This window comes from Gossypium arboreum, chromosome 6, assembly GCF_025698485.1.
Source record: "Gossypium arboreum isolate Shixiya-1 chromosome 6, ASM2569848v2, whole genome shotgun sequence".
Taxonomy (NCBI): domain Eukaryota; kingdom Viridiplantae; phylum Streptophyta; class Magnoliopsida; order Malvales; family Malvaceae; genus Gossypium; species Gossypium arboreum.
In genome coordinates, this window is record NC_069075.1 from 141,559,386 (window position 1) to 141,628,814 (window position 69,429).

General features: G+C 30.7%; 6 protein-coding genes and 3 long non-coding RNA genes across 22 annotated transcripts in view; 6 read left to right on the top strand and 3 right to left on the bottom strand.

Annotated features, from left to right (window-relative positions):
• The first annotated feature begins 1,021 nt into the window (after positions 1-1,021).
• LOC108485690 (transcription factor HEC2-like) lies at positions 1,022-2,083 on the top strand. Its single transcript, XM_017789544.2, has one exon. It carries the CDS (start codon positions 1,303-1,305, stop codon positions 1,915-1,917), a length of 615 nt encoding a protein of 204 aa, XP_017645033.1. The 5' UTR covers positions 1,022-1,302; the 3' UTR covers positions 1,918-2,083.
• A 10,519-nt stretch (positions 2,084-12,602) lies between these two features.
• LOC128293708 (uncharacterized) lies at positions 12,603-14,192 on the top strand. Its single transcript, XR_008283885.1, has 3 exons — positions 12,603-12,689; positions 13,170-13,251; positions 13,935-14,192. It is a non-coding gene; the product is annotated as an uncharacterized LOC128293708 (long non-coding RNA).
• Positions 14,193-23,419: 9,227 nt separating this feature from the next.
• LOC128293848 (uncharacterized) lies at positions 23,420-24,446 on the top strand. Its single transcript, XR_008283962.1, has 2 exons — positions 23,420-23,501; positions 24,189-24,446. It is a non-coding gene; the product is annotated as an uncharacterized LOC128293848 (long non-coding RNA).
• A 6,008-nt stretch (positions 24,447-30,454) lies between these two features.
• Positions 30,455-34,813, bottom strand: LOC108483607 (uncharacterized). Of its 11 annotated transcripts, none has more exons than XM_053029739.1 (8): positions 34,410-34,813; positions 33,510-33,633; positions 33,293-33,382; positions 32,556-33,206; positions 32,099-32,450; positions 31,805-31,886; positions 31,298-31,540; positions 30,455-30,741 (listed from the first exon to the last, which is right to left on the bottom strand). In XM_053029739.1, the coding sequence occupies exons 1-7, from the start codon at positions 34,602-34,604 to the stop codon at positions 31,346-31,348; spliced, it is 1,689 nt and encodes a 562-aa protein (XP_052885699.1). In that variant the 5' UTR covers positions 34,605-34,813; the 3' UTR covers positions 30,455-30,741; positions 31,298-31,345. The 11 variants fall into 11 exon arrangements, with proteins under 11 accessions (XP_052885699.1, XP_052885698.1, XP_017642584.1 ...); XM_053029738.1 differs by having other exon boundaries at positions 30,455-30,689; positions 32,087-32,450; XM_017787095.2 differs by having other exon boundaries at positions 32,099-32,456.
• Positions 34,814-39,031: 4,218 nt separating this feature from the next.
• LOC128293993 (uncharacterized) lies at positions 39,032-43,161 on the top strand. The gene is made up of 3 exons (XR_008284159.1): positions 39,032-39,153; positions 40,967-41,058; positions 43,129-43,161. It is a non-coding gene; the product is annotated as an uncharacterized LOC128293993 (long non-coding RNA).
• Positions 43,162-47,102: 3,941 nt separating this feature from the next.
• LOC108480252 (uncharacterized) lies at positions 47,103-52,733 on the bottom strand. Of its 4 annotated transcripts, none has more exons than XM_053030007.1 (11): positions 52,485-52,733; positions 52,309-52,363; positions 52,168-52,222; positions 51,929-52,014; positions 50,148-51,088; positions 49,720-49,886; positions 49,408-49,639; positions 49,186-49,321; positions 48,393-48,487; positions 48,166-48,250; positions 47,103-47,673 (listed from the first exon to the last, which is right to left on the bottom strand). In XM_053030007.1, exons 1-11 carry the CDS (start codon positions 52,565-52,567, stop codon positions 47,596-47,598), a joined length of 2,013 nt encoding a protein of 670 aa, XP_052885967.1. In that variant the 5' UTR covers positions 52,568-52,733; the 3' UTR covers positions 47,103-47,595. The 4 variants fall into 4 exon arrangements, with proteins under 4 accessions (XP_052885967.1, XP_017638658.1, XP_017638656.1 ...); XM_017783169.2 differs by having other exon boundaries at positions 48,166-48,289; XM_017783167.2 differs by having other exon boundaries at positions 48,166-48,289; positions 51,929-52,222.
• Positions 52,734-55,286: 2,553 nt separating this feature from the next.
• Positions 55,287-58,349, bottom strand: LOC108480226 (protein DCL homolog, chloroplastic). The gene is made up of 3 exons (XM_017783139.2): positions 57,825-58,349; positions 57,641-57,755; positions 55,287-55,637 (listed from the first exon to the last, which is right to left on the bottom strand). The coding sequence occupies exons 1-3, from the start codon at positions 58,187-58,189 to the stop codon at positions 55,464-55,466; spliced, it is 654 nt and encodes a 217-aa protein (XP_017638628.1). The 5' UTR covers positions 58,190-58,349; the 3' UTR covers positions 55,287-55,463.
• A 4,100-nt stretch (positions 58,350-62,449) lies between these two features.
• Positions 62,450-67,757, top strand: LOC108483352 (uncharacterized). Its single transcript, XM_017786703.2, has 12 exons — positions 62,450-63,267; positions 63,472-63,646; positions 63,814-63,897; positions 64,156-64,397; positions 64,794-65,022; positions 65,132-65,296; positions 65,380-65,511; positions 65,719-65,832; positions 65,927-65,974; positions 66,091-66,169; positions 66,403-66,459; positions 67,207-67,757. The coding sequence occupies exons 1-12, from the start codon at positions 63,083-63,085 to the stop codon at positions 67,263-67,265; spliced, it is 1,569 nt and encodes a 522-aa protein (XP_017642192.1). The 5' UTR covers positions 62,450-63,082; the 3' UTR covers positions 67,266-67,757.
• A 1,659-nt stretch (positions 67,758-69,416) lies between these two features.
• Positions 69,417-69,429, top strand: part of LOC108480969 (cold-regulated protein 27-like) — a 3,194-nt gene continuing 3,181 nt past the window's right edge. Inside the window, exon 1 of the mRNA XM_017784127.2 lies at positions 69,417-69,429. This exon is cut by the window's right edge and continues 271 nt beyond it. The gene's annotated coding sequence lies outside the window, so the exon portion shown is untranslated.

The following is a 69,429-nucleotide window of genomic DNA, read 5'->3' on the forward strand; positions in this document are numbered from 1 at the left end:
TGTGATGTTTGAGTCTTAATTCGATTGATATGGGCATTATTGTCAATACAGGAGAACGTGAATTCGAGTGCGCTAAATGCGTTATCCTCTTATTTATAAGTGAGGAGGGACTATGGGTAATTCTAGACATTGCCTCAAAAAGAAAAAAAAATATAATCAAAACCTATAACGGAATTATTAAAAAAAACACATTAATATGTGAACGTGTCTGTATTTATAACAAACACATTAAATTATACACGCAATAGGTACAAGGGTTAGCACTAAAAGGAGGCAGGTAGAGGCATTGGCTTCTTTAAAATAAAATTTTTGTGTTTTAACTTTTTTAAAATTTAATATATATAAATCAATATATAAAAAATTATATTTTGACCCCTAAAATGATAAATTTGTGATTTAGTAAATTATAAATTTTTAAGTATACAATGAAATATAGCATTTTAGCTCTCATAATTTTTTTAATTTAATTTTGACCCCTCCAAAAGAATTACTAGTTTCGCCCTTAGATATACACGTGTTTAAATTTTGATCCATTTGTTTTAATATGTTTCATTTCATATTAAAATGAATGTTGAATGCCCTAGCTACTAGTATAGAAAAACCTAATTTGTAGGATACTAATATTTTTTTTAGTTCTCAAGGTATCAATCGGAACGAGTTCAGTAACTAATTCTCCGCATTCTATAGGCTCATTAAGAGGGTTGATGCTGATCACGTATTTTAAAATTACTCAATACCCAAGACCAATGATTGAACCCTCGACCACTGGTTAAAATAAGAAAGAACCTTTACCATTTTACCTAACTCATGTGGTTGATAGGATACTAATATTTGAAAAGACTCAATTAAAACATTAAAGTCTACTATGTCATAGATTTAAATTCTATCATGGGTAATAAATAAATTATCGATAATTTATCAACTGAGTTGGCATCCGACGATAATATAGATATTTATTTTTAAATAATATTCAACAAGTTGGTGTTATATATAGTCATCCCACTAGATTGATAGCATGTTCCCAATATATCATTATTTTATTCCTTATATTTAATATTTTACCCCTTTGGTATTAATTAAATTTTTTTGTATTTATGTTTTTCATTCACCGCAAATTTTCTGATAGAACCCCATAGTCTTATAGTTATACACTCTCCTCTTTTATCCTCGCCATCCCTCTCTGCCTATCAATTTCAAGCCTCTGCTTTTAAACACTTACACTCTTTTAATTTCCTCTTCTTTTGGATCAAAATTATAGACTTTTTTTTTTCTTTTTGATTTTAACCAAAAAAAAAAAAAGCCATGGAAATTGATCATTTAAAGTCTGCAACAACACAAGACCAGATGGAGACGATGATGATGCAAGCGGAGTATAATATCTACAACGACGTCGTTCAATTACCCCTTGCAAGTCCAAGCACTTTCGTCGAAAACCCACCATTTATCACCGGTTCAACGCCGGTTCAACCACCGTCCACCGCCTTTTGTCCCGGTTTACAGAAGAAGAATTCGATGGGTGCAATGAGGGAAATGATATTCCGAATAGCAGCAATGCAACCGATACATATAGACCCTGAATCGGTCAAACCACCGAAGAGACGGAACGTGAAGATATCTAAAGACCCACAAAGTGTAGCGGCGAGGCACCGGCGAGAAAGGATCAGTGAGAGAATAAGGATATTGCAAAGATTGGTCCCTGGTGGGACTAAAATGGATACAGCTTCAATGTTGGATGAAGCTATTCATTACGTTAAGTTCTTGAAAACACAAGTGCGATCACTGGAAAGAGCTGCCGCCGTTGGCGGTGGTGGGATAGGGTTTCCTTTAGGTATGTCAAATGGTGGGAGTTTTTTTACCATGGGGAAAGGGTTTCAATTACATCAAAATGATGGTGTTCAACAATTTGGAGACGTTTAGTGTAAAACTTGTATAAAAAACTCATAATCTTTTTTTCTAATTAGAGAGTTTTAAATGGAATGTTCAAGGAGGGAACTGATCATTGATTTTCATGTAATCCATCTTGTGTTGCTATTCAAAGTTGAAATCTATGACTGGATAGCTGAATTCCAAACTTTTCATAAAATAGGTATTGACTCCCTAACCATGAAACTCTACCGGCAATAATTCAATTTCATGGTTGTCCCTATCATATCCGTTCAATGTCTTCATGTAACTTACCAGATCAGGCACATTATTTCTCTTAATCCCTTCGTGTGTTGGAGATATTCACCTCAGCTATCTCTATTGTCGTGAACTTCACATCCACTTAAGATTTGACCACCTTCTCTTAAATCAATGTTCACTACATTGCGCCTGGCATGAGCTAGGTAGCCCTTCTTCCAATCTTGTTTGAATTCCAATACCATTTACATTCCCATTAACAACAACTCACTGCTGAAAGCCAATCTCATTATTACCCTTCTAAACCTCATCATCTTCTCCCATGAAGCTAGACGTACGATTCATCTTCATCTAAATTTTCTTAATTATACATTCATTATTTAATGGTCTTATTCTAGCATCAATCCCATGCTCTTTAACTTTTGAAATTAGGGAAGAATCCAGTTACATCAATGTAAAATTAAAATAATTTAATTATATGCATAATAAATATAATTATATTAAAATATTCAATAATCGAATCATTAAAATAATAATAATAATAAAAGAGTATAAACTTTCTTTACCTTTAATTTTAAGAATTTAGTTCATTTATTTATCTTATTTAAAATTAAATTACAATAATCTGATTATTTTATCAATTGGGCTTGTACAGGTGTAAGTAGAATTTTTGTTTTTTACAAAATTTGAACTTTCACCATTAACATGTAGATTGTTTTTGCGGCCAAATGATGACACAATAAATTATTAGGCTTTATTTCAATATTTTCTTTGGCTCAAGGGCGAATTTAAAGAGAAATTGTATGAGGATCAAAATTAAACGATAAAATTTTGAAAATCAAAATATAATTTTATAATGTATTAATTTATTATTTTTATCATTTTGAATGGATTAAACATAATTTTTCATTTTGAGAGGTCAAAGTATAATTTTATCATAAATTAAATTTTAATTTAATCATATTATAACAAACTTAAATAGTAATTTTCTTCCTCAAATTCACCCTTTTTCCAACCCGAACAATATTGGTTTCAGATGGATACACCTATGAGTTATACAAAAAAGAAGTAAAGAGTAACATTTAATGCACACTAGGTGTATGCGTTTTATAAATCATTAGTGAACAATAATATCACACCTCATCGTTAAATAATATATAAAATATTAACAGTTTTATTTAAATATAAATTAATTATTAAATACTTTTAACTATTATAAATAAATACTAATAGTTATCGAGTTCAAGGGTTAGGATATTGGGTTTATGGTTTAAGATCCTATATTAAGGATCTAAGGTCTCATATTTAGGTTTTATAGTTATAGTATTTATTTGGGATTATTATTTGATACGTTGGCAATGAAAAATTATAATTTAAAGTAGGGTTGAGACAAAATTTCAATCCTATTTGTGAAATTAAATTCTACCGTTAATATAATAAACAAAATTTCATTTATTTATAATAAATTATTATTTAATTATATTTAAATAAAATTATTAATATTTACTTATAAATCTTTCGTTTTTTTAATTTTATTTAATGATAAGATGTCACTTTTATATTATTATTTATTAATGGTGCATATAACTCGTATAATAAGTTTATAATAAATTGAAGATATAATAAGTTTATATTAATGTCACTTATAAATTAATTGGTCTCATTTGACTCGTTATGATAAGTTTATAATAAATTGAAGATATATTATAAATTACTTATGTTTAATAAATCGATGTTAAGAATTTTTTCATTGTTATTTATGTAAAGATATTGGATTTAAATTTAATGTATTATTTTTTAATAAAATGTCTCTTTTAGGTATAATTTCTCTATTTAAAAAAACGCTCTTAAGTACATCCGAATCCATATTGTATTGGTTGTTACAATTGTAACTGTGTTAATTAAGGTAAAGCTTAATCAATTGAATTTAGTGTATTATTAAAAAATTATGGTTATATTTGTTTATACTAACTATGAGTATAGTTTTTAAATATTTTTGGAATGGTAATATAAATTTTAAATTAAATTAATTTAAATAAAATAATATATTCATATAAGTTAAAATATGTCATAAATCTCTTAATTTTTCGTAAATTTGAAATGTAATATCTGCATTATTATTTCTAGAAATTTAGTTCATTTATTTTTTAGATTTTAAAATTCAAATCCATTAAAAGTTATGTTGTTAAATTCAAGTTTATTACAGCGTCAATTTTTAATTACATTGATAATTTATTAAAAAATATTTTTATATTTCAAAATATCACATCTATAATTGAATCCAAATTTTAAAATAAAATAAAAACGAAATTCTTAAAAAGTAAAAATAAAACACTAAACTCTAAATTTCTAAGAGTGCAGAAATCTATAAAATATTTGAGCGTAAGCGAGAAGGTAATGCAAGGCGAATACACCCACGTGAAAGACTGACAAAGCGGTGGAAAAGGCAACACGTCTTCACGTGATATACAAATCTACGTGGTCAACTAACTGTCCTACGTGTCACTCTCTCTCTATATAGGATATTTAGAAATATATCTTACTATACGCAGGTTAATAGTATTTGTTAATGTAATTGTTTTAAATAAAAAAATAAAAACTATGTAAATTTAATTTTAATATAAAAATTAATAATACTAAATACATATTAGTAGTATATATAATATATGTTTTATTATAAAATTTGGAAATTTTTTATTAAAATGATTATAATAAATAGAGATGTCAATTATTAAAATAAATCGATGAAATTTCGATTGGACATATTATAATAAATAGATATCTTAATGTTTTATTATAAAATTGTGTACTAACAAATAAGTTAATTTATGGAAAAAGTATTTATAAATAAGTCAAAAGAGAGGACAATATTTGCTTTGTCATAAACATTCTCGTCGCATTGAAGATGTCCTCCCACGTGCTCTGTAGTGATGGCTAGATGGCAAATCCAACACATTAAACGCCATATTGCACGGGACACTCGCCTATAAATATCCCCTAGAATGATGAAGAGGAGATCGATCCTTCAAGAATACTAAGCCTATACTCTCTCATGATTCTCCTAGCCTTCAACCTTCAAACTTTTTCCTCTGTCGTTCTCCATATCCTCCGCCTCGACTGGGTGAACTGGCCTTCTTAGCAACCATTCTCCTCTCTTCTGCATCCTTCACCTGCTATGCTCAGTATCAACAGGTCTTGTAAATATTTAAGTTATGTTTAAAGTAAATTACCCAATATAATTTAAAAAGGTAAGGAGTAAAAGAGTAATTTATCCAAAGTTAAAAATAAATGTTTAAAGTGAGGAGTGTCATGTGACAAAAAATTGTAATGTGAACGACACTTGTTTATTTAGGACATTGTAATATAAAATATATATGATTCATTTCCTCATTGAAATTAGAAATAATAGTACTATTAAATAATTTATAAAAATATATTTGTATTATTTAAATAAATTATGAACAAAAATTATGAATTTTATATTTTAATTTATTTTAATTTCATTTTATCTTGACTATAATTATAATTTTAAATGATATATATTATCAAATTTATTATTAGTTAACATATTGTGTGCATAGCTTGGATTTAAAACTGTAATGAATTTAAAATTTAAGATAATTATAATAAAAAATAAAGTCTGTACCCAAAAGTTATTGCTTATATAAATTAAAAAATAAAATGCACACAATAAAAATGTGTATGATTAGGATTAGGATAGAAATAAAATATAAAAAATTCAATTTTTAGTGAAAAAATTAAAATGTACTCAAGTGAGATTTAATATATGGAATATAATAATAATTTTTTAATATCAATTTAGTTATATAAATATATCTTATAATTTTAATTTTATATAACTATAAAGCTATTCGAGTGAGATCTAAAATAAAATTAATTTATATAATTTAATTTGTCATTGTTGAGGGAAGGCTGACTCTTTTGAGAGAAATTTTGAAAGTGTGACTTGTCCGGAACTAACAAACCCCTCAATGGATTGGTATTGTCTCTAATCGAGGTTTTGCATCTTGACTTTGTGAAGAGCTTGAGTGTCTGAGGCTATTGGAAGAGGTGGTGAGTTCAACAGAGTGGGAGCATTGCATCGAGATAGATTGTGCGTGGCGCATGACCACCTACCAAGGAAATGTGAACATTTGCATTTGATTGGGTTTAGGCTTGTATATGACACTTGTGGATATTTATTTGCTCAGATTCATTCTGGACATGAATTTTTTTTTTATAAATGTAATATTTTAAATTTTTTTATTAATACTTATCACGTGTCATAATATGAGGCTACTACAAGTCATCATATTATTGGTTGTTTGTATCACATTATTATATTTTAATAGTATTAAAGCACATGTAACAAAGTGCTTAAGAAATTTCAAGTTCAAGTGCTTAAGAAATTTCAAGTTTAAGTACCAATTAAGTCCAAAAAATAAAAAGCACATATTTACTCGCCAAAAATGAAGTGGTTTCACATTTCAATCTTTTAGTTTGATCATTGAAATTCAATTATCTGAATTAATTTAAAATTAAAATTTAAAAGTAATTTGAATAAAATATAAATATTTTAATATAATCTCATTATCAATTAAAATGATTTTTATCTCCTCATTAGTATTGTCATTTGTAGTCTACATTAATTTAAATAACAATTAGTTAATAAACATAATTTTTTTGAAAGGTAATAATAAACATAATATTTTAAAATGCAATAGTAAAAAACTTACACTGATGTAAGTTTTATATGATTAATATTTTAAAATTTTAATTATCAAATATATTAAGATATTTATACTTATTATGTATATAAAATTTTAAATCAATATGATACTTTTATTATATTAATCTAAAATATTCCTTCAACTTATCTACTCCTCTAATTTCAAAAAAAAAAGGCAGGTAGTATTAGTTTATGATACTAAACAATTATTTTGTAATTAATATTAATATTCATATTTTCATATAATTTTAATACTATATTAATAAAATTTATTATTGCTAATTTATTAATATAATAAATAATATGTTATGAAAGAAAATAAAAAAAGATTGGCCAATGTAATCACAGAAGTTAGGTCTCTCCTACCTTAATTAGTGGTCAAGGGTTCGATCCTTCCCTTAAGTATGGAGCAGCTTTAAAATTCATAATCAGCATCTATCTATTAATGAAACGTGACGAAGCATCCTGATTCACCAGTAAATCAATCGGACAATAGTCAATATCTCAACATCTTACACAATGTTACACATGATATCACGATTTCCAATGCATGAGAAAAAACATGTTAAATAACATGTTTTTTAACACTATTTTGATGTCAAAATCAAGTCATCTTTCATGACTTCACAATTTCACACCTTAATTATCAATAAATAAGTCAAGGAATAATCAATGCCTCGACACCTCACATAAGACTTGGTAAAATAATACTAACATAATTGCCCCACCAAGCTCAAGTCTAAATGTCAAGTGCTCATCTTTGAAGTGAATGGGTTAGTATGAAAACTCAATTGATATATTTCAAAATAATATATATATATATATATATATATATAAACCTTTAAACTTATTTATTCCATACAAATTTGGGATTACTCATTCTTTCAAACTATTATATTTTGTTAGTTGAAAAGTATTTTTAAGTTCATGTTTTATATATATTATAAATTATTATTATTGATATATTATCTGTGAAAAGTAACGATTTTGTCGTGAAAATATACTTTAAAAACTCTTGTTATCATCTTACAAAAAATAAATCTTCACTGATAATGTATTCAAAATAATCTATGTGAGCTTTAATAATTTGGTAATACTACCATCAAAGAAAAAGATGTCAACTTTGCTATATGTGTGATTTGAGATAAATATCAAAATTATATATGAACTTTGATTTAATGTTATATACTAATTTTTTATTTGATTCAATTTTCACTAATCACTAACAACACTATTGAATTAGTACTATTTGACATTGATATATTACATACACAAACAATTATATTAATCCGGTATGAAAATAAATATATGTATTCATTTCTTTAAAATATGTACAGATAAATCGAAAACAAAATTTCATATTTACATATGAATCATAATTTAAATTTCATATGTATAATCAAATGAAAATTATTTGAAAGTTTGTACCACTAGCCTCTTCCTCATATATTTCTTTTTGTCTATTTTCAAAACTATAATATATAAAATTCAATAAGCTAATAAAAAACTCCATAAATATGCTCCAAACTTTTTCTAGTTTAGCTTTGAATAGAAGCATGAGAAATCAAAGACATGAGTGCGCAATGTTAGCTAGATTGATGCAAATTGGTTGCCTCCTAATTTGAAATATCAATGGGTAAATTACACCTATGGTCACTAAACTATTAGTAAGTTTTTATTTTAGTCATTCAACTTTAAAAAGTTACAAAATGATCATTAAACTATTCAAAAATTTTCATTTAAGTCACTTGTTGTTAAAATCGTTGTTCTATGGCCTTTACTGTTCGCACCACTTGCACCAATCGAAACCTATCCATCCTCTTCTCTTCTACAGTTCAGATTTTTTTTCGTGAAATAGTTTTGAACGTCACAAATCTACGAACTAAAATTTAAATAGCTTTCTTCTTCGATCTTCGACACTGACTGTAAGATCAACTTAGATTTAAGGTATGTTCTTCTTGTCAATGGATACTAATCCATCATATCGATCGTCCAATTGTTGTTTGGAGCTTACTAGCCGAATTTATAAAAAAAGTTAACAGCTAATGATTTAAATAAAAACTTTCAAATAGTTCAATGACTTAAATGAAAATTTTCAAATAGATCAATAACCATTCTGTAACTTTTTAAAGCTCAATGACCAAAACATAAATTTACTAATACTTTAATGACCTTGACTATAATTTATCCAATATCCATTAGGAAGGTTGGGTTGGTTTTGATATAAGTGAATATGAGTTGAATCAATTTCAGTTTTAAAATTTTTAGATCAATTTGAATTAAAATCTTTTTGGATAACGATGATTTTAGGTTTAAGTCATTTAAAATTTGTATCATTTATGTGTTTAGGGTCAATTAAAATTTTACTCAATTTTGATTTAATATGTAGTTTAATATATGAACTTTAATTTGGTGTAATTATATATATTAAACTTTGATTGTGGTTTAAATGTATATATGAAACTTAAATTTTATTCAATCATACACATTTAAAGAAATAAATACATCAACTTATTTTTATATAGGATATATATAATTATTTTTGTATGTAATATATAAACATAATTAATAATTTATAATAATTGGATAAAAAGCATGTGATATATCCCATTGAGTTCCTACATTTTCACACCTGAGTCGACCCTTACGAATTCAAATTAAATAATAAAAAATTATTTTAAAATTTAAATTTAATTATAAAAATATATTAAATATCAATTAAAAATATAATTTTTATTATTTTATTATTTTTTAAATAGTGAAATGAAGGGACAGAACCAACCTGAAAACATGTAAGAATTTATGAAACTGAGCCATGATCTGTCCCACAAACGCCTCTATTCCTAACTATGCTGTATTTTTTAAGACAATGGGCTTTTAATATCCTGCAATGAAATATCGTGGCAAACAATATCTTTGCTATACCAAAAACTTAAGATTTTTCTTTTATTTTGGATTCAAAATAATATTTCCTTTTATTTTTATAGAAAATGGCTAATTTTACGTAATATCCTCAAAATTATAGGTCAAATTTCAAATTAACCCTTAAACTTCAAATCATTCTAATTGAATGATTCAAAAAATCTAGTTGCAACACTTGCATGTTTGAGGCGCATGCCGCAATTAGTTTTGTCTCACCAGTTGACATCTAATGGAAAAGTTAATGGAATGATTAACTGAATGACCTAATTAGAAAGATATTGATAATTTGAGGATTTAATTAGAATATTTTAAAATTTTAAGACTAATTTAAAATTTAACCTATAATTTGAGGATTTCTGATGTAATTAAACTTTGTCCTTAAAATGAATTGAATTTTAAATTAAACTTGGATTGTAAAATGGTTGGCTTTCCTATAGGCTATTATCTAGTTTATTTATTATTGAAATTTATGTAATACATGCCTGATGAGTTAGTATTAGAATCAACTCAATACAAAACACAACTAGTCAAAAACCAAAATATATTTGACAATGATTCACGCCACGAATTGTGGGATTTAAACCCAAATAATTCTAGAAAAAACCCACACATGTTATTTATGTATAGTGAGATTCAAACTTAGACACAAGGGTGAAGCAAAAAATATTTTGGGGAGTCAAGATTAAAATATATATTTTTTATGAGAGTTAAAATGCAATTTCATTATTATATTAACTTATATCTTTTTAAATTTTTGAAAACTAAAGCATCAAAATTACATCTTAGCAGTGGCCAAAGCGATTGCCTCCCTTCCCTTCACCTCTACTTAGATACTCAAAGTTCTAATACTTCAATGTTTATATGGGGCGAAACTAAAGGCTGGTATGAGTTTACTCCCTAAAATAGAAAATTTTCTATGTAGACCATTTGAAATTTTTAAAATTTAAATTAGTAAAAGTAAAATTACATTTTATTCCTCTAAAAATGATAAAAAATTGATTTGATCATTTAAAAATTAAAAATATATAGGTTATTAAAAAAATGAAAGTGCATTTTTACTATTGTAAAAATTATAATTTAATTTCGACCCCTAAATAAATTTTCTGATTTCGCCCCTGATATTTATCAACACTGACAATATCGAAATATAATTTTAAACCAAAATTTTTGTTATTAATATTTCTCCTTTTGTCATCGTGGACATTGTTCACTCTAGGGACTTATGTACATGAGAAGGAGATATAAAAGAAAATTTTTCTAGATGATATAATGAAATATTGCCAACCAAGTTTCAGATGACATTATTTGGTCAGAAAAACAAAACATTAAAATATGTAGGTTGGCTGGTCGTATTAGAATTTTAATGAGGAAAAAAGGTCCCCTCCAATGGAACAATCTAATCCTTTGGGACAATATTCTTTAACAATTTGTCCTATTTTGAAGGGTGGGATGTATCATGGAAAATTTTGTCCCCAAAGGTTGCTTCCAGAGATGTGAAAGCAAAATTTTCAATGGTTAATAAGTGAAGATAAGATTGGAAAAGGGATTTGATTTCATAAAGGATGATAAAGTTGATGATGTATGTTATTATTTTTTTAATAAATATGTTATAATAAACGTTGATAATAGAGGTAGAATAATTACAAAGCAATAAAAAAAAAAAAAGAAAAGAACACACTGATTTTACGTGAAAATTCTTTTGAGAAAAAACCACGAGCAAATGAGGAGAAATTCACTAATGTTGAAAAATGAATAATATAAGAGGAGTTTCGACTACATCTATTCAAGGGTTGAGAAAAACCATGTTCTAATCAAAGCTAAATAGAAGAAGAATAGTTTTTTACGGATTCAACTTGTGTTGTATGGTCTGTACTACCAGTCGCAACCCCAACCTAATTTTGTGCTTAATGGGAATTTGTAATGTGTTAAACATATTTATTTTGAAGAAGTAATATAAGTAAAATTATATCATTTAACCATACAGCGTATTTAAATCACTATAGCATAATTAATCATTACAAAATATAAAATATATGGTATAAATTTTAAATTAAAAAATTTAAAATTTATATAAACTAAAACACAAACCTAAAAGCTCAATCTCAAAAAAATTAACCTTACCAATAAAATCAATCTTAGGTTCCACCCTTCCTAATTGACTTTATTACAGATTGGTGGTCCAAAGGTTATATATATATATATATATCCCTTTTTAGGTGAACACAGGGCATTGTATTTAACTTGGATGAAATGTGTCCATTTTTGTCTTTATATCTTCTTTCCAAAAGGTCTATTCTAAGAATTAATTATGGAGCAACCTCATTTTGTAACGGCCTAATTTTTAGTGGTGTCGGAAATGGTGATTTGAGATCACTAAATTCGACAAATAAGATTGAACAAGATAGTAATTTAATATTTATGAGTCAAGTAAGAATTTAGAAGAATTTGTGAAATGGTGAAATTAGTGAATTAAAAGAATTTATTAGGTCAAACGGGTCAAAAATGAGGTATCGAGACCTCAAAGTTGAAAATCGAGCTATAAATATTTTTATAAATATTTATGGAGTGTCATTGAGTTAGTATTAAAGTTTCGTTAGAAAATTTTAACGTTTGGATGGCTAATTAATTAAAAAGGACTAAATTGAAAATAGCACAAAATTTGTTAAATTGTGAGTAAATAGCTTAAGTATTTAAAAAGATGGATTTAAAGAGCAATTAGACCCAAAGGTTAATGGCTGGACGGTTTGGGTATGAAATAAGCAAGAAAACAATGTGAACAAGGGCAAAATTGGAAATAGATAAAAGTTAATAGTTAAATAATGATGTAATTGAAAAATCTAGACATTTCTTCATATTTTCTCAGCCAAAACGCCATAGAAGGTCTGGAGAAAGCTGGTTTTTCATATTTTTACATCATGTGAGTTTAATTCTTGCTTTTTCTTGATAATTTTTATGTTTTTATGACTTTTACAATTAGGTCCACTTGTAGAATTCATTAGTTTTTGATTTTATGGGTGAAATTGGAAGTTACCCTGGATGGATAAGGGAATTTTATGATGAATTATTATGAAATTTAAGTTCTAATTTCATATTAAGGTGGTTTTATTAAGTGATTTTGATAGGAAATGATATTTAGGACCTAATTGTGAAAAAGTTGTGAATTGAAGGTTGCTGTTGAAATTAAGAATATAAAAGGTTTTGAAATAGTTTATAATGATAAAATAAAGTGTTAATTGAGAAAAATTAGTTCAATTGATGGGTGAATTGAGCAGGGACTAAATTGTGAAAACTGTAAATTTTGAGGTAAAAGTGCAATTTCGAAATTTGAACAGCATAAATTGTGAAGTGAAATAGAAATCAAATAAATGCTAATGAGTAGAAATATTTTATATTATAGATCAAGAATCCAAAGAAGAACGAGGAAAAGAAAAAGTTGCGGAATAGTCCCAAAATTTCAATATCTTCTACAAATTAGTCGGGTAAGTTCATATGGTTGAAATTAGATGTTTATTTGTGAATGATTGAAGTATATAATGTGTTATTATATCTGAATTTGTTGTGGGATTGTGTAGATTTTGTTAATGAAAGAATAAATGTGGAAATGCAAATTAGGAAAACGCAGGATTGATACGTCAGTATCGTGACGTGTGATGAATTGACGGATAAGACCATGGTTGTTCCATGGCAAAGTGTGAAATGTAGGTATGGTATTATCCATCTTGAAATGTGAAATGTAGGTATGGTATTATCCATACTGAATGTGAAATGTAGGTATGGTATTATCAAATCCATCTTGAGTTAAGAAATGTAGGTATGGCATTTCCCATACCGAGTTGAAAAATGTAGGTATGGTATTTCAATGAGGAAAACCATACTGAGTTGTGAATCGTGGCATTGAGCAACGACGTACTCAATTTCGTAAGCCGTTTCCTAATTTGATTATAAGAAATAAAGAGAAGTGATCCAAATGAAAGAGATTGAGTAGTTATTCTTGTTGAGCTCAACTATGTGAATTATTATAACAATGGTTGTGAATCGCAGGAAACTTTAGTAAATGTTTTGGTATTGTTTGGAAATATTATGTTTGGTAAGCATTACTATTAACCTATGAACTTACTAAGCTTCAATAAGCTTACTTGTGTGTGTTTAATATTTTATGTAGATTGACTTGAAGTGAAGTGGGTAGATCGGATCAACACAACAAAGCACACTATCCAGATCAATTCCAGTAGCTTTTGTTTTATGTTTGAAGATTTATATGGCATGTATAGAGTTTGAATGAATTGAAGTAAAGATGTTATAAACTAGTTAACAATATTTGTACTAAAATAGTTTTCGGTAAGTAGCAGTAGTTTGACTTTGAAAAATCACTAAAAATAGTAAAAATGGAATTAAATAATGAATAAATTATGGAATCGAATCTCGATGAGTCTATTTTCATATGGAAGAAGCAAAACAGGTATATGAGCTATATTTTATGAGATGTTTAAATTTTTGTGAAACAGGGCCAGAGCAATTTCTGGATCCCCTATTCTGACTTTGAAAATTCACCATAAATTTTACAAAGATAATTAGAAGTCATACTTTATATGTACAGATTCCTTATTGAGTCTAGTTTTATTAGAGACAAACGTCATAGTCATTGAAGCTCTGTACAGAGAGATATCTGATTCGTAATACACAAAGGTCAGAGTAGTCAAACCCTGAAACAGGGGAGATTTTAAATAATAAACTGTACTAATTGGCTTGACCAAAAATTCTAGAAAAAAATTGGTAAGTAGATATATGAGTATAAATTCAGAGAAAATTTACGGATTTGGATTTCGAGTTTTATAACTCGAGATATGAATTATTTAGAAACTATGACACAGTTGGACAGCTTGTCTGGAAAGTGTGATATAAATTGTTTGAATTTGTTTAAGTGCTCAAATAGTTTAGTAATGCCTCGTGCTCGACTCCGGCGACGGGGCGTTACATTTATTGGTATCAGAGCTTCGGTTTAGCCGATTCTCGGAATATGTATGATGTGAAAAGTATCTAGAATTACATGCCATATAAATCTGTGATAGTGTGCTGTGTATGATCCGATCTAATCCTTGTTTTTATTATAGATTATCTTCGATTTGAAAAGATGTCAGATAGACCAGAACAAACTAAGCAAGAAGAAGTTAATAGCAGAGTACAAACCTCTGAACAAGGAACAAGTAGTGAAGCTCCAATTTCATTGATGCGAGAACAAGAACTCAAAAATATGATTTATGGATTCATGAATCAGTGGTATAATGAGAATGTGCGAGAAAGAAATCGGACTCAGAACCTCCTCCCTATCTCAACATCCGTAGTACCCCGGTTGCTCCTCCACCTCCTCCGATAACTGAATCTAGCAAAAGAACACCAATTGAAAAACTCAGAAAGTTTGGAGCTGAAGAATTTCGAGGGAGATCGGACGATGATCCGGTTAAAGCAGAGTATTGGTTAAAGAGTTTGGAGAGAGTTTTTAAGCAGATGATATGTTCTCCGGAGGATTATTTGGGATGTGCGGTTTCGCTATTGAAAGAAGAAGCGTATAATTGGTGGAAACCATTGAGGCGGTGGTACTGCAGATAAACTTACAGGAATTCTTCCAAAACGAATTTAAGAAGAAGTATGTGGGAAAGAGATATTTAGATAAGAAGAAGAGAGAATTTCTTGATCTTCGACAAGGAATAAAACAGTGGCTGAATATGAAAGAGAATTTGTGTATCTCAAGAGATATGCTCGGGATGTTGTACCGACAGAGGAAGAAATGTGCATTAGATTTGAAGAAGGGCTTAATGATGAAATCGAATGATGATTGGAGGTACAGAGATTCGAATTTGTGATTCATTCGATCGAGCTCAAAAGATGGAAGAAGTGTATAACAGAAAGATGCAAAGAGAAAGAAGAGGTAAAGAGGTATACAAAAGAAGTTTCTCTAGACCAACTTCGACTTTTTCGCCAAAAAGTTCGAAATGATTTCAGTCGACTGTTATAATCCCGAACGATCGAATAACAAAGAAACGACTCAACAAGATGTCGGAGTAACTAAGAAACCAGCAGCTAGTGTTAGTAGTGTGCAAAATATTCGAGACTTAGATGTAAAAATTGTGGTAGATTTCATATTGGTGAGTGTTGGGGAAGAGCGGAGCTTGCTATAAATGTGGTGGAACCGATCATTTTATTCGGATTATCCTCAATTATTAAAGAAGATAGAGAACAAGGGAGAAGCAAGCAAATACTCCTCGAAAGGTAAACGTTGGTCAAAGTATCTTCTGGGACTGTTCATTCGGGAACGAGAGATCTGCTACTCGATCAGAGACAAGAGTACCAAAGACGTATATACGCTATCCGCAAGGGAAGAAGCTTCGCTCCGATGTGATAGCTGGTAATTTCTATCTTTTGATGATTCTGTATGCTTTAATTGATCCCGGATCTACACATTCATATATTTGCCTTTGCATTAGTGTCAAAAAAGAAAATGACTGTTGAGTCCACTGACCTTGAATTGCAAGTCACTAATCCACTAGGGCAAAGTGTGTTGGTTAATTTAATATGTCGGAATTGTCCACTGAAAATACAAGGCTGTGAATTCTCTGCTGATTTAATGTTGTTACCTTTCCGAGAATTTGATGTTATTCTTGGAATGGATTGGTTGATTGAACACGATGCCATAGTGAATTGTAGAGAAAAACGGATTGATTTAAAATGTCAGACAGGGGAAATAGTTTCAGCTGAGTTTGGGGATAAAAAGAATGATGTCAGGATTATTTCAGCCTTTACAGCTCGAAAATTGATTCGGAAAGGTAATAAAGCATTTCTAGCTTATATTCTTGATACTCGGGGTTCTGAATTGAAGATGGAACAATTGTCGATTGTTAATGAGTTTCTTGATGTGTTTCTAAGGAATTACCGGTTTACCCCAGATCGTGAGGTTGAATTCACAATTGATGTAATTCCGGGTACAGCTCCAATATCAATAACACCGTATAGAATGGCACCAGCTGAGTTAAAAGAGTTGAAGACACAGTTGCAAGAGTTATTGGATAAAGGGTTCATCAGACCGAGTACATCACCTTGGGGCGCACCTGTCTTATTTGTGAAAAAGAAAGATGGTTCGTTGCGATTGTGTATTGATTACAGGCAGTTGAATAAGGTAACAATTAAAAATAAATATCCATTACCTCGTATCGATGATTTGTTTGATCAACTGAAAGGTCTGCAGTTGTTCTCAAAATAGACCTTAGATCCGGGTATTATCATTTGAAGGTTAAAGAGTGTGATGTGCCAAAGATCGCTTTTCGAACTCGGTATGGTCACTACGAATTTTTGGTAATGCCTTTTGGTTTAACGAATGCCCTCGCTGCATTTCTGGATCCCTATTCTGACTTTGAAAATTCACCATAAATTTTACAAAGATAATTAGAAGTCATACTTTATATGTACAGATTCCTTATTGAGTCTAGTTTTATTAGAGACAAACGTCATAGTCATTGAAGCTCTGTACAGAGAGATATCTGATTCGTAATACACAAAGGTCAGAGTAGTCAAACCCTGAAACAGGGAGATTTTAAATAATAAACTGTACTAATTGGCTTGACCAAAATTCTAGAAAAAATTGGTAAGTAGATATATGAGTATAAATTCAGAGAAAATTTACGGATTTGGATTTCGAGTTTTATAACTCGAGATATGAATTATTTAGAAACTATGACACAGTTGGACAGCTTGTCTGGAAAGTGTGATATAAATTGTTTGAATTTGTTTAAGTGCTCAAATAGTTTAGTAATGCCTCGTGCTCGACTCGTGACGGGCGTTACATTTATTAGTATCGAGCTTGGTTTAGCGATTCTCGGAATATGTATGATGTGAAAAGTATCTAGAATTACATGCCATATAAATCTGTGATAGTGTTTGTGTATGATCCGATCTAATCCTTGTTTTTATTATAGATTATCTTCGATTTGAAAAGATGTCGATAGACCGAACAAACTAAGCAAGAAGAAGTTAATAGCAGTACAAACCTCTGAACAAGGAACAAGTAGTGAAGCTCCAATTTCATTGATGCGAGAACAAGAACTCAAAATATGATTTATGGATTCATGAATCGGTGGTATAATGAGAATGTGCGAGAAAGAAATCAGACTCATAACCTCCTCCCCTATCTCAACATCTGTAGTACCCCGGTTGCTCCTCCACCTCCTCCGATAACTGAATCTAGCAAAAGAACACCAATTGAAAAACTCGAAAGTTTGGAGTGAAGAATTTCGAGGAGATCGGACGATGATCCGGTTAAAGCGAGTATTGGTTAAAGAGTTTGGAGAGAGTTTTTAAGCAGATGATATGTTCTCCGGAGGATTATTTGGGATGTGCGGTTCGCTATTGAAAGAAGAAGCGTATAATTGGTGGAAACCATTGAGGCGGTGGTACTGCAGATAAACTTACAGGAATTCTTCCAAAACGAATTTAAGAAGAAGTATGTGGGAAAGAGATATTTAGATAAGAAGAGAGAATTTCTTGATCTTGACAAGGAATAAAACAGTGGCTGAATATGAAAGAGAATTTGTGTATCTCAAGAGATATGCTCGGGATGTTGTATCGACAGAGGAAGAAATGTGCATTAGATTTGAAGAAGGGCTTAATGATGAAATCGAATGATGATTGGAGGTACAGAGATTCGAATTTGTGATTACATCGATCGAGCTCAAAAGATGGAAGAAGTGTATAACGAAAGATGCAAAGAGAAAGAAGAGGTAAAGAGGTATACAAAAGAAGTTTCTCTAGACCAACTTCGACTTTTTCGGCCAAAAAGTTCAGAAATGATTCTGGTCGACCTGTTATAATCCCGGAACGATCGAATAACAGTAAAACGACTCAACAAGATGTCGGAGTAACTAAGAAACCAGCAGCTAGTGTTAGTAGTGTGCAAAATATTCCGAGACTTAGATGTAAAAATTGTGGTAGATTTCATATTGGTGAGTGTTGGGGAAGAGCCGGAGCTTGCTATAAATGTGGTGGAACTGATCATTTTATTCGGGATTATCCTCAATTATTAAAGAAGATAGAGAACAAGGGAGAAGCAAGCAAATACTCCTCGAAAGGTAAACGTTCGGTCAAAGTAGTGCTCTTTGACTGTTCATTCGGGACGAGAATCTGCAGCTCGATCGAGACAAGAGTACCAAAGACGTATATACGCTTATCCGGCAAGGGAAGAAGCTTCGCTCCGGATGTGATAGCTGGTAATTTCTATCTTTTTGATGATTCTGTGTATGCTTTAATTGATCCTGGATCTACACATTCATATATTTGCACTGCATTAGTGTCAGAAAAGAAAATGACTGTTGAGTCCACTGACCTTGAATTGCAAGTCACTAATCCACTAGGGCAAAGTGTGTTGGTTAATTTAATATGTCGGAATTGTCCACTGAAAATACAAGGCTGTGAATTCTCTGCTGATTTAATGTTGTTACCTTTCCGAGAATTTGATGTTATTCTTGGAATGGATTGGTTGATTGAACACGATGCCATAGTGAATTGTGTAGAAAAACGGATTGATTTAAAATGTCGACGGGAGAAATAGTTTCATTGAGTTTGGGGATAAAAAGAATGATGTCGAGATTATTTCAGCCTACATTTCGAAAATTGATTCGGAAAGGTAATAAAGCATTTCTAGCTTATATTCTTGATACCGGGTTCGAATTGAAGATGGAACAATTGTCGATTGTTAATGAGTTTCTTGATGTGTTTCTAAGGAATTACCGGTTTACCCCGGATCGTGAGGTTGAATTCACAATTGATGTAATTAGATACAGCTCAATATCAATAACACCGTATAGAATGGCACCATTGAGTTAAAAGAGTTGAAGACACAGTTGCAAGAGTTATTGGATAAAGGGTTCATCGACCGAGTACATCACCTTGGGCGCTTTGTCTTATTTGTGAAAAAGAAAGATGGTTCGTTGCGATTGTGTATTGATTATAGGCGTTGAATAAGGTAACAATTAAAATAAATATCCATTACCTCGTATCGATGATTTGTTTGATCAACTGAAAGGTCTTGCAGTTGTTCTCAAAAATAGACCTTAGATCCGGGTATTATCAATTTGAAGGTTAAAGAGTGTGATGTGCCAAAGATCGCTTTTCGAACTCGGTATGGTCACTACGAATTTTTGGTAATGCCTTTTGGTTTAACGAATGCCCTGCTTGCATTTATGGATTTAATGAATCAATTTTTCAGTCTTATTTGGATAGATTTGTGGTGGTATTTATTGATGACATATTGGTCTATTCAAAGACGAATCCCAACATGCACATGATTTAAGAATTGTACTACGACTTTGAGAGAAAAACAGTTATATGCGAAATTTAGTAAATGTGAGTTTTGGCTTCATGAGGTTGGATTACGGGTCATATTATATCACTGAAGGAATTCGTGTGGATCCAAGTAAAGTTTTGGCGGTGGTGAATTGGAAAACACCAAGAATGTAAATCAAGTGCGAAGTTTTCGGGATTAGCGAGGATACTATCGCCGCTTTTGTAAAGAATTTTTCCATGATTGCTTCACCAATGACTCGTTTATTACGTAAGAATGTTGAGTTTATGTGGTCGATGAATGTCGCAGAGCTTTGATCAATTAAAGAAAATGTTAATGAAGCTCCGGTCTTAACTCAACCGAATCGTATACCGTATGTTGTGTACTGATGATGCATCTTTAAGTGGTTTGGGTTGTGTGTTAATGAAGTCGGAAAGGTAGTGGCTTATGCTTCACGGCAATTAAAACCACATGAAAAGAATTACCCTACACATGATCTTGAGTTAGTGCAATTGTTTTTGCCTTAAAAATTTGGAGACACTATTTATATGGTGAGAAGTGTTATATGTATACGGATCACAAAAGTTTGAAATACTTAATGACTCGAAGGAACCGAACTTAAGATGAGGCGGTGGTTAGAGTTCTTTGAAAGACTATGATTTGGTTATTGACTATCATCCAGGAAAGCTAATGTAGTTCTTGATGCAATTGAGTCGAAAGTCATCCTTGTTTGCACTTCGGCAATGAATGCTTATTTGGCTATTAATGAAGAAGGTGTTGTATTAGTAGAATTGAAGGTAAAACCAATGTTTCTTCAACAAATTCGAAGTGCAGAATGAAGATCCAAAATTGGTTTGAAAGCGGCAAATGGTTCGGGATAATTTAGATTGAGTTCAAGATTGATGATGAAGGTATATTGCGCTATCATAATAGGATTTGTGTTCCAAATAATTCGATTTAAAGAATGATATTCTTTTGAAGCACATAATAGTATGTATTCTATTCATCCGGTAGTACAAAAATGTATGGTGATCTGAAAAAGACATATTGGTGGCCTCGTATGAAAAGAGAAATTTTTAATTTATTGCAAAATGTTTGATTTGCCGCAAGTTAAAGCGAGCATCAAGTGCCAACGGGTTTATTACAACCCATTATGATTCCCGAATGGAAGTGGGAGCATATTTCAATGGATTTTGTGTCGGATTGCTCGTGACTCGAGAAAGAAAGATTCGATATGGGTGATTGTTGATAGATTGACAAAGTCAAGACACTTTATTCCAAATCGAATAGATTTTTCACTTAATAAGTTAGCGAATTGTATGTGTCGAGATTGTGAGACTACATAGAGTTCCAATATCTATCATTTCGCATCGGATCCGAGGTTTACTTCAAGATTTTGGAATAAATTGCAAGAAGCCTTAGGCACCAGATTGAATTTTAGTACAGCATTTCATCCTCAAACAGATGGACAGTCAGAGCGAGTGATTCAAATTTTAGAAGATATGTTAAGATGTTGTATACTCGAGTTTGGTGACAGTTGGGAAAGGTATTTACTGTTGGCTGAGTTTGCTTACAACAATAGCTATCAGTCTAGTATAAAAATGACACCATTTGAGGCTCTTTATGGTAGAAAATGCAAGACTCCATTGTGTTGGTCTGAATTGAGTGAATCAAAAATAGTTGGGGTTGATTTGATTCGAGAAACCGAAGAGAAAGTCCGGATTATTCGAGATAGTCTAAAAGTCGCTTGGATCGTCGAAGTCATATGCGGATTTAAAACGAAGAGACATAGAATATGCAAGTGGGTGATCGAGTATTTTAAAAGTTTCACCATGGAAAAGGGTGTTACGATTTGGTAAAAGGAAAATTAAGTCCGAGATTCATAGGGCCATATGAAATTGTGGAAAGGGTTGGTCCTGTGGCTTATCGTTTGGCTTTACCTCCGAACTTGAGAAGATTCATAATGTGTTTCATGTGTCTATGCTAAGGCAAGATAGGTCAGATCCTTCACACGTAATTCCCCATACTGAAATTGAGCTTCAACCAGATATGACTTATTCAGAAGAACCAGTGAAGATTTTGGCTCGTGAAGTTAAGGAATTGCGGAACAAAAGAATACCATTGGTTAAAGTATTATGGCATCGACATGGTATGGAGGAGGCAACCTGGAAACAGAGGAGTCAATAAGATCACAATATCCAAATCTATTTTCAGTAACAAATTTCGAGGACGAAATTTTTAAAGGGGAGAGTTGTAACTACTAATTTTTAAGTGGTGTCGGAAATGGTGATTTGAGATCACTAAATTCGACAAATAAGATTGAACAAGATAGTAATTTAATATTTATGAGTCAAGTAAGAATTTAGAAGAATTTGTGAAATGGTGAAATTAGTGAATTAAAAGAATTTATTAGGTCAAACGGGTCAAAAATGAGGTATCGAGACCTCAAAGTTGAAAATCGAGCTATAAATATTTTTATAAATATTTATGGAGTGTCATTGAGTTAGTATTAAAGTTTAGTTAGAAAATTTTAACGCTTGGATGGCTAATTAATTAAAAAGGACTAAATTGAAAATAGCACAAAATTTGTTAAATTGTGAGTAAATAGCTTAAGTATTTAAAAAGATGGATTTAAAGAGCAATTAGACCCAAAGGTTAATGGCTGGACGGTTTGGGTATGAAATAAGCAAGAAAACAATGTGAACAAGGGGCAAAATTGGAAATAGATAAAAGTTAATAGTTAAATAATGATGTAATTGAAAAATCTAGACATTTCTTCATATTTTCTCAGCCAAAACGCCATAGAAGGTCTGGAGAAAGCTGGTTTTCATATTTTTACATCATGTGAGTTTAATTCTTGCTTTTTCTTGATAATTTTATGTTTTATGACTTTTACAATTAGGTCCACTTGTAGAATTCATTAGTTTTTGATTTTATGGGTGAAATTGGAAGTTACCCTGGATGGATAAGGGAATTTTATGATGAATTATTATGAAATTTAAGTTCTAATTTCATATTAAGGTGGTTTTATTAAGTGATTTTGATAGGAAATGATATTTAGGACCTAATTGTGAAAAAGTTGTGAATTGAAGGTTGCTGTTGAAATTAAGAATATAAAAGGTTTTGAAATAGTTTATAATGATAAAATAAAGTGTTAATTGAGAAAAATTAGTTCAATTGATGGGTGAATTGAGCAGGACTAAATTGTGAAAACTGTAAATTTTGAGGTAAAAGTGCAATTTCGAAATTTGAACAGCATAAATTGTGAAGTGAAATAGAAATCAAATAAATGCTAATGAGTAGAAATATTTTATATTATAGATCAAGAATCCAAAGAAGAACGAGGAAAAGAAAAAGTTGCGAATAGTCCCAAAATTTCAATATCTTCTACAAATTAGTCGGGTAAGTTCATATGGTTGAAATTAGATGTTTATTTGTGAATGATTGAAGTATATAATGTGTTATTATATACGAATTTGTTGTGGGATTGTGTAGATTTTGTTAATGAAAGAATAAATGTGGAAATGCAAATTAGGAAAACGCAGGATTGAGTAACGTTCAGTATCGTGACGTGTGATGAATTGACGGATAAGACCATGGTTGTTCCATGGCAAAGTGTGAAATGTAGGTATGGTATTATCCATACTGAAATGTGAAATGTAGGTATGGTATTATCCATCTTGAAATGTGAAATGTAGGTATGGTATTATCAAATCCATACCGAGTTAAGAAATGTAGGTATGGCATTTCCCATACCGAGTTGAAAATGTAGGTATGGTATTTCAATGAGGAAAACCATACTGAGTTGTGAATCGTGGCATTGAGCAACGACGTACTCAATTTCGTAAGCCGTTTCCTAATTTGATTATAAGAAATAAAGAGAAGTGATCCAAATGAAAGAGATTGAGTAGTTATTCTTGTTGAGCTCAACTATGTGAATTATTATAACAATGGTTGTGAATCGCAGGAAACTTTAGTAAATGTTTTGGTATTGTTTGGAAATATTATGTTTGGTAAGCATTACTATTAACCTATGAACTTACTAAGCTTCAATAAGCTTACTTGTGTGTGTTTAATATTTTTATGTAGATTGACTTGAAGTGAAGTGGGTAGATCGGATCAACACAACAAAGCACACTATCCAGATCAATTCCAGTAGCTTTTGTTTTATGTTTGAAGATTTATATGGCATGTATAGAGTTTGAATGAATTGAAGTAAAGATGTTATAAACTAGTTAACAATATTTGTACTAAAATAGTTTTCGGTAAGTAGCAGTAGTTTGACTTTGAAAAATCACTAAAAATAGTAAAAATGGAATTAAATAATGAATAAATTATGGAATCGAATCTCGATGAGTCTATTTTCATATGGAAGAAGCAAAACAGGTATATGAGCTATATTTTATGAGATGTTTAAATTTTTGTGAAACAGGGCCAGAGCAATTTCTGGATCCCCTGTTCTGACTTTAAAAATTCACCATAAATTTTACAAAGATAATTAGAAGTCATACTTTATATGTACAGATTCCTTATTGAGTCTAGTTTTATTAGAGACAAACGGCATAGTCATTGAAGCTCTGTACAGAGAGATATCTGATTCGTAATACACAAAGGTCAGAGTAGTCAAACCCTGAAACAGGGGAGATTTTAAATAATAAACTGTACTAATTGGCTTGACCAAAAATTCTAGAAAAAAATTGGTAAGTAGATATATGAGTATAAATTCAGAGAAAATTTACGGATTTGGATTTCGAGTTTTATAACTCGAGATATGAATTATTTAGCAACTATGACACAGTTGGACAGCTTGTCTGGAAAGTGTGATATAAATTGTTTGAATTTGTTTAAGTGCTCAAATAGTTTAGTAATGCCTCGTGCTCGACTCCGGCGACGGTCTCGGGTAAAGGGGGCGTTACACATTTACTACAAAGTATTTTTTTTATAGAGTTGGTAACTAAAAATAACTTTTCTTTTAGCAAATTAAATTTGTAATACGGTAAATTGGATATGATGCATGTATGGATAAGGTGAAATTTAGTAAAAAAATATTCATCTAAGCTGTCAATTTTCAAGCTCAAAAGATTAGTCAACTTGCGGTGAATTTTTGGATGGAATCTAAACAGTTATGTGTTGAGATGTCTGCATAACGTTTGAAGAGCTATCTCTTAGCTTTGAAACGTACTTTAAATCACTCAATTTCGAGTTTGGGAACTTAAGTTATGACTATTTTAATGAAGACTTTGTGAATAGAATTTTTTGACAAGATTATTATGGGAAATTATGAGTTTTAGACTTTAATTCGAGTTTAAATCATATTAGTTTTAACTTTTAGGCTTAATTTTATTATATGTGAGCCCAATATTGTATATATTAAGTTTTATTATTTTATTATTTACTTATTCTGAATTTTAGGATATTTTTAAGTATTTAAAGTTGTGTAAGAGTTTTAAGTTTCTTAGTTAACAAGAAAATTTAGTTCTACTAAAATTGCTTCTTATTTAGATTGTCGAAACCATTTTCAAATCGAGTTTTGAAAAAATGGGAACTGATTTTAAAAAACGAAAACGGGAGTCGCCACCAATCTTTTTAGGTGTGATTGGATCACCTTTAAAACATTTTATTCTAAAATAATTAGTTTTGGTCCACGAAATAAAAGAACGGGTTCGGGAGTCGGTTACGTACGAGGAAGGATTAGCACCCTCGTAACGCCTAAAAAATTGGTACCTAATTGATTATCCAATGTCTTTAATGACGGAAATTTAAAAAGAAAAAATTTAAGATGTAGTCCCTTTAAAATATTTTAACTTTGAAAATTGGGATTCACTCGCGTCAAAGTATTGACATTAAGTTAACTTTTTGAAATTCCTATCTCAAACAAAGAAACGCTATATCCAATAAGTTAGGACATATTGCTTTGAAATTCCAAGATCTGGCTTGCATTTAGAAAACCTTTAAAAACTTAGAAAGGTGCTTAATTATTCGAATTCAACGAGAAAATGGCAACCCAATAAGTTAGGGCACTACTTTCTAAATTTCCAAACACCAAGCATCGCCTTATTTGCAAAAAAATCTTATCTCGAGGTAATAAGATGTCATATCCAGTGAGTTAGGACACAACACCTCAAATATCGAGAGTAAGTATTTTATTTAACACTCAGATTATGATTTAAAAGAATATGCCGTTATTTAGGTTAAACGTGAGGAAAAAAAATCGAAATCCAGTAAGTTAGGGCACGATTGTCTCGGATTACCAAATACGAAATATTTACTTCAGTGAAAGAATCACTATCGGGTTGGATAAAACCTAAAATCGTAATGAAACGAGATAATAAAGAATGCATAACAAATAAAAATTGATAACTATAACAGGATAAACATAAACACAAATATGAATACTAACGATAAATACGAAGGTAAGATAAATGGGTCGAATAAATAATAAGAAAGGGAAATAATGAATAAGCTAAATGTTTGAAATTATTTTAAAAAAAAACTATAAATAGAATAGATGATGAAATAATAATAAAAGTAATGATATGTAAATAAAATAAATATGCTAAAAAATATACGTTATCAAATTAGATAATATAAAATAATAATGTATAAGTAAATACAAAAATAAAGGAAAATATAATAACAATAATAGAAAAATACAACAATAATAATAGTAAAAGATATAATAACCTAATAATATAATAGTAATAGTAACAATATGAAGATAATAGTAAAAATAATATATTAAATAATAGTAATAAAAGTAGTGCTAATAATAATAATAATAATAATAATAATAATAATAATAATCTATTAAGTTATAATGAAAATAATGATAATGATGATATATTAGATAATAATAGTAAAATAATAAGTAACAATGATAAATTATAATAATAGTGATGAGAATAACAAGTGATGATAATAACAAGTAACAATAGTAGTAATAATATATTAGTAACACATAATAGAGTAGTAAAAAAATATAGTAGTTATAGTAATAATAATATAAACAGTAGCATATATACGTATGAAAAATAATGATAGTAAAATATAATAATAGTAATAATAATAATGGAATGAAGGTAATAATAATATTAAAGTAAAGTAAACAAAATAATACTATATATCAATATATATATACATATAATGCAAATACACACTACCATATTATAATAATAATAATAATAATAATAATAATAATAATATAGAAATACAAAGAGCAAATAAAAATATTAAATTTAAAAAAACAATACTATATATAAAAGTATATACATACATATATGTACATAAAATATACACTAATATATAATAATAATAATAATAATAATAATAATAATAATAATAATAAAAATGCAGAAAGTAAATATGATATAATAGTAATATTAAAATGACGTAATAAAATAATACTTATATATAGAAATGTACATACCTACATATATAATAAACATACATTAATTAATAGTAAAAACAATAGAAGTGCTAATAATACTAGTATTAGAATGAAATAAGAGATAAATGCAAACCTAATAATATAAATAAGGTAAACAGAAACAATAAAAAAATAATAGGAAGGACATAATCGAATTTGAGAGCAATATTTTGGGGCAAATCCGTAATAAATAAAAGAAGAGGGGATTAATTCGCACACGCAAATAACCGGGAAGGACTAAAACGGACAATAGTCCTTTGACCCAAAACGCGCAGCTTTGATTCTATCCCTTATTTTTTATTACGATTGGAGTGAATATAATGAAACCCTTTGAACCTTTTTGATTGCTATTGATATACTGATTTTTTGTTCTTGAATCTCAAAAAAAAAGAAAAATCCCCTCTTGAATCTCAAAAAAAAAAAATCTCTTCTCTCCAAAATACAATAGATTCCTCTCTCCAATCCCCCCTCCTCCTTGTTACAATGAACATAGGGCTCTTTTATAGCCCAAAATCCAAAGAAAAAAAAATACAAAGAATTTCATTTTCTATTGTTTTTCTTTGTTGCCCTTTTTTTGTCTTCTTTTGCAGGTTTGGAGTGGTGGAGAAGTGCTATTTGCACTTATCAATGCAGCTAAAGTAGTGGGATTAGGTGATTTAGGGTTTCTTTTTTTTTTGTGTTTTTTGTTTTGGGTATTGGGCTAATTGGGCTAGGGTTAGGTATTAGGTTTGGGTTTAGTATTTATTTATTTGGTTTATTGGGCCCCGGGCAAAATTTGGGCCATACATAGATTAATCAGAGTTTCATTATATTTAAAGGTTTTATTTTGATGTAATTAACAAATTTATATGAAGTTCTCTTCATTATTCATTATATATTATAAAGATATCTTGATTGAGATTTCTTTTTTGTTTATTTTATAAGTAGGTTTTCTTCTTGATTAAAAGCCGTGGGATTCATTATTCATTATAGATTATAAAGATATCTTGATTGAGATTTCTTTTTTGTTTATTTTATAAGTAGGTTTTCTTCTTGATTTAAAAGCCGTGGGAGAACTCTTCACCCTCCAATTTACTAGGGTGCGACCTTAAGAGATTGGTTAGAGCCATTTGTGGAGCTTGTTGAAAATCATTCTTCAAAAGGTTTCATAGGACATCGATTTTTCATCACCATTAGTTATTTTTATTGAAACTTTCGTTCCATCATCCATCTTATTTTCGTTTTCTTCCATTATTTATCTTTTGATTTGTCAAAGATTATTTCTTGAAAGGTTGGTTAGAGCTATTAATTGAATTTTTTAGGATTTATGTCTCAAAAAGATTCAATTAGATACTTATTAGGATCAAGCCTCAATATGGCATATGAGGTTCAAAAACATTGTGAAGTCCATAGTTTTCACACAATTATGAGATTAAGGTTATATGATTCAAGATTTAAATTAATATTTTCAAATTTGAATCAGTGATTTAACCAGTTCGATTAACTCATCCGATTCTATTAAATAAGTCACTAAAAAATTAAAAAAATATTGATTCAAATAATTTTTTTGTTCGGTCCGTACTGATTTCTGGATCAACTAATCTAATGACTTTCTCTAGGCTGATACCATGATTGGTTCCCGATTAACTTTGGTTCGATTCAAACAATATTAGTTTAAACTTTAAACCTTGCCAAATTAACCAGTTAAGGACAACGAGAATTAACCAATTCTCAATCTTGATCCCCAAGTCCGTCTCCGGTCAAGGTATAATTCTAGGTATCTCATTCAATCTCGTCATCTTCCCCATCTTGCCGTTACTGTGCTTTTTATTCTCTATGTTTCCTCCATTCTCTTTAAATTCCCCACTGACTTCTACATCAGAATGCACTCGGATTACCAACTCCGACGCTCTCATATAACTCATGTTCTTCTGGCAGATTCATTCAAAGTCTAAACCAAACTTTAAAGCCCAAATATCTTGCATCCAACCCAACTCCATCACCATAAGACGTAAAAGAGAAAAATGTTATGGTTTTTTTATTCAATAATGATTCCAACCCAGATTACAACTTGGGTTCAAAAACATTATGGTTTGAAAATTGTTTATTAGAAATACATATGTTTTGATTTAAAATTAATTCTTAATTGTTGAAATTAAAAAAAGAATAAACTATAAAAATAGTCACTTTTATTTGCTTCAAATTACATTTTAATCACTTATGTTTGAAATGTTTCGTTTTAGTCACCTACATTATCGTTTTGTTTTAAAGTGGTCACTCTACCGTTACCTCCCTAACGACAATTTTATGTAACAGTCCAAATAAGTTTTAAATGACAACTTGAATGTCATACGTGACAATCCAAATTAAATTTATTTAATCAAAAACTTATTTTCATCTCAGTAACTAGACATTCAAGTTGACATTTAAAACCCATTTGAACTACCACGTAAGACTGACGTTTGGGAGGTAATAAAGTAGACTGACGTTTGGGAGGTAATAAAGTTAACGGTAAAGTGATAACTTTGTAACAAAACGATAATGTAAGTGACTAAAATGTAACATTTCAAACATAAATGATTAAAATGTAATCTGAGACAAACAAAAGTGACTATTTTTATAGATTAACCCACCAGCGAAATAGCAAATGAACAAATAACGAGAAGGGAAAAAAACAAAACAAAAGTGACTATTTTTTATAGATTAACCCACCAGCGAAATAGCAAATGAACAAATAACGAGAAGGGAAAAAAAACAAACTTTTATAAATTAATTTAATTTCATTCCATAATTCCATAATTTGAACCGAAAATTTCTCACAAATGAGAAATACAAATATACTCTTAAGAGTGAACAGTAGGCCCATTTAGGATTTTATGAGTATAGATATAGGCCCAAAATATGGAACATCTAAGTCCTATGTAAAGTTACTATGAAATAGATGAGAAAATTTTATATAAAGAAAAAAGATGCTATTTTCATTTCCAAGGCAAGCTGCCATAGTAAGGAAAGAAACTTAAAAGGTTGATTACATGCATACATATACATCATATATATACATGCATACATACATGCATGCATGCATTCAAGGGTTTTTATTAGACATACTTGCAGTAAATCTTGAAGTCCCAGGACATGCACAAACTGCAGTGAACCAATTTAGCTTCAAGTATAATAGTTGCTTCCTGTACAATATTATTCATATATTATCTCCAGGTTGGTCTTTTGTTCTTCAAACTGGTAAGAGATATAAGATTGAAACAATGTAAGCCTAAATCATCATGTGCTTTGTCATTTGTTCGTCATAAGTTCGAAAGTTAAAATGCCAGATAACTGAGACTTGAAGCACTAGTTTAAAATGCCAGATAACTGAGACTTGAAGCACTCGCTTACGTGGAAGGCTAAAATTCCAGTTTTAGCACAATTGATTCAGGGAATTACTCTTTAAGAGGTGATATCTAATAAATTTGGAGTTCAAATCATTAGAACCCCTTTCTTCGAGGCTGCAGGTCTCTAGGGGAAAGCAATCGATTGGTTCGATTATGAAAACACAAAAACAATTTAATCAGCTAACCTCATACTTTAACCAATTGGCTAACTGACTTAAGTCTTAACAGACCTAACCAAATGGACTTAACATTGCTCGGTTCAGTCACTTGAGACGGTTAAACCTTATCAAGGGGTGTGCCTCAGTGAATGTCATGTTAATGCTTTTTTTGCAAAAACTCTCTACTTGAAAAATGCAAAGCAAAAATTTCGGAAAGAAACAGAGGTTGCGAGCATAATAAGTTACCTTGCATTTCAGGCCCAATTGAACGGGTAAAGATAGCTAACCGAGGCATTAGAAAGTAAGGCAGGTGAAGCAATCAGTCAATGAGGTTCCATGGAACGGTATAGCCTTACGGGAGGTCCTTGTAACTTGATGGGACTGATTGGATAACATCGAACTTCTCATTTCTTGGGCTCTCCTCTGAGCTGATCTCAGTTTATTCATTATCTTATCCATTGACGAGGATCTCTTCTTTTCCAGCTTCATCTGAAACACATTGTTATGTCAGAAATGATGACAATAATAAGTTCTCAGGTCATGCTAGATCTGTTTCTTTTTTGCCACAGATTATTGAGTTGGCAATCAACATCGTTGGTTTTTTAGCAGTTTTACCTTAAAAAAGTATATTCTACTTTAGATAAATGGATCCAAAATGATTCAAGTATCATACGGTTTTTTTACTTTTTCGTTAAATATCTCCTTTCCAATTACTTCAATTGTAAATGGAGAAGTATTCAAGTAAAAAGCAACCTCTAGTTTCCTTATGGCTGCCTCAGCTTTTGCCTTCTGCAGATTCTCCCATGCAGTGATTTTGGCTTCTTCTCTTTCGAATCTGCAAAAGTGAAAGAAAGAAGTCAAAATATGAACATTGATCAAATATGTTCTGTAAGCATTTCAATTTATGTTCTCTGATTTTTGTCGGTCAACTTTTTGGCACCTAAAGATGAACATTCCGAAAATTCTTTTCATCTAAATAGGCTATGTGCTCCATTAAAGTAATACGTTGGTTATGGTTGGGCAAAACCATCTTACTTAGAAACGCACTTTGCTGTCTCAGTCACATCCCAGGTTGGTGTACGAGTGTCAGCAGCTTTCTTTCTCCAATCATCAACGATTTGTGAGCTCTTCGCAGTGTTTCCAGCTCTATGCTTCTTTGACCACCTAGTCATGGTGACTCTTTCATCTATCTGTACATCTCTCACTTCTGATTTAGAGGCATGGATGCTTTGCAGTTCCATGATAGGTAGAGGAGATGGGGTGAAGAGAGAGAAAGAAGCCGATTCCTTGGGTGATGAGCAAGTGCTACCCTGTGGGCTCATTTGGGTTGCCATGTCTCTTCTTGAAACCGTACGAGAAATATCAGTGGCTGCATCCTTGACCGTGTCAAGATTTTCATCTGCATCTTTGATGAACGTACAGTAGGCTTAGAAATTATCATAATAGGAGCAACTTATGTCTTAATAGAACGGAGGAATTTTGTATCATAAGGATAGATATGTACCTTGAGAACGCAATGATGGTGGACTTACGACCTCAGAGCATCCATGCACACTAACAGAACGGGCCATGCAAGGCTCAGTTCGAACAGCAAACCCACCACCATGGCAACGAGAATGAGCTACCAAACCATTTGCTGGAATTATACCAGCTGAGAAAGGAGAACCAGCCATGAAATTCCCCATGTTAACCCCGTCAAGGATGTACATCGAAGGCGAGTACAAAGAATTGTAAGCAGCCCCAGGAGGACCAAGTGGACCACTCTTTGATTTCGGTCTTCTTTGAGGATGCATGACAGATTGTTTCACACCACTATCCCCTGGACTAAGAATCCACCTTTCAGCATTTTCCCACTTTGAAGGTAAAGTCCTTCCATTGTTACAAGGCAACACCCCAGCAACGTTCCCCTGCCTCTTTACACCATTGTTATGCAATGGTACACGTTCAGAACTCGAACCCTTCTGCATCCCAGCAGTCAAGTTATTGTGTTGATGATAATTGGGAGTCCCGGGACTAGGAAAGGCACCCGATTTCCGTGTTGAAACAGAGCCTTTCTTCATAGTCCCCAACCGTGGAGACGAAGCTGAGACATTATTTAGATCTAATGAAGTGGGTATTCGTGAAGCTTCAGATCTAATCTTCCTATCCTTACAATCTATATAAAAACAATTCAACAAAACAATGAAGCTAGAACTATTTAAGGTAAAAGAAACAATTTCAAGAAAGAAACTAAAAGGGTACCTTTAAGAGCAAGAGAGAATGAGTTTCTTGCTGAATCTATGAGTTGATTTTCGTCCTTTACATGAACTGTATCGTTTTCATCTTTTTCAGCTAAAAGTGAAAAGGGGAAAAATAAAGGAGTGAATTTTGAAATACATTTTGTTCTCTTTCGTTGCTTTCAGTTTCAACTTTAAAGAAAAATGGTAATGATAAAAAGGGGAAAAATATTTGCGTGCACCTTTCACTTTCTCTCCTTTTCTGGAGAAACGACTGTGATTAAGGACTGCGTTAGCTTTGTTTGTATTTGGATCTGGTCCACTCAAACTCTCATTTTGATCTCCTCTTTCATGTCCTGCCAAATGCTGCAAACAAATATAGCATTTCAAACACTATTTCTCTCTTTTTTTGCCCCTTTTTTTCAGGAAAAAAGATTAAAAATCAAATCAAATAATGAAGAAAACAACATGCAAATTAATCAACAATGATCGATCACACAATGCACTCAAGCATTAAACTGAGAAATTGAATTAAAGAAAAAAAAGAATCAACACTATTCCTTTTTTTTTTCCTCCTTCTCCCTTAAAAAAAAATTAAAAAAACAGATAAAAAAGAGAGAATAAAATAAAATAGCATGCAAATTGATCGACAATGATAGATCACGATGTACATTGTTAGTTACGGTTTCCTCTGCTTATGCATTGCACTTAGAAATTGAAATGAAGAAAAAAAAAATCAACACTATTCCTCTTTTTTCATTAAAAAGTAACAAAAAAAAACTTAAATCAGATTTAAAAAAGAGAAAAAATATTAAAAATAGCATGCAAATTGATAAACAATGATCGATCACGATGTACACTGTTACAGCTTCCTCTACTCATGCATTGCACTGAGAAATTGAAATAAAGAAGCAAAAAAAAAAAAAAACACTATTCCTCTTTTTTCTCCCTTTTCTCTTAAAAAATAGCAAAATACTTAAATCAGATTTAAAAAATAGCACGCAAATTAATCAACAATGACCGATCACGATGCACATTGTTAGTTAACAGCTTGCTCTACTTATGCATTGCAATGAAAATTTGAAATAAACAAGAATGGAAAAAAAATAGAATGATAAGTTGAAAATTTTGAAGAAGTTTACTAAAGAGATTTCAGAAGCTAGAGAATCATGGTCGTGAGCATCGGAGGCGAAAGAACAGCGATCGACACTAGCTGAAGCTGAAGAGAAGAGGCTGAAATTGGATTCCGGAGTGAATATAACTGAGTCGGGACTCGCATCCCGAGCTCTATAACTTGATCCAATGGAGATTTGTTCTTGAAACCCTTGCTCCGCCATTTTTCTTTTCTTCTAAGCTTGCTTCTCTTCTTCTTCTTCAAATGTCGCCTATTGTTAGTCTGCTTATATGATTTATTTATGGATTAATTTGCTCTCCTTTTTCATTATTTGAAACTTAGTCCTTACTTTTAATTCCGTCTTTAAAATAATAAAAAATAAAAAAAATTGTTCATTTAACCAATTTAAACTCAAGTGGATGTCATGTGAGGAAATAAAATATATTGACTTTCATTCTGATCGTACAGCAGAATTTTACGAGTTAAATAGAAAATCTTCCTCACTGAACTTATTGGTGAAATATCATAAAAACCCCTATATTTTAAAAGATCGGTAAATTAGTTTCAATAGGTTAGATCAAAGAGTCAACTGATCCTTTCCGTAAAAAAAAATCTTTCGTTTTTACCTTTAAAAATTAGCTTGGCAAATTATATATGACATATAACCAGTTTTTAATATTAGAAATTGATAGAATTTTTAACAATTTGACCAATTTGCTTTGTGATCTAATGTTCTAAGGTACATAAATTAATTTACTCATTTTTCGAGTAAATAAGATAAAATACAATTCAACTTAAAATATAATCATAATACTATCACAATTACTTATTTAACCTTCTTCACATGCAATATTTCCAATATAATCAAATTTTATTTTAAAAGTGTTACATAATTCAATTTAAATGATATTAAATCATGATCTAAACTTCAAATATGTGAAAGAGAACATGCGTTATGGGCGTAATTATTTAGTATTTTTCTTTAATTGTAAGGGTAATATGGACTTTGAGCTTCCTTTTATTGATAAGGAAAAATGGATGGGTGATATTATTATGTATTTATTGTTGTCGTGTTAAAGACAAATTAGTACCAAAAAACGGGTCCTTCAATAAATAAAATAAGTAAGCGTAAGTGGACCATTCGAGGAGAATTTTGGTAAAACGATCATGAACGCCTATTTTGTCCCTTTTATTAAAAAATAAAAAAATTAATTTTTATATGTTAATTTAAAGAGTAAATCAGTATTTTCTGTTAAAAAACTTCATCCATTTATATGGTTAAGAATAAGTGTGGTTGATGGAAAAACCAAGCAGTGATACGTGGTGTGCCCAGCCCAAAGACCCGTCCGAAAGGTGAGAGAGTTTGGGTAAAAATATAAGCTTGAAAAATGAGTTTTGGCAAAAAAATTAAGGCCCGTTTAGAAAATGAGTTAGACCTCGGGCAAGCTTTTTTAGCCTGAGATCAATCTAAATTTGCAAAAAAAAAAAATATTGTTGTTTTACTGTCATTTCACTATTATATTACTATTATTTGGTTGTTATTATTTGGATATTGTATAACTCTTATTTTATTGTTAATTTTGCTACTATTTTAAAGACATTTACTTATTAAGTTGCATCTATCTTACTATTATTTAAATATAAAGATTTTTTTCTAATTTAATCTTTATACTTTTATTTTCAGAATTTATCTCTCAATTTTTAAATTTTAAAATTCAGATATAATTATTAGCTTTATTAAAAATATTTTGCTAAATTTAGGTTAATTAAATACTATTTTTTAATTACATTGCAACAAAGTGAATTTTTTATTTCAAAATATCATTTTTATTACAATGTCATTTAGTCCTGTACTTTTAAAATTTTAGAATTTAAGTCCAATTATTAACACTATTATTTTTTAAAAAAATATAAAAAGTGCAAGGACTAAATTTTAATTTTTTAAGAACATAAGTACATTTGGCAGATTTTAACCATAAAAACTGAGTCATCCTAGTATTTAAGGACAGCTATTATGAAAAGAATATAATGTTTTTTAGTTGGACATAAAATAAAATTGAAGGAATTATGGGGTGGTGGTGATCAAATCAAATCACTTTTAATTTTTCCTTTTTTGACAATTTGGTCCCACCCATAAAATGTGGCGTATTACATGGAGCTATCATCTTCTCAATTTCTCGGTTGACATAAAGGGGCATTTCAACAGTTAAAAAATAATATTTTTAAATCCATAGTCAAATCGATCAAATTATTGATTCATAGATTTAATTAATTCCGTCGTTTCAATTTATTTAATTACAATTTACTAAAAATTCAAAAAAGTAGTAAAAATTTAAAAAAATTGTACCAATTTTCAAGTTAATCAATTCAAAATTCCTTTCCAAATCGATAACCTGATCGATTTTTGATCCAATTACTCCATCCAACTGATTCCCTATTCAATTAATCTGTTCAGCTAATCCGATATACAACCTAAGATGATGAATATCTTAATGGAGTGGAACAATTATTGTAATGATAAAAAACCTAAGATGTGTGATTATTAAAATATAAATATATTTAATGTTAAACTTATAAAATCATTAGTGGAAAGATAGTGAAGCCACTATAAATATACGACCTGACTAAAATATTTTGGTATATTCAATAAGGGGGTAAGCAAAATTCGATTCAGTTTGAAAATTTTGATAAAAAATTTAAATTTTGAATTAAATAATTCGAGTTATTTAAGTTAATCAAGTTGTTCGGATCATCTCGATTAAAAAATTAAGTTTTTCGGTTTAACTCGAATATGAATTACACAATTCGAGTTATCTAAAAATCTGAATAAAAAAAGGCAAAACTACGTTATTTTGGTAAATGTTTACTTATTAAGTTAAAAGGCAAATCCATTATATTGTTTATATAGTTAAATAATCTTAACTCGAATATGAATTACACAATTCGAGTTATCTAAAAATTTGAATAAAAAAAGGCAAAACTACCTTGTTTTGGTAAATGTTTACTTATTAAGTTAAAAGGCAAATCCATTATATTGTTTATATAGTTAAATAATCTTATACCTCTTCTACTAGTTAAATAATCGATCCATGTAAACGCAACATTAAGTATAAATAGTAAGATTTGTTAGCTCGACTCAACTTGACTCGAAATTTTTTTATTCGATTCGAAAAAAATTCACAATGAGCTCGATTGCTAAAATAGGATTCGTCAACTCGACTAACTCGAAATTTTTTTTACTCGACTCAATAGAATACTCACCCCTACATTCAACCAATTAGAACTATTTTTAATATATATAAATTTTATTTTTAAAAAATAAAAAATAAAAATTTTAAGAGTTTTAGTTAAATTATAAAAATTACAATAAAATGTGAAGAATTAAAATATATATATAAACCCTAAAATATTGTAGTACCAATTTTTTTTAAAATTGTGAAAAACCCCAACAAAAAATTTGAATAGTCTATGCCGATTAACAGTGATCAACGATAAATCAACACTAAGCAATAGTGGTCAAAGTCAACAATAATTTTAAAAAATGTTTAATTATTTTTATTTTATAATTTATTTTTGAATTTATATATTTTAGATTTTTTTAGAATTGATATATATTTAATTTCAATACATACAAACACAGCATGTCCAATTATAATTGCTTAAAAGTGCCATGTGTCGAATTCTTATTACTTAAAAATGCCCCGTAGTGTGTTCTAATTAGGCCAATACCAGTCAGGTTTTTTAACACCATTGGACTATGCTGATTACCAGAATGTGACTTTAATACCAATTTAAACCAATGTTTTTAGATTCGGACCGATAGTTAAATCGATCAAGCTACTAATTTTCGATCGATTGATCCAATCATCAGTTCATTTCCAATTAAATGAACTATTAAAAGGTTCATAAAATTTTAAAAATATATATATAAAACTTGATTTAATCTATTCAACCACTACATTAATAAATTTTTATCTCAATTCAATTAATTATTTTTTATTAATTTATTTTCAATCTAATCAATCTAACTCAAAAAAGCAAACACATGCCAACCATTTATTTTATTTTTCTTCTTAGATTCTCTTTCTAATCTAACAAAGATATTTTGTGTAGGAAAAGCAATACTCAGAGCTATTTATTACATAAAAAGGACGTATCATAGCACAAACAAATGAAAATTCTCCTTTCTCTATCCATTCCCACACCAAAATTTCTACTCCACCCTTTAAATTTTATTATACCCAAATTGTCAACTGAAAACTTTATTGCAAATCATTCCACCTTCTGTGACACCCCTAATTTGACATTAGTCAGAAAATTATTTTAAGATTATAAAATCGAGTCACAAAAATAATTAATTGTTATATTCTATGCTTATTATTTTTGAATAAGTATGTGTAAAAATTTCATGTTTTAATTTTGTCATTTGGATTTGAAATTAGCTAAAAAGGACATATTTGAGAAACTTTACAAATATGATAGGCAAATGTTCAAGTGATTAAAATGTTAAATTACTAAAGTTGTGGACTTGCATGTCAAATGGCCCACTTTTAACATTAGTGGATGGTAATGATGTTATGATTTTGGCATTACGTGTATATCATATTTAGTAAATAATATTTAATAGTTTATAATTTGAAAACATGAATTAAATAAAAAAGAATGGTGATAAAAATAAACTTTTCTCTTTGTTTTCTCTTATTGCCGTAACTAAGCAAGAAAGAAAGGAAAGAACACCAAAGGCACTCGGTCACTCGGTGTTGGGAATTAAGGTGAGATTTCATGTATTTTATTTTTAATTTTTGTAAAATGTTGTTAGTTTTGAAGCTCACAACATGACCCATATGTTAATTTTTGTGAATTTATTTCATAAAGCATTCGGTCATGGCTTCAAGGATTAGATTGTGGATGTTTTGATGATAAGTGTTTATGGATGAGGATAGACTAATTAAATTTGCTATGAGGGGCAAGTTTGAGTAAAATTTCATTCGGTTATTAAAGTGTAAAGTAAGGGTGTGCCAAGTTCTTGGAAATTATATTTTAAATGTTAGATTGTAATTATACGGATGCCGAATGAGGAATTGAATGGGGAGTTGAACTAAATTATTGTTTATTAAAATATTGATGCATTCGGCCGTGAATTTGCAATATGTTATAAATTGAGTGTTAATTGCCTTGATGAATAAAAAGGTGGTTAAATGAGTGCATGTGGTTTTAGGAATTTTGTTAAGTGAGGTTATAGGTGATTAAAATGAGCAAATTGTATGCGGCAATTAAAGTGAAGTATGAAACTTGTGCTTAATTGTGGAATGCCATAATTAAATTGCTAATATATGTTTATATACTTGCCGAATTTGAATTAAGGTGAAAGACGAGGTAAAGAATGAGTTTGAGTTGAAAATTTATAATTGTAATTAAATTGATAGCATATATTTATATATTAGCCGAATATGTGCTAAAATGAGAAATGAAATGAATGATTAAGTTTGAATATTTATTTGAGTGGTCTCAAGTATTGAAGCAAGCCCATGGCAAAATCTAGTTAATGGAAAAAGATGACATTCGCCAAGGAAGTTTTGTGATAGTATTTTTTGGCTAAGGATGCTTTGTATGTTATGCATGATGTGTTTAATGTCTTGATGAACAAGTAGTCATTAAATGAGGCTAAGCTTGTGAAATTATGAGTTTGGATGAATATATATATATATATATGCATTCAGTAATGTGTAAAATATTGATTGTTTTAAATGGTTCGTAGTTAAGTGGAAATGGAAGCTTGATAAAAAAAAATTCTGTTAAGAATGAGTAAGAGGTATGTGCATTCGACTATTAAACATGTGCTTAATTGTTGATGAATGGTTGTAAAGAAAATACATATAGGTCAAATATAGCCTTGGATAAGAAGATTTTTATGTATTGAATTTGTAACATGGTTATGCCGATTGTGAACATGTGATAAAGAATTATTCAAATGGTTGTTTAAATAATATTCGGTTTATTAGTATATGTATAATTAGTTAAAGTGTAAACTTTGCATGTGTATTAAAGGTTTTATGTGATATTCGGCCTTGGGAAATCTAAGCTTAAAAGGTTTGAATGTTAATTGGGTTGTCTCTTTAATGGCCGAATGTGCTAAAAGCTAATGCATGATTTAGTTTAATCGATGTAATGATACAAATTATGATATTTACTTGTGGTTTTGAAGTATAAAAAATTTGTTAAGTTGATTAAGTGGTTGTCGAATGTGAAATTTAGGTAAGGAAATGTGTACAAATAATAGTTGTATGGATAATTGGTTTAAAGGGGTCGGCATTATACATTGTTGATATGGTGTTATTAATGTAAAGCACTTTAGTATAGACGTACATACATATGGTCACTTAGAACGTATTGAGATGGCCGAATAAGGCTAACGATGAGTATGCTTTGATTTTCTATAATACTTAGTAATTTGTTTAAGGTGATTAAAGATGTGTACGATTATTTTATATTGAGCTAAAAGTAGTTATATGGCCTATTAAATTTCTTGTGGTATTCAGCCATAAGCAAGCACAATGGGATTTTAATAAGTTAAATTTGTTTTAGATTAAGCTCAAGAGCTTAAGGAGCCTAATTCGGATAGGGGAAAAGCTACACTAACCAAATAGCTGATCCGTAGTCGTTCGACGACATTTGAGGTAAGTCTCTAAGTAATTAAACCTATTTTGAGTTTTGATTAATGGATACTATTATAGAAATGGCTAAATTGAAAAATATGATGTGGCCATGATATGTTCTAAGGCCGAATGGAAAATTTTACGTATTTGAATCAATTTACTAATGTGATTTTGTACCTAAGACGAAATAAAATGACAAGGTGTAATATCTAGCTTAAGATCGAATGGCCAATGTGATGAATGTGAAAGTGTGTATATGTGATAAGGCCGAATGGCCAATGTGATGAATGTGAAAGTGTGTATATGTGATAAGGCTGAATGGCCAATGTGATGAATGTGAAAGTGCATACATGTGATAAGGCCGAATGTGAAATGTGATATATGTGTAAGTGAATATGTGATAAGGCCGAATGACCAATTGTGAAAAGTGTGCAATATTAGATATTTAATGAGGCCAAAGTTAGTAAAAATATAAATATTTATTAAATGAATTGTGCTGAGATTGTATCCGGGTTAGAGACCCGCTGGCTTCATGCTAGGATTGTATCCGGGTTTAAAGTCCCGCAGGCTTAATGCTGGTGAATTAAGTAAGATTATGATCTTGAATGTTCGTGGTGAGCTACCATCAAGTAAGTACTATACATTTAAGATGTTCAGATACATATTACCTCATCATTTGTAAGTTTACCTCAAAGTGAATCACTAGCATTCAAGAAAAATGTATATGTGATTGATTATTTTATTGCAAAAATGAGGATGACCTAATCAGTCTTGGTATGCTTGTATAATGTAGTATATACTAAGCTTTCATGTATGTACGTGTACATTCTACCAACGATTCGTGAATTATTAGTATTAAAGAACGATACATATGTGGGAATGATTATTATATCTTTGAATAAGGGAATAATCTATTTGGTCAATGGTTGTTAGTATGACAAAGTATTTGATTTAAATTTATCGTATGAGCTTTAAGTAAATAAAAGTATGTTTGAGATTTATATATGTAATTGTGCATATTTGGCCAAAAGGCCTTATAAATTGAGAATAAATTGTATTGGCTAGATGTACAAATGCAAGGGAAGGATTGTATTTTGTCAACCTACGTATATGTGATAAGGTTTATGTTTGGTTCTTTGCGTACCCATACTGTAATTCAATACATGCCACGTTGAAATACTCAAAAGTTTTGATGCGATTATGAAATAAGGAATTAAGTTTTATATATATATATATATATATATATTCATGTATGTGCATGAAACGAGTACGTTTGAGCAAGTGATTATGATTATTGAAAGAGTATATGTTATGCTAAATGAGTAGTGACTCTATGAATCTATTCATGATAGATTATGATATTACTATGTGCTTCTAAATATGGAAACTAAGCGTGGTAAAAGTATTATGTTTTAGTTTGATTGATTGAATTAGAAGTAGATATGAGGTTTCTAGATGCGAAAGACTATGTGAATCAAATTTGGAAGAAATAGATAAACTATATATGCGTGCATGAGGTTTGAACTATTTGACGGAATGGTGAGATCTCTTGATATTATTAAAGCGGGGTTTCGCAAGGTCTAAGACGATGAGGCTTAGTAATGAAACGATAGTTAAAGATGTTCAATTACATTAAGTTGGCGGTATGTATCGGTACTCGTATGTGATTTTCAATTCGGATTAGATCAAAAGTATACAAAGCGATGCATATGTGAATAAGTGTATGAATGCAAATGTGACCACAGTCCATGTGACTATGATACATTTGGCCAATGTGTTATGCCATAAGAATGTATTCGATTAAACTATAATAGAGGCATTTAGATTGGAGTGTAATTATGAGCTAAGTGTGCCTTGTGAGCATACTGAATATTTGACCATTTTGGTCATTATCATGAAATAATTTGTGGTAACTAAATGATGTGGTTATTGAAATTATAGTTCGTTATGGAGCTCTAGATTGACTTCATTGATTAGAAAAATCGAGTGATAAATGATAATTGAATTTGATTCTGCAAAATTATCGTTTTACTTAAGACTTACTAAGCTTATATAAGCTTACTCCGCTTGTCTTTTGTCTTTGTTTTATAGATTGTGGACCCTGATTACCAGCTCGGGGATCGTCATCACTTCATCACACTATCTACTATTATGAAAACCTTGTGATTTGGATTTAGCTTATGGCATGTATAGGATATATTATACTAGAATGATATCATAACTATTGTTTATAAGCCATGCGAATATGGCATCCTTTAGAAGTCTACTTTTATAAGTTATAAGTTTGATCTTTGTTTGTGTTTAGAAATTTAATTAAATGAACAATCTTTATTCACGAAAAAGAAAAAAATGTTCAAAATTTTCTTGTTTTGATCTGCTTCAAATTTTCAGTAACATCGTCCTATTAAGCGACGATTCACGGGATAGGGGTGTTACACATTCCTTTACTTGAATATGTAAAAATAAAAGGTAAGTCTTAATATTTATAGGTGTCGAGTTAAAAGTATAGTCAAATCATCATAAAATCTATATCTTATACATTAAGAGAAAAGTATTACTATGTATAATGTGTAAGATCTTAACCCTCATGAGTGTCGAGTTTAAGGTAATGCCTTTTGATTGAGTTTGTTTGTTGGATTAACCGACTCATGTAATACAAGGAATAGGTTTTTTAGGACCACTTCAACATACATGGGTGTCTAGTTTAAAGTATGGTTGGATCACTGTATAATTCATGTTTTGTATGTCAAGAGAAGTATTGCAAATTACAATCTGCTGAACCTTGATACTCATTGGTGTTGAGTTTATGGTATGTTGACAAGGGTATTAATTTGCACATTGAATATCGAGTTCTTATCTCATCCCATCGAAAACAAAGTCTCACATGTTTGCAAAAAGAACATTTCCCATTTATCATACTTGTTACATAAAGGACTTTATTTAGATGAGATGAAAATTCAATCAACGAGCCGGTGAAGAGATATGTTGATATTATATTCTTATTCAATGTAAGTGATTATTTTTGTAACGAATATAATTGTATTTATTGCATATATTCGTGGTATTTGAGCACTATTTGTTATTTAAGACGCAAATGTCAATCATTTGTTTCCATATTGAGGAGTGACAACATTCTTTTTAGGTAAAAGATTTAAGTTAATGTAAGATATATCGAGTGACCCACAAAATCTCAATCGACTTCATATGATATATTTAAGGGAGCAAGATAAGCATTGTTCGAACGAGCATAGACAATGGGTTTTGTTGTGAGACCAACTAGCTCAATGTTCCATTTATAGTGAAATTATCTAAGATGGTAATTTCCAAGCCTCTTGAAGCATATGTGCAATGATTTTTGCTGATGGATCAAGCACCTGGACAACCATATGTATATATTGAAAATCTAATTCAATTATGAAAGTATTTGAAAGTTTTTAAGTTGATATAATAGGAGAAGAAACGTGTTTCAGTATACTCAAATCTACGTCCTCTTACACTAATAACAATATCAATACTAATAAAATTAAAACTCAATCGGTCAGACAATTATATGTATTATATAATTGACATATGTATAAGTGATAAATGGAATGAAAATGGACAAGTCAGATTACCAAAATTGAATAAAATGAATGCATTGGTAAGTGGTGAGAAAGTAGCCATGTTTGTGAGGGTTGGGCTCTGTGGGGAAAGTTGAAAGGCAAGGCTTTTAAACTATTTGTTTTTAGTCAGTTTGGTCCTGTTTTTGCAGTAACCCACGTGAGGCTTCACCAATTTCAGAATGCATGCTATTATTATTGGTCAGTGAGGTTAGGTTTTGTTTCATTAAAAACCAATAATGGACCACCCCCAAAACCCTTTTTAGCAAAATGCCCATTTTATAACATAAATGCCTCTTTATAACATAACAATAAATTGCATAATAGTACCCCACATTTTGACTCAACAATTAATGCATGCATCTCTTGCTCAAGCACTTCATACAATTTGCACGTCAAGCACTTCATAATTGATTCTCAAACTCATGAGTTCCTTTTATTTTATTTTTTTTAAAAATTATAAGAGTAAATTACACTCAAGGTCATTAAACTATTGATAAGTTCACATTTTGATCATTCAGCTTTAAAAAATTACAAATTAATCACTGAATTATTCAAAAATTTTCATTTAAGTTATTGAACTATCTGAAAGTTTTTATATAAGTCAATACGATGATAAGTTTATTTTTCTTGAAAATTTGGTTAGTAAGATCCAAGCAACGATTCGATGATTAGTACATTAAATCTATACCCATCAATAAGTAGAAGAATATACTTTAGATCCAAATCAATTTGACAAACAGTGTCAAAAATCGAAGAAGAAAGTTGTTTGAATTTTGGTTAGCATATTCGTGACATTTAAAGTTGTTTCATGAAAAGAACTTAATTGTAAAAGAGAAAGAGAGCTTCCAATTAGTGCAAGTTGTACAAAGAGAGAAAGTCATACAGCAGGGATTTTAACAATTTGGTAATTTAAATGAAAAATTCCAAAATAATCCAATGACCAATTTATAACTTTTTTAACATTAAGTGATTAAAACGTAAAATTTATTAATTGTTTAGTGACCCTAGATATAATTTATTCAATAAAATCTTTTAAATCTTTTTAAATCCTTCGAGTGATGATATAGTAGAATCTCAACCCGCTAATATGATTACACTTTAAAACCAGTAATGTACCCAACTCCTCTTTTTGGGCGAATGGCAATTTTATAACACAAAGGATAGTTTCTAAGAACAATTGCACAATAATACCCCACATTTTGAGTCAATAATTAATGCATCCATCTGTTACACACGCACTTTCACATGTACTAAATTATGCAACATTCCGAGGGATATGAATGAAAAAATTTGTAAAATATATTTATAAAAAATATTTAAAAACTAAACAAAATTATAGTTGGAATGAGGTTTTGAAAATTTTGATTTAGATTTATTTTAAGTTTAAATTATTTTAATAGATCTTAAGTTAATTTATAATATTATTCAATTAGAGATATATTTTTCTTTTAAAAAGTTAAACTAATTTGCAAGTCTTTATGCTATTAATTAGAGGCATTTATTTATTATTTTAATTTAACTGAATTAACCGATCAAATTTAATTCGACTTGGTTAACCATTAAATAGTCCAATTTGATTAACAAAAGAATTTTTACAATATTTCACGACTAGATTAACGAAATTAATCAAAATTTGATCATTTTAACTACATATATAGAATTATTTATTAAAGAATTACTTCAACATGTTAATTTTGTTAAATTAAAGCGAAAACCGATCAAATTAATAAAAGTACAATTAATCGAATCAACTGATTGAACACCTTTCGAAAATAACATGATCTTTAATCTCGGGTTTTGTAAGCAATAAAAGTAAAATTCAACATTTTTAAAACACGATAGTTAATAAATTACTTATTGTTTTTTTAAATTACGTTAAAACACGATAAAACATTTTTTAATATTCAACTTTACTGCTAATTATAATATTAACTGTTTGCTTGAAAATTAAAACTAAACTGCTCACATTTTATAGTAGAGGTGAAATTACCTAGGAGATCACTGTATTACAGGGACCGTATCAAATTAACCCTCTATTATTAAATGAATCAATTTAACCTCTATACCATTTAATGAAATCTTTTATTTGAAATTAAATTGCAATTGGAAAAAAATTCAAGATTTTTTTTTTACAGCAAATGTTAGATATGATACAATTTAAACTTATTTGATTCTTTGTAATAATATAGGGACTAATTTGATACAATCTCTATAATACCTATTATTAAATGAATCAATTTAACCTCTATACCATTTAATGAAATCTTTTTATTTGAAATTAAATTGCAATTGGAAAAAAATTCAAGATTTTTTTTTACAGCAAATGTTAGATATGATACAATTTAGACTTATTTGATTCTTTGTAATAATATAGGGACTAATTTGATACAATCTCTATAATACAGGGATCTCCCAAGTACTTTAACCATTTTAAAAAATAATGCAAATGAAACTACTTCTGAGTTTGCATCAAAACCACTTACCTTAATGTATTGGAGTACCGTATACACGATTTTCACCTCTCAGTACAACACCGTGTGCCCTAAAAGTGGCTGAAGACATGAAGGATGAGGATGGCCGGTTGTTAAAACCGGCATAAAGAGATGAAAATATCCTCGCCTAATCATAAATCAGATAACTAAGACAGAATGGTCGACACAAGATTGTCAGCTTTCCGATGTTGTCCAAGGCATATAGTCTCTATACATCACCCTATATCTATTCCATGGTTGACATAAATATACAGCTGCGTAAGTCAATAAGGTGACTAACTTGGTGGCTACGTTGTCGGTGAGTTACGTTTTTCGTTTTTGTAGAGAGAACATCAAAGCACTAGCATTACTTCCGACATCGACATAATCAAAATTGGGGTCGAGGTGAAGGGAATCAACAAGCTTATGATATATAAAAGACTGACCTCATTCTCCTTCGTCACTTCAATCGATAACTGCTGATTTTATTGTCCTTCAAATGCCGTATCTGTGAAGTAAGCAGTTATCCCCTTCAACTTGCCATTCAAAAAGTTTTTCTCGACCTAAGATCAAAGATATTCACCTTGAGCAACAAGAAACTAAAAGATTGAACAGCCGAAAATAAAGCTAGTGAACGATTACCCGTCTAAACTATTAAATATGATTATATATATAGCTTTGCAAAACTAGAATTGGAAAAGGAAACTGGGAATAATATGTACAAATCCTAATTAAAAACGGATTTGTGTATAAAGCACAAACCGGAAAATTAGTAAGTAGACAACCGAGGCTGTCAAGGATTGAACTTGCTCGCTAGAACAAAGACCTCAATTTTGATTACGTCAACTAATCACCTAAAATTTGTGGGCCTGATTTATTCTTGCTAGAGATTATTGAGAAAGTTCGACCCTAAGAAACAACTGTAAAACGAACATCATAGCTCTAGTCAACATATCTAATGAACACATCAAGAATCTCCTATCTTACATCCCGTGGTAACCTACTAAGAGTATATATATCGATGAAGAGCACTAATGAATAAAATTTACAGTTACCTCTAATGACCAAGGAGGCTGTGCAGACAGGGACAATTCAGCCAATTGGTTGAGATCTACATTTCTAGGGAGAAACATGACAATTCTGCAGGAAATTTTCTTCGCAACGTTAAACAGGAAATATCTGCGGAAGAGTAATCAAAATGGAATTAAGACAACTATTAAGAGACGCCAAAAACAAAATTTAAATAAATGGGAAACATTTTAGTATCGGAAAATACAAGTACCCGTTATGTGGCCTCAGCATTGTCTTCAGGTCATATATCTCTACTTTAGCGTAATCAGGACCTCCCCAAGGAGGAGATAAGAAGACAGTGTCTGCCTACGGCACCAGATACGTGGTTGATAAAAGTTATAGAATCAAATAAAAAACCAAGACAAATACATCGAAAAAGACACCTATCAACACGAAACAAATACATGGATGTCAACAAGTTTGGTGAATGTACCCAAGAGGTTCCTCTATTATAGGGATCAGATCAAATTTGCCCCTTTATTATTAAATGGATCAATTTAGTCCCTGTACTATTATAAAGAACCCAATGAGGCCAAATTGGAATAGAGAACATTTACCGTTTAGAAAACATCATTTACTGTTTAACAGAAATAATATTCTGTAAATGAAATCTTTTGGTCAGAATTGAACTGCAAATGAAAAGAATAATTTTCAAGACATTTTTCACACGGTAAATGTTAACTCTATTACAATTTGGACTTATTTGATGCTTTTTAATAGTATAGGAATTAAATTGATCCATTTAATAATAAGATTAATTAGATCTAGTCCCTATAATACAGGGACCTACCAGGTGTTTTAACCCAAGAAATTACTAGTCAGCATCTTACTCAAGGTCTAATTACCTCTAATGTATCAAAAACTAAAAAGTTGCAAAGGATACCTATTGACATAAAAGTGTCGAGTTCAAACCTTGGCAAAGCATGGTTGGTTTACGGAATAGAATTACTTGCCATATAAAGTAAGAACCAAAACTATAATATGCAATAAGCTAAAATCGGTACCTTCAATTTAGGTGCTAGAGTGAAAAAATCTCCGGTTACAAAGTCTATTTGGTCATTGACGCCATAGACAGTTGCATTCTGGTATGCATAATCTATCTTCTTTGGATCAATGTCGATAGCAATAACATGTGCACTCCTGAAGAATCACGTGTTACAAGAAAATAATGGAGATAAATATCACCAAACCGAGCAAAGGGGAAATAGAGTTTCGATAGTATTCACCTCTGGGCCAATTGAATGGCGTTCCCACCAACTCCAGTAAAAGAGTCGACTACAATGCCACTCCCGCAACGGGATGCATGATGCCTAGCTATAGACTCTGGAGTTACAGAAAACCACCCTTCCTCGTCCATTTTAATACCATCATCAAATCTGGAGAATAGTAGGTATCTCTGACACCAATATTTACCAATAATGGCGGAATGCTCCTCGGACATTCCTTGAAATTGAAGTTCTGTAAAAAGGAACAAAAACACAGTGAGTTAAAACGAGTTCATAGATAAAAAGGAAGGAGAACAAAATTGCTGTATAAACCTTCATCATCCCGAGATAACTTCCTCTGAGATCGTTTTCTTGTTTTCTTTTTCCCTTTCCTAGTCACAGCCACAAGCTCAGTATCCACCTGATCTTTTGCTAAAGCAACAGTCTCTAGAACAATTTCGTCAGCATCAGATATTGTTTCAGTGGGTGTCTTGGTCACACTGCAAGAAAACTAAGACCTCAGCGACCCAGAATGGAAACAATTAAAGCTAGGAACTACTGATTTTGTATTTATATGGTTAGTTTACATATGCACATAAAACAAATTAGATGCTTCATATCTGCTATGAGAACCAAACTGTTTAAAGCATGTTTCCTCGGCCATTATCATGCAAAAGAAGCAGTGAAATCACAGTTTCAGAAAAACAACTGCAGACCTACATTAAACCTGAAACTTATGTGCGATAAAAGAAGGTAATAACCTGTCAAGATTGTCCTGGACATCTGATATTAATTCTGATGTAAGTTCACCATCACAAAAGTCACTAGTCTCACAATGTTCACCAGCAAGCTCAAAACTCTTGCTTACAGAAGGTATTGTCAAATTAGAAGCAGCAGCAAGTTCAGTCACGTTTGAAAGCTCATCAGATACCAGCTTCTCTAATCCGCCATCATGTACGGATTTCTCAATGGAGTCAATAGCCACTTCATCTGACTTATTATTAAGGTTAGCAAAAACTAGATTTTCCATTCCCGGGGGTGGATCCCACGTAGAAGCTTGAGTTTTGATATTATAAAAGTAGTTCCTTGAGTAGAAAGAGTCCCAATACACCCTCCAATCACCAAAATCACCACCATACGTATGGTCATTACAATCAGAATCAAGCCCTTCTGAATTTGTAGAAAATGACTTGGGAACAAGTAGCTGCTGAGTGCCATTACAAGTACAAACCTTCTCAACCTTTTCGTTCTCCATCAAGCTTCCATCTTCTTCGTTATTACAATGATCGATACCTGGTTCCATTAAGCAATATTCTTGTAAAAGTTCAGCACCTAAACTAGTTGAGCTCACCATATTTATATCATCATCCTTAGACACAACATCACTCTGCCATGCCAAGTTACATTCCCGAGCATCATTAGTCACAAGGTCAGAAATCCCATCGTTGTTTTGTTCCATCCCAACCAAGCTTGTTGAATCTTCTTGCTTATGATTAAGGCATAGGGATCCATCAACACCCACTGCAACATCATGATAAGATGATTCACAAAAAGAACTGCTCGAGTTATCATGAAAAATAGGAGATTCAATCTCCATCTCACTCACTTTGGAAAATTCCATCACTTCTTCAATATCTTTATGACGATTAGAATGCTTTGGACGTGTACCCTTCTTTCTGCTAACAGTCATTTTACTACTTGTCTGCCACAATATTAAAATCATCAATAAGCCTCTATAAAGAAGTACCGACCGACGTTCTACTTCAAAATAAGGTTCCTCTAATGTTACACAGCAAAACCAATAACCCAATTTCAAATTATTTAAGCATTGCTATTGCAGCAACTCAGAGATTGTGGATTCGAGCACGCTTAACAGCGTAATATCATCAAATTTAATTAGCTTCGGTTTACAGGTAGTTTAGAATTGTCAAAAAAAGAAGTACCGACCATCGTTCTACCTCAAAATAAGGTTCCTCTAATGTCACACAGCAAAACCAATAACCCAATTTTAAATTTATTCAAGTATTGCTATTGCAACAACTTGGAGGTTATGGATTCGAACACACTTAAGTGCGTAATATCATCAAATTTAATTAGTCGGGGTCTACGAGTAGTTTAGAAATTTGCCAAAAAAGAAGTTCCGACCATCATTCTACTTCAAAATGAGGTTCCTCTAATGTTACACAGCAAAACCAAAAACCCAATTTCAAATTATTCAAGCATAGCTATTGCAGCAACTTGGAGCTTGTGGATTCGAGCACACTTAAGTGTGTAGTATCTTTTGGGTTTACGGTAGTTTAGAAAATTGTCAAAAAAGAAGTACCGACCATCGTTCTACTTCAAAAAAAGGTTCCTCTAATGTTTACACAGGAAACCAATAACCCAAATTTCAAATTATTCAAGCATTGCTATTGCAGCAACTCGGAGATTGTGGATTCTAGCACAATTAAGTACATAATATCATCAAATTTAATTAGTTCAGGTTTACAGGTAATTTAGAAAATCATCAAAAAAGGAAGTACTAGGGGGACTTTGAATTTACCTGCTTGTTGGTGTGGAAGGAAAGGGGAAGTCCCAAAGCATCCATTTCTTTAGCCAATTCAATATCCTCTACTGAACTACTGAAATCTGAACTAACATAAGAAGGCATTTGATCAATAAAATTACTGTATATATGCACGCCATCATCCCAATTTTCACTACCAATACTTAAAATAAACAAAACTAAATCCAATATAGCTAAGGATAATAAAATGCAAAAATAAATCACAAAACACTTGCCACAGCTCCCATGAGAAATGCTTGAGCAGTTCTTATCATTTTTTGTACATGATTTCTGCATTTAAACAATAACAAACACATTAAAGGGTAACCCTTCCCAAAAAATTCAAACGAAAAAAAAAATAGAGAAAAGAAAATTACAATGGTGTCGGATAATAAGAAAGAAAATTCCCGAATCTCCTTAGAACCATAATCCCTGCTTAGTGAACAAGTTGAAGTTAACTAAACTGTTAATCTTTCTACCGAAGTAGAATAAATTTGATCTAATTATTAGCTGAAAAAAAAAAGATGGGTAAGAAAGAGGGGGAGAAATAAACCATAAGTGAACTTGAGTGAGCTTAAAGAGAGAACCCAAAGCTTTGATAGCTGGAGCCTCGCATTGGTTTTCGATTGTGTCCATTTCGATGCCCAAAATCTCCGGCTTTTCTTACACGATGACAGCTTCTCCGGTTGGCTTTGAACTTTTATAGCACGCCGACTACTCCAATTACAATCTTAAAACGATTCTACGCTATATTTGTTGATAGGGTAAAGTACCTCGTAAGTCCGACTAGATGAAATCAGTTACATTTAATAATTAATTAATTTTATACGATTAAATATAAATAAATATGCGATAATATTTCCTGTACGAATAGTATCTTAAAAATATTTTTCATTTAAATTAAAATATTTCATCTATAAAATAAAAATTAAAAATATTAACTTTTTAAATAATAAATATTATTTTATTCTAATTTGACCTTATTTAATTATTTTAATAATATAAAAATTAAATTAATTAATTCAATAATAATAAGGCTAGTTTGATCAGATCCCACCCTCAAATACATTCACTCCATTTTTGATCTATAAAATAAATTATTAAAATTTTATAAAATTATAAAGTAAATATAAAATTTAGTTTAACTAATATTTAAATCCAATTCAATCAATCTATACCGTTTCATAAATTATCAATCTTTTATCTTGTTATGAACTAGTATACTAACCAACATCGATTTATACTTGCCTATTTTGAGCTCTTAATTATTTTCATTTATAGTTTTTTCTTATTTGTTCTTGCATTTTCATTTAAGAAATTATTCTCTCGTTGAAACTGAATCTTTAAAAACAGAAAAGTAGTCAATTTTATTAATAGTTAATTAATTTTGATGAAATTTACCTTTTAAAATTGTCAAAATTTATTTCTACACAAGTTAATACGAGTGTAAATATTTTTAAAAATATAAATGGCTTCTTAGGTTGATTTGCATTGCAATGATCTGCTGCAATGAGAGCCGATCGAGGTCGCAAAAAGCTGAAGGGCAAGCAGTAGAGACCGAACTGTTTTGGATATCTATCAATTAATTATAAAAGAGTGAAACTCGAATTGAATAGTTTTTAATTAAATCCGATTTAATTTAATCATAAAAATTAACAAATCAAACCCACTAAAATTAAAAATAAACTGAATTCAAAATACCCGATCCGGCACTCAAATGACAAAAACCAAGATCATCCAACCTAAAACAAACTCAAGAGTTAATTATTTTTTGGAGCATAAACTTGGGGCAATGATTCGCACGTTCAAATTTGAACTTTTTGTTGAGCTAAATTAATTTCTTTAAGTTCAGCATTTATTCTCGTATGGAGATTTACATTTGATAATTATTCTAAATTTTTTTCAGTCCAAATTGTTCACTAAAATTACAATTGCTTCCACATTGAGATTACTTTTTTTGTCCAATTTTTTTTCAAAGAAATATTGGGGACTAATTTGAACAAAGAAAAAGTCAAGCCTAATGTAAAAACAATTGTCAAGTAAGGATTAACTTGGATAAAAAAAAATTAAGACCCAATGCGAGAATATTTGTCAAATTCAAAAATCAAGATAAAAAAAAGTTCAAACCCTAACATGAAAATACTTATCAAGTTCAAACCCCAAATAGTGCATTAACTTAAATATCTTACATCTAAAATAATCTCAACATAAAATGATCTAAATTTGAAATTAATCCAAAAATCTTGAAAATCAAATTGATTTACCCGAATTAACCCAACTCAACTTAAAATCAACCGATTCAAAATCGAGAGATAAATTTGAATGGTACTATAAAGCAAATCCCCATAATATCCTCGTAGGGAACTTGGTTACCTATGTCCAATGAGACATCCTCCACAAACAGGGATACCACCAAAATAGATATTACAATTGGGAATCCGTAACCACGTTCTTCGAACAAAATCCTATTTTAAAAACTATGCAAGCAACTGGTTGCTGGTTCAAAGTCTGCCGACATCTAAGGGTAAGTTTGGTTCAGTTCAATCATTTTTTTGAATTTTTCCAATCGCCCATGGTAATTCGCTTCAGTTCAATTCATTCATATTATTAAGCCACGAAAACTGCAGCCATATAAGAGGTTAGAGAGTCTACTTCTCTCCTCTTCCTTTGCCTTCAATCTAGGCAAGTGCATACCAACATAAATCTGCCATCAATGAAGGTCCTCTAACAGAAAATACATTTTCTCATAACAGAAAGATTGATATCTTGACATCAGCTATACACAATCTAGATTCATTTAAATGACCTAAATAATAAGCAGGTTAAAAATATGCCCCAAGTCTTTATGCTCTTCATTTATTAGGAATTTCGTCCCTCTACTTTTCAGATTTTAAAATTCAAGCCCAATTGTTAACACTATTTAAAATCTTCAGTTATATTTGCTAGTATGACATTTTGAAAAAAAAAATACTCATTTGGTAGCCATGCAACCAAAAAAAATGTTGTAATGAACCTGAATTTAACAAAAAATTTTAATGATGTTAACAATAAGACCTAAATTTCGAAATTTGGAAAGTGGTGAGACTAAATTCCTAAAAGAAGTACAGGGACTCAATTCCAAACGTATGAAGAATACAGGGACTTGGAGCATATTTTAACCTAATAAGCACTGCAGAAGTTTAGCAGCCAAAGCAGTATATGGGTGTGCATTTGTGTGTGCTTATGTTATACTACGAGACAAATAGCAGTAGCAAAACAACAAACAAAGACTGCAAAATTCTATTCCTTGACAAACCCACATTGGCCTTAGACAAGCTACCAGTAAATTCATTCAGCAGCACTTGTGTATATAATCTTTTTCTCAAAACTATGTCCGGCATTGAATTTTCATGAAGTTTCAATAATTGCTTTAACTTCTACAATGTTATTAGCTAATAAATAAGACATATTACAAACAATAAGAACAAAATTCACAAGATCTTCAGGATATAATGACATAAAAGTTGCTGACAAGTTCAGAGTATTACCCATATCAACTACGTCTACGCCGTCGAAAATGTCTGAGAATGAAGCTGTCTGCATATAGAGGATAGTTTTTTCTGATTAGGCCCTTGATGCATTTCCAATAAGAAAAGTCAACCAGTTCTCCATCTTTTCGAACTATGAACAAACATCTCGAGCCTACAAAGTCGGGATGGTAACCAACCTGTGATTCAAATATGAGAAGCACAGATCATTTACTTAATCAAAACAAGTTAGTCAAACTGGCCATGGTACCACTTAATTTAACTAGTGTAAACCCTAAAAGCAAGTTTTAATTAATTAAGAGGTTTCTTTTCCTTTAGCTAATTCGTCCCCATTTTTGCATGTCCTTTCATTGGTCTTGCAGTTTAACTCCTCCATCACTCCAATCACCCAGAAGAACAAAAGCCATTAAATTCTAAAAAGATGCACATGCTGAAGAAATTCATGTTTGAAAGGTGAAAATAAAAAGGCTTTTGGACCACAGTGATCTGTTCAAGTTGCAACGCTATCCACGTTAGTGGTGAGTGGAAAAGTAACTGAGTAAGCCTAAAGAAAGAATGTTGACCGATAACATCAAGTGCAATCCCCTTGGCATAATCCAGATCAATGTGATGAAAGCAATTGTAAATGCACATTTTCACATGTCTGAAAACAAGAAAACAGATGAATATTCCAGCAAACAAATCAACCGGAAAATAACTCAGAAAAAGGACCCAAACATGTCTGATCACGTCGGGTGCACTACATGAAGCACAGCCCACGATCACCTCCAGTGCAAAGGTATCAAAAGTTATATGGAAAACAACAGTTTTAGCATGGTTTCATCAAAAAATGCGTAAAGCCAAGGAGGAAAAACAATTAGAGAAAACAGTTTTGAAGTTATGAACCATTAACAGAAATGATTCTGGAAAAGGAAAGGTTTAGTACCTGTTTTGCCCCCTGTACTAAAGTGAAATTCTCACTTTAGCCCTTTTACTATTTTTTGGTCACTTTCCCCCTCTACTTCCATTTCGTCCATCACTTTTGCCCCTTGACCATTTCCATTAAAAAAAATCCTGTGTGGCCGTTTAAGCCAATCAAATGCGAACATGTGGAGGGCCAAAGTCAGAATTTCACTATCCACATAGGCCAAAGTGAGTGATCAAGGGGCGAGCACGTGAAAATGTGGGATTTTTTTTAACCGAAATGGTCAAGGGGCTAACATGATGAACAGAATGAAAGTAAAGGGGCAAAGTGACCGAAAAAAAATAGTAAAAGAGCCAAAGTGAGAACTTCACTATAGTACAGAGGCCAAATTAGGTATTAAGCCAAAAGAAAGAGACCAAAAGAACGGGGAAAACTAAAGGAGAACGACTTATCAGTACAAAATATCAATATCCAGGATTCCAGATTCAAGAGTATAAACTCCTAACAATAGATTAGCGTCTGATGTTTCTAACTAAAGCTTGAATTCACAAAAATGTTGTACATCAATTGAGCAGTTAACTACTATTGAACACAATTGTCCTCTATTTTGCCTCCATTTCTTATCTGCTAGCTAAAAAGGCAAAGAGGTCACATCCAACTAACTAACACTAGAATATGCAGTTGTTAACAAAAACAACACAAAATTTCAGCATCCTCAAAAGAAGAGGAAATTCCATAACATACTTAAATTGGTTAGCTATATTTTCCAAATGCTTTGTTTAGGAACATAAATTTGAAAACATGGAGTTGGATTTCATTATTATGTAAATGGTAAGAATGAAATGCATATGTTACGGACAAATTAGTTGGAATTCAATAAAATATATATTTGAAAGGTATAAAAGTATAGATTTGTCAAATCCAAAAATATTTTTAAGAATTTCGAATTCATTACTAGATAAGCATCTAACAGAGATGAAGTTGAGAAATTATCCTGAATGTTATATTTCCAAATAGTTTACTACTCGGTTCACTCTATTTTTTAAATCCAAATTCTAAATCTAAAATCCAAGTTTCCAACCTAAAAGTATTTATGTGCAGTACATATACAAGTAATTCAAATGATGTATGATCTTCAAATATATTGAAAAACTTGGAGAAAAAAAAGTATACTATGGCAGACACACGTTTCCAACACTCATTCGAGTGCTTCAAGCTTTCAATAATAATAATTCCAGAGATCAAAATTCAAAAAAAAAAAATAAAGAATAAACATACAGTGATGTAATCAATTCCACATCCAATTTTCTTCTCGAACTCTGGATGGTAAGGAAGCAACCTTTCCAAAATCGTCCTTTCATGCTCTGGACTCAATCTATCTCCAGCTCCATATCTAGAACAATCATTCTCTTTTAGAATTAGATAAAACTAAAATAAAGCCAATAAAAATTAAAACACTCACTTTCCAGAGTGAATAATCATTCTAACAAAGCCGACAAGAGGCACGGTGTCCTCTAAAATCCTATCTTCCCAATCAGTCCATTCACCTCTGTTTCTTTTTCCCTCACTACCTTCCTCTTCTTCCAAAATTCCATCACTGTCCTTCTTCGGCACTGTACTCGGCTTCCTCAAGAAATCGGCGCCGTAAGCTTCCTGGCTCCCGATTTTCCCGCCGTCGGACCAGGTCCTCAACGCTTTAAACCGAACTTGAAGTGACGTCGTTTTGAGGAAAGGATAAGATAAGATCACCGGTGAGGAAGAAACGGAGGTAGGCAAAGAGGTAAGGTGAAAGTAAGGCGGCGGCGGGGGGTTGAGAATCGAAGCCATGGTGAGTTGAGTTCAGTGAGTTAACCGAGTTTCGAAAGTATTGTTGAAGAAAGAAATGGGAGAGTTTAACCGTCACATTATCAAGGTGAAGGAAAAATATGAAGATTGTTTTGCCATTGGAAGGGAAAAAAATCTTAGCTGATAACAAAGGTGAGAGCGCCCTTTTGTCCAGCTAGGCGCGTTTTATTTTTTTAATTTGAGCCGGTTATGGCCCGTTAAGGCCCAATCTCTTGTTAGGCCTTTTTCATGTTTATGGTACTTGTATTATTATTAGTGGTGAAATTCCTAAGAGATATCTGTATTATAAAGATGGTATCAATTTAGCCCCTCTAGTATTAAACGGGTCAATTTAATTGTTGTACTATTAAAAAAATCAAATAATGCCAAATTGGAAAAAATTCTACATTTATTGTTTAAAAATTTAATGTTTTAATTTTTATGTCTTGTAAATGAAATTTATTGTTTGGAATTAAATTGCAATTGAGAAACATAATTTTCGGGATATTTTTATACAATAAATATTAATTTTGTTATAATTTAGACTTATTTGATCTTTTTAATAGTATAGAGGATAATTTAATCTATTTAATAATAAAACACTAATTTAATCCAATCCATGTGATTCAGAACCTCCCAAATGCTTTGACATATTATTAGTAGTTGTATGGCACAATTGGTAAAAATTATATCTATAAAAAATTATATTAAAACAATGTAAAATTTTAATTTAAATAATTAATTAAAAAGTTATGTGCTTCAAGTTAAAGTCCTATCATAATATTATTTTACTAAGAACATTACAAGACAAAAATACTTTTATGATAATATTCATTACTTTATGATAATTAGAGTATTTTAATTATTTTTAAATTAAGTTAATGTTCAATTGACTCGTGACATTAATTTATTATGTCGACTCGTAATGAGGGTAAAAAACAGTAACAAATAAATTTATTAAAATTCACATAAAAACAAATTGATGTTTTGGTTATAACAAGAAAGTTAATTGCTTATTATGCATAGTGTTTTGCATTCAAACTTTACTATGGTCAAATTTATTATGTTGAAAAGATAAAAAAAATGTCCTCGTAAAATATGACTTAATTTGTATATGAAAGGGTACTTTTATAATTTTATAATTGAATTTATACCTAGTTGACCCGTAAAACTAACTCAATAAATGACTTAAAATAAGTATAAATAGATAATAGATTATTATTATTTGGTCACATTATAGGAGGATAATGCACTTCAACACACTCAAACCCACATATTCTTGCATTGACAACAATGCACATGTGAATTGAACTAAAACTCAATCTGCATGGGTTTTAAATATTGTTTAAATTTATTTATAATTATAAATGATTAGCATATGTGCATTTAAGGTGTGCTAAGAGCCGTTTGAGGTAGAGGTTAAAGAGAGTAGAGAAATAAAAAGGATAAGAGATTAGAGAGGATGTTTTTGTTGATCTTGTTGTGGTCAGCTCCTAAGGGACATGTTAGCCCTACTAACTAGTTGACAATGGGATGGATGGATTTGATGATTCGATTGTGATTAAACTAATGTGTACTTGATGAATTTCCATACGTGTTTTATGTGAGGAGAATGTTTAGTACCTATCTTTGGCGAGGTAGGCTAGAAACACTCCACATGTTGATCATGTAAGTGCCAGTGAAGATTAAGTCGACAAGGTGCCATTTGTAAGCGAGGTTCCACTTTGATGAGGTATGTATAACTATATACGATGGGTTGATAGATGTTAGTATATTGAGTCCCACAACATGTTTGAGTGTGGAGCCTGGTCTCTCTATATGGTAGTCATTGCAAAACATAATAAATAAAATGTTTAAATATGTTAGTTCCTCTACTTTGATAAAATTTAAGATTTAGTCACTATATTTAAAAACTTAAAATTAAGTCTTCATACATTTTTAATTTAAAAATCTCAATTTAGTCATTAAAATCACAAATATTTTCTGTTTGAATTTGTCAATTTAGAATTTTAATTAGGTTATCCTAAAATAATATGGCATATAATTGATAGAAAATAAACATGTTAAATTGACAAATTTTGATAGAAACTACCAATGACGATAATGATTGGAATCGAATTTCCAAATTGAAAAAGTAAGAGGATTAAATTTTTAACTTTTACCGTACAAGGACAATATCAAAATTTTTACAAATATTGGGACTAACAATGTATTTTAACCTATAAAAAATGTGAATATTTATGGAGACCTTTTCAAAGAGAATGTGACCAATAACCATAAGAATGTATGTTTTTATTTGATATTAAAACAATTGAAGGATCAAATACACCGGTTTCAATGTCCCTTGTTGTCCATTAATGACTATCTTGAACTCTATATAAGCATCTTCTTTGTTGTCCCTTGTGCAGAAGTGTTTATTGCAAGTTTTATTGATAAAAAGGCAAAAGCTTAAGGACATTGACACCCATTTGGGTGTCATCTATGTGGAATTCAAATAGTGGTAAGTTTTGACTAATGTTCTAATTTGATTCGAAATTTCAAATTTGATATTTGATTCGTACTTAATTCAACATTAATTTTTATGTTCGTTTGAACTTAAGCTTAAACTCATTTTTACTTAAGTTATTTCGATATAATAGAGATAAATTTATAATTTTATAATAGGGGCGAAGACAATATTTATAATGATAAATGAATTGGATCAATAATCAATATTCCTTTTTTTTTGTTTGATTAGTTTTTTTTTATTAGGTAAGTAAAAGTTAGAGAATTGAATATCATTTGCTTTCCTTCAAAATGTCATTGTTTTAGTTACCTCAAATTGGGAAAAGCTAGCGAAAATTTTAACGTGTAAACTCTTTATTTTTTTATTATAGAAATGATTATTATAGTAAAATTTTACTATATTTAATTATTTTTTATTTTTACTTTTTAAAGAATTTCATTATAAGTTTAGTTATATCTGCTATTTTTAGCACAATATTTAGAACTACTTATAATCCCTCCTCAATTTATAAATAGGAGAATAATATGTTTTAGTGTATTCAAATCCACGTTCCTTCATTAGTAATAATATTCATACTAATCAAGTTAAATTTACTTTACTTTTCATTCTCTTATTAATCTTTTCCTTAACATTATTTTCTTTTTACTTTCATTTATTTCACAACTATTATTACTCCAAAATAATGAATTTATAAAATAATAATTAAATCTTAACACTAAAATTTAACCCATTATTTTAACATTAATTTCATAAGAATAGAATATTCTTGAATCTATTGGTAGCCCACAAATTGATTTGGTAATTAATATCTCAAATCCAGTCTAGTGGGTGACTTGTATTTGTTTGTTTCCCATAATTCATGCCAATTTGAGCGCTAAAATAAATTCCAAAACCATTAATTTAAGCATCTAATCAAATTATTAATGCTTTCACGATAATTTTGCCTTTGATTAAATATTAGAAATCAGGGGGCCCATGTTAAGAAGCCACGTGGCAAGTTTATGTTAAATCAAAGCACCTTTGACGCACGAGACCAGCCCAGACCATGTCAAATTGATGCGTGGCGAGTTACACAAAAATTTATCCCCTCATTTCTTTTCACACGCTTAATCCACGCGCGTCTGCCTCGACCGCCTTTCACTGTTGCTCTACATAATTATATTTATTATTAGATTAAAATATATCATATAAACTCTTTATATTCACGCTAAATAGATAATATATGTTGATTTTTGTAATTGTTTTAATAGACCGATTCTTTTAAGGTTTAAGAAAATAAGTTGATTTTGAAGTGAATGAGTTGGACACGCTTTCTTAACATGTTTAATTGAGTACGCTTTCCCTGAAATGTCAATAAAAAATTTGTTCAACTAGATGTATTTTTACATATTTTCTCTAAAATTGACCTATTTTCTTAAATATTAGAAAAATAATTTATTTAACCAGTTAAAAATTGACATATATTACCTATTTAACCTTATATTCTTCTTAGATTTAAAATTTAATTTTGACTTTTTATATTTTTAAAATATAAGTTTAATAGTAAATATTCTATTATTTGAAGCTAAAAAAACCCATTGATTCTTCCTTCTACCAAGCTGATGTTTTACCATACTAAAGTGGAAAACAACCTCATTCCACCACAATTTGTCAAATTGAAACTTCAAAGAAAAAAAGAGAGTCAAATTGTCAAATTGCCAATTCATTTCACCGTTGAATTAATATCTAAGCGCGTACACATCACGCCTCATAAAAAATCTTATAAACCTCACCGCGACTTTCGTCTTTTTATAGATCTCCGCCGACACTGTAGATCGTCGCCACTTCGTAAAATTCATAATATTTTCTGTTCTTTTCGTTCATTTTCTTTTTGGTTTCGGTCTAAAAACGATAAAAAAGAGAATAAATTAAATTATTTTTCCAGGAATCGGATTTCATGCAATGAAATCGATGGCGTTGAGTACACTCAAGCCATGAAAACGAAATTCAAATTCCAAACAGAAGGAAACAATAGCAGTTTTTTTTTTTTTTTAAACCTTGAAATGCAAATCCATTTATAAATTATTTTATTTATAGATTCAGAATATTCTGGCGGGCTGGTGCCATGGCACTCGTTGAAGAAGCCTTAACGTTTGCCAGTTCATATTTTATAATTATTATTATTTTTAATGTTCTTTGAGTCATTTTCACAAACAACTGACAGGTGACAGCTCTTTAGATCTCTCCTCGATACTGTGACTGCCGATCAAGCTTCATTTATCATTTCTATTATTTTTGTATTTGAAATGCTTTTTAATTGTTATTATTGTTAGTAGTAGAACTTGTTTCTTTTAATTGAAAGTTGAAGCTTGGTATTTGGTGCTTCGATTGGAATTTCGTTGAGGGAAAAAATGGACGGTGGAGATGGGACGGTAAGATTAGGAGCTTTGAATTTGAAAGCTGGTAGAGGCTTAGATTTGGATCCGGATGTCTCCGTTTCTTCGCCGGTAACAAGGCAAAAAGCTGCCGCCGCCAAACAATTCATTGAGAATCATTATAAGAATTACCTGCAAGGATTACAAGAGCGTAAAGAGAGGTAATTCCGAATTATTGTTGCCTTTACAGTATCCATGTGTTGCTCTTTTGATTTGATATTTTTGTTGAATTTAGTTGTTTTAGGTAATTATTGAAATTAGGATTTTAATAGGTGGATATGGTTTAGGTTAGATGGAATTTGTTGTGCGTGTTCTTTTGAGAATTTAAAATGTTAGTTTTAACATTCATTGCTGTTCATTTTAAGACGGCGAGCACTGCAAAGGAGGGCTGAGGAAGCTAAGGTTTCAAGTGAAGAACAAGAGGAGATGATGAGGAATTTGGAAAGGAGAGAAACTGAATATATGAGGCTGCAAAGACGTAAAGTAGGAATCGATGATTTCGAACAATTGACTGTGATTGGAAAAGGTGCATTCGGCGAGGTATATTTCGAATGTTTGTTGTATTAAAGCTCTTTATCCTTGATTAACATTTTCAGTGATATTTTTAACTCATAGGGGATTTTTTAACTTGTTTCCATTCTGCTTTAGAATTATCTGCAAATGTAGATGGCTTGGCACTTACTACTGGTTCAATGTTACAAATGCAGGTTAGGTTATGTCGTGCTAAAAGTACTGGAGAGATTTTTGCCATGAAAAAATTAAAGAAATCGGAGATGCTTAGTCGTGGACAGGTAACCTCCTAAGTAACCTTTTTGATTATATCAATTCTTTGATCACGTACTTTGATTTTTCTTTGGTACTATGGTATAAATGGATTTAGGCAGCTGGAAAATATTAGATTTGACATGGAAAAAATCTTAATTCCATTTGATTTGGAATGGTTAGGCTCTTTATGAGACCAGCTCATAGATTTTCTTGGTGGATCATGATGAAACCAACACATTAAGTTCAAATCATTATCCTTATTTTTCATTTTACTTTGTTTCAAGGTTGAGCATGTTCGTTCTGAGAGAAACTTACTTGCTGAGGTTGATAGCCGATGCATTGTAAAGCTGTTCTATTCTTTTCAAGATTCTGACTTCTTGTACCTTATTATGGAGTATTTACCTGGTGGTGATATCATGACACTACTGATGAGGGAAGATATTCTTTCAGAAGATGTAGCACGTTTCTATGTAGCAGAGAGCATTTTGGCTATTCATTCGATTCACCAACACAATTATATTCATAGGTAATCTGTTTTATTAACATGTTTCTGAGATTACTAAGTGTATGTCTCAATGTAGGTTGGTGGCTGGACCTAGATTTTCTTGAATGCATGCAGAGTCTTGACTAATTGCAGAATAAATAGAGGACGACTAGTAAAGGACTTGAAACTAGAAAAGTATCTTTGATGATATTTACTCTTGATCATGTTTTATTAACATGTTTCTAAGATTACTATGGGTGTATGTCTCGATGTGGGTCAGTGGCAGGATGTGGTTTTTCTTGAATGTATGCCAGTGTGTGCACTGTAATTAATGAGAGAGTCTTGACTAATAGTGAAATACCTTGACAGACTAATGAAGTACTTGAAACTAGAAAGTCTCTGTGTAGATATTAACTATTAACCGTGTTTTTCCTGTAGGGACATTAAACCAGATAACCTTATACTAGATAAGAATGGGCATTTGAAGCTTTCAGATTTTGGCTTGTGTAAACCCCTAGATGACAAGTATTCAACAATTTTGTTGGAAGATGAAAATTTAACTTCTCAGGACACCAATGAGGCTGAAGTCCAGTCAGGATCTGCAAGACCCCCTTGGTTGATGCCAAAAGAACAACTACAACAATGGAAACGGAACCGCCGTGCATTGGTATTATCTTTCGTGAATAACTTTTGTACTTTTTGGATTTCACATTTGTTTCATTTATTGAGCAGGCATGACATTGCATTCAGTACCAGCTAACATCTGGTTTATGCAGGCATATTCAACTGTTGGAACCCTTGATTACATGGCTCCTGAAGTTCTCTTAAAGAAGGGTTATGGAATGGAGTGTGATTGGTGGTCTCTAGGTGCAATCATGTATGAGATGCTCATAGGCTATCCTCCATTTTGTTCTGATGATCCTCGGATAACATGCCGCAAGGTGCTCAGCACCTAGTTTTTGATTCTTAGTTATTTTGTTAGCCTCCTCTGTTCCCTATATAGTAATCTTTCTCTTTTGGACAGATTGTCAACTGGAGGACTTGCTTGAAATTCCCTGAGGAACCAAAAATATCCCCCGAGGCTAAGGATTTAATATGTCACCTGCTCTGTGATGTTGAAACCCGCCTGGGCACCAGAGGAGTGGAAGAATTGAAGGTAAGTCCTTTGAATGATACTTTTGCACATCCACTATAAGTGAACATATATCTCTCAACAGAAGACTTCTTGCTAGATCTTAATTCGGTACATTAACAAACTAATTGTGGCCGCTATGCAGTGTTTTACTATCAGATTGTTTACTTTCTCAGACTGAGCTTGTTAGTATTTTATTTTATTACAAGTTTGAAGTCTTGAAATTATCAGGCACATCCATGGTTCAAAGGTGTTCCTTGGGAAAAGCTATATGAGATTGAAGCTGCATATAAGCCGACAGTCACTGGAGACTTGGACACACAAAATTTTGAGAAGTTTCCTGAAGTGAGTACTTTAAATGCTAAAGAATCTGAGTTACATACTCCTTTTAAATTTTTTACTGTGAAACTAATTTTACTGCATCTTTGCTTTATGGTAGATTGATGGCCCTCCTTCCTCAATACCAGAAGTGGGACCTTGGAGGAAGGTAAAGGCCGTTTTTGCTCCAATTTTCATTTTCTTTCTAGTAAAGCTCGTGGTACTACATTATACTAGACCGATTCTGAAACATTTTGATATGTTTTTGTTCATTCAATGATGCAGATGTTGACGTCAAAAGATAACAATTTCATAGGATTTACATTTAAGAAATCTGACGTTGTTAAGTCACTTGAAAGTTCAGGTATGCTATACTTTATAAGCTCTAGTGCTTTATTTTCACTGGAGGCTAAAGTTGCTTCCAGCTTGGGCATATTTTTCTCATTTTACAAATCTAGTGCTCAGTAGTTATGGATTTGTTTTTTTTTCTTGTATTTTATTGGTGACTGTGCATATGTACTATACTATGATGGCATCGTGAGTTTTTCAAATATGTTTGTTCTGGACCTGGAAATCTAATTTTCATATGCATTGCAGGTACTGACATGAGATCTAACGGACCTTCAAAAGTCCCATCTATCGTTTCCTTGCTAGGTATGATAATATATATATTCATGAATGATCCATGAATTCACGAGGAAAAAAGCTTTGTAATCTACGTTTGTGTTTGTCATTGGAGAATACTAGGACATTGATGAAATAGTCTCCCAAAGACACGGAAAACTATTATTTGATTTATCGTTTTCGAGTATAGCCTATTGCCAATTGATGCAAAGAATGCAAGGAAAAGTTCTGTAGAGACCAGACCCCTGTACTAAGAGTCAGATTGTATTTTGCTCTCTCTATTTAAAAAATAGGCAAATTAGTTCTTGTTTGTCAAATCAAAAAGCAAATAGTCTTTTTTGTTAAAAATTTCATCCATTTGTACTGGTGAACACTGGCATCTTTGATCTTTTTTAATAGGACCAATTTGCTCTTTAATCTAAACAAGGACTAATTTGCTCTTTTTTTTTAGTAGAAGGAGCAAAATGCAATCCGACTTCTAGTATAGGGCCTCCATGGTACTTTTACCAAATAATGCATCTTCACATATTAGTTACTATATATGCCTCAAGTAGCATAAAAAACCATCTACTTTGCTCTATTTTGTTTTACAAGGTAGCAATATATCATAATTTAATTTGCCACGAAGTCTTTCTCCATTGCCGTAGATTGTATCTGCAAGTGTTTTAAGTCCTCTCCATCTTAAACTTGTCCTGATCAAGAACAATTACCTAATCGTTGCAAAAAGCTGGAAAATGCAGACTATATTTGATCCTGAATTCCTTTCAACTAATACAGGTCGAATAGATCTTCAAGAAACAGTAATGCCAGAAGGCGACCAGGAGCAGGAAACTTGAATCCGAGCGCTCTCCATTGTCGGCGTCTGTGAGCATAGGTGGTCTTAGTTTCATCTCAGGTACACACTTTGCAACACCCAAAAAAGGGGTTGAAATATCATATTGAGATTGAATTTTGTCAAGAACTGCTGCTTGGAGACATAAATAAGGTCAGCTAAAAAATTCAAATCATCTTTGACCACTATCCTTGTTTTTTCTTTTCTCCAAAAAGATTATGATTTGTATAAGAGCTACTGTAAAGCCCAAATTATGTTCAATCCATTTTGACTGTAATTTTTCTTTTTACTAGAAGTTAATTTTCCCTTCGAACTGTGACCCTTTTTTGTCCATTAAAAATAGTGAAGAAGACACGATTGGTAGCACGTTTTTTAGTCGTCGTTGAAACAATTGTTGCTTCAGTTGGAGAGATCGTTTTTGTTGGATGTTATGACTGATATCGTAAAGTTGTTCTTTATAAGGGTTAATATATCATTTGGTGTTCCAATGTTCAAATTGTTATCTGAAGTTTTTTTTTTTCAAATTTAGTATTTAAGTTTGACTTTAATATTTAATTTTGATCCAATAAATATTGTACGTGTGCTATAATAAAAATGGCTTAATTCATGATTTGGTTTTAAAATATACTTATTGTTCCACTTTTGTACGTAATTTCTTTTGTTCCAATTTGGTAACTATTTATTATGGTTTTTGGTTCAATTTTTATAGGGTTAAAAATTGATTGTATTAACCAATAAGATGGCAGCATGTGACATTTTTAATATATAGTGTTTTAATAGTTACAAATAACTTTACAATGAATTAAGAGTTTTCACTATTTATGATTACGTCTCTTGCTACTAAAATTATATTAATTAATAATAAATAATTATAATTATTCAAATAGATATTTATTGAATAATTATTTTATTATTAAAGAAGCATAGGATATGAGATTTCTTATTTTCCGTTGAAAAATTGTGTAAGAATTATTTTCTGTTGAAAAGTTATTTAATCGATTTAAAGAATAATTGTAGTCCCATTAGTATAGCTTGACGTTACAAGGCAAGAATGTTCCCACTTAAATATGATATGCTTTTCAATTTAGTACACCATTTAGGAGGACCTCCATTTTTATATAATTTTAGCTTCAATCTTTCATAATTATCTTAATTATCATCTCATATTTTATTTAAAATATCTAATATTTTAAAATTTAATCTCTCAAAACTATTTCAAAAGATTTAAGACATATTCAATGTTTATATTTTTTTGTTAATTTACCTTTTTTATTATTTAAATTTGGCCTCAACCTTTTTAAAAATTAAATTTGACCAAATTATTGCTTAAGACGTTAAAATTTTAAACATGGTAGCTCGAATGACAGTTTACATATACTTTATATTTTTTTGAATTTTAAATATTTTTAAAATTATTTATTGACATGTCATATAAGAAAAATAATATTATATTAGCATAAAAGTACATGTGAACTATTAATATTACTTAATATAGAATTTTAAATATATTTATTAATAAAAATTAACATTATTTAAATTATAAAACTACTAACCTTATCTATACCCTCCTTTTTTGTTTCCCACTTGATATTTATGGGGTGAGATTTTAATATCGGTGGGCGATATTGAATAAAATAAATTTTATTTCGTTAGGTTTTATTATTATATAATTTTTAATGAAATATCTTGCTTTTTATTATTATATAATTTTTATTCAATATAAATTATTTTTATATTTTTATTTAAGTACAAGAATTAAGAATATATTTTGTGGATTGGCATAAATATTGTTGCCAATATAGGATAATATGAGTTCGAGTGCATCAAGTATATTATCATTTTATTTATAAGTATAAGTTGAGGAGGAATTATGGGTAATTCTATTGATATGACATTGATAATTTAAAGATAAAATTAAGAAAAATTTAAAAATGAATGTCTAATTTAAAATAAGGAGTATAGATCGAGGATGCCTGATGCAATTAAGTGTTAATAATTTCTTATAATAATCTTATCTCTAGCTTTCAACTTAATTATAGAAAAGGAGTAGATATTAGTTTAGATATTTTGTAAGCCAATAAATATCTAGGGCCGTAGTCGCTAACCCTAAAAGAAATGACGTGGCAAAATGAGGGGACCCATGACACGTGTAAAAAGCGATGACAACT

Coding starts and splice junctions, on each gene's coding strand:
- LOC108483352 (XM_017786703.2), top strand. CDS start 63,083: ATGGACGGTGGAGATGGGACGGTAAGATTAGGAGCTTTGAATTTGAAA. Junction 63,268..63,471: donor TTACAAGAGCGTAAAGAGAG/GTAATTCCGAAT, acceptor GTTCATTTTAAG/ACGGCGAGCACTGCAAAGGA. Junction 65,975..66,090: donor AAGTGGGACCTTGGAGGAAG/GTAAAGGCCGTT, acceptor TCAATGATGCAG/ATGTTGACGTCAAAAGATAA.
- LOC108485690 (XM_017789544.2), top strand. CDS start 1,303: ATGGAAATTGATCATTTAAAGTCTGCAACAACACAAGACCAGATGGAG.
- LOC108483607 (XM_017787093.2), bottom strand. CDS start 34,604: ATGGCGGAGCAAGGGTTTCAAGAACAAATCTCCATTGGATCAAGTTAT. Junction 33,383..33,509: donor AAAAGGAGAGAAAGTGAAAG/GTGCACGCAAAT, acceptor TTTCACTTTTAG/CTGAAAAAGATGAAAACGAT. Junction 31,887..32,086: donor ACAGCAAAGTGCGTTTCTAA/GTAAGATGGTTT, acceptor TCACTTTTGCAG/ATTCGAAAGAGAAGAAGCCA.
- LOC108480226 (XM_017783139.2), bottom strand. CDS start 58,189: ATGGCTTCGATTCTCAACCCCCCGCCGCCGCCTTACTTTCACCTTACC. Junction 57,756..57,824: donor ATGATTATTCACTCTGGAAA/GTGAGTGTTTTA, acceptor TGATTGTTCTAG/ATATGGAGCTGGAGATAGAT. Junction 55,638..57,640: donor GTGGAATTGATTACATCACT/GTATGTTTATTC, acceptor TTTGAATCACAG/GTTGGTTACCATCCCGACTT.
- LOC108480252 (XM_017783167.2), bottom strand. CDS start 52,567: ATGGACACAATCGAAAACCAATGCGAGGCTCCAGCTATCAAAGCTTTG. Junction 52,364..52,484: donor CTCACTCAAGTTCACTTATG/GTTTATTTCTCC, acceptor TTCACTAAGCAG/GGATTATGGTTCTAAGGAGA. Junction 48,290..48,392: donor ATGCTGAGGCCACATAACGG/GTACTTGTATTT, acceptor ACTCTTCCGCAG/ATATTTCCTGTTTAACGTTG.